Source organism: Eublepharis macularius, chromosome 1, assembly GCF_028583425.1.
Source record: "Eublepharis macularius isolate TG4126 chromosome 1, MPM_Emac_v1.0, whole genome shotgun sequence".
NCBI classification, from domain to species: Eukaryota; Metazoa; Chordata; class Lepidosauria; order Squamata; family Eublepharidae; genus Eublepharis; species Eublepharis macularius.
In genome coordinates, this window is record NC_072790.1 from 38005254 (window position 1) to 38076075 (window position 70822).

Consider the following 70822-nt stretch of genomic DNA (forward strand, 5'->3'; position numbering starts at 1 on the left):
GACCCAAGCTCGCCAAAGCGGCTTAACTAGAGTGGGGGATTTGAACTCAGATCTCTCAAACCTCGAAGTCTTGAGTCTAACCACTATGTGCTACAATGGCCTTTAAGAAACTAGAGCCTGCTTTAAGATGCAATGAGTCATACCTCCTTAGAGAGCCATTTTATGCAAGGATTTTTTAAAAGCAATTTTGTTTGTTTTTCATACTGACTAGTAAAAGTCTACTACATTGCACCCGAAGAAGTGGACTCATCCACAAAAAACTAAAGAATAAAAATTGTGTTAGTCTTCAACCGACGAATTATTGCCATTGGCCATGGCTGTGGGCGCGGCTCCACCAAGTCGGTCCTTCCTGAAAGCGTTGACTAGGCGGCTATTCCCGCTGGAAAACACGGACCCCAACCTCGGCAGGCCTCCTAGGGCCGCGGTCCTTTCCTCCTGCAAGGGGAGGGGGAAAAGCCGAGGGCCTCCCTTTAGCCTCACAGACGCCCTTTTGGAGGGAACAAAAAAGGACGCGCTCCCTTATCCCGCCTTTCTCCATTGTCGCGGCTGCCTAGCTGGGCGGAGCTGAGGAACTGGAGGGAGCCCAATGCTTGCAGAGCTCGGGTAGGTGAAGGTAAAATCCTGGCAGCGAAACGAAGGTGCCGGGAGAGAAGCGCTGCAGCCCGGCGACCGGCCTGCCCTCGCCCCCAGTCCAGGCACAAAGAGAAGCACAGCCATTTCCACAAGTGGCGCCTAGCAGGGCGCGGGGGTGGAGGTGGTTCGCCTGCCTCTATTAAAGGGAACCTCTATGAAGGCTGGTTTGAGTCCAGTGGCGCCTTAGAGACCAAAATTGTCAGGGTATAAGCCAGGACCTATGAGGGGGGGGGGGTCAGCAGGTGCATTGCACCAGGGCCCAGAGGGGGCCCAAGAATTTCCTGCAGTCCCATAAAATGTTTACATATGAAGACTAGCATTTATATCTTACGTTGCTGGCCTACAAGGTCTCAAGAACATCTTGTGGATTTGGCCAGGCTGAGTATTGAATCAAACATTGCCGAACAATTAATTTTGATGCTGTCATTAGAAATTTTTCACCCCAAAAAAGGCAAGGACAGCTCATTTTTAAGTAAATGCAAAGCCTATTTTTTTAACCTTTTTTGAACTTATGCTTAAAACCGTTATGGATAAAAAACGATGGCTAATGGAGCAGGAAAGGGGCCCTGAAATTTTTCTGCACCGGCTCATAAAATTCCTCTCAGAGGCTCTGGTATAAGCTTTCGAGAGTCAACACTCCCTTCTTCAGATACAGATCTCCATTTCTCTCTATATCTGAAGAAGGGAGCTTTGACTCTCGAAAGCTTACACTCTAAGAATCTTGTTGGTTTCTAAAATGCAAATAGACTCAAATCCTGCCTAGCGCAGACCAGCACGGCTACCCACCTTACTTACTGCAAGCTGTGATTGTGGCAGCCCACAGATAGCAGTGGACAGATATCTTGTGGACATCGACCGTTTCAGGCTGACTCACTTAAAGCTGGTGTGCATACATCCTGCATGTAGTGAGAAGTGCAGTGTGCCTACAGTTGGCAGGGATGTAAGCTGAGGTGTGTGCTTCCACATGCATGCGCTTGCCTCTACCACTTTCATAAAATCTAATGTCCTTTAATCCAACATAGATGTGTTTTGAGAGCTGTTTTTTTACAGCTCACAGGTGTCATTTTTAAAGGTCTGCAACCCTGTGAGGGACTGGTGAGGTGGCGCAATGCAAAACTGGTACCAAGCGGATGATGAGTGTGCCAGTTTCATTTTACAGAATGTGCTTTTAAACATTAAAGCTTTTTCTGGGCTATGAATCCATGAACACAACTGTGATTTCTAAAAGATACCTCCGCTACAGAGAAAAGGGACCGATGAATCATGAGATATAAACAATACATTCCAACAGCGCAAGATATCCAATAAACAATGCGAGAAGACTAAGATTAGAAAACTGAGAATGAGGGCCAAGCTAGAAGTGACGAATTACACTGGAATGGCAAGTGAACAAACTCACTTGTATTCCTCCCTGTTCACTTGCGCTCCACTCGATCACATATGTGAGTCTCTTCACTTGCTATTCAAGTGTAATTCGTCACTTCTAGCTTGGCCCTGAGACAGTGCCACTTGGAGTCAGAGGAGGCAATTTCTCTAGACAACTTTAAACACTCGTGCAATTTGCATACTATTCAAAGGAGGAAAGAATTGGTACCTGTCTAGTGGGAATGAGAGCTCCCAAAAGAAATTTCTCTTTCACATATTTCTCAGCAAGCATGGCAGAACACACTTGCCCAGCAATTAACAGCACTTGTGTCCAAACTCTGGTTTGTCTAAATATTTTAACCATTGTACATGACATCCTATACATAAAGGTTTTAACATAAAAGTTGGATATAGGCAGGGAATCAGGACTGGGTGCATGGGAGGGGGGTTGCTTGGTCCCATATGAAATCATACAATTTTGTGTGTGTGTGTGTGTCATTTTGCTACTTTCAAGCAGAGATCTGGGTGGAGAAATCAGCCAACCGTGATTGAGCATCACTTGAAAAGATTCAGGCAATTTGTTAACTATGGATGAGTATGCTGTCCTAACAGTACTTGGAGAAGGATCATTTGGGAGAGTCCTTTTGGTCCACCATAGGAACAAAAGCCAGAAATATGCAATGAAGGAAATAAGACTTCCCAAGGTGATTATTTATTGACTTAATGCAGTGCCAACATATGAGATGCTATGACATTTCTCCCTCAGCAAGTGCTAAGACCCATTACAACAAACCATCCCAAGGGAAATCTAATTGGGTGCATCCTCCAAACCAGCTAACATGCTGTTGTGGAAATTCCTTACCTCCCAGTGGAAGCAGGGAGAACCAATGATCTAACAACTTCTCAGAAGCAAAACGGTATTTAACATAAGACAAAGACTGCAGTTCTATGTACTCTTACTTGCAAGTATCTCCCATTGCACTAGCTGGGACAAACGTGGATAGAATTTACCTTCAAATCTCATTGAAATCAGTAAGACTTAAATTAGTTGCAGTGAATGTATGCCACTGGATTGAGTAGGGCTTAGACCTGGTTTAGGCATGTGGCAGAATGTGGTAATGAGGCAGCAGAGTGCTAAGTTGGCAAATGGTCTGTGGGTGAGAGATTGCATGATTCAACGTACACGAATAAATCCTTGTAAGTGGAAAACCAGCATCACATTAGAAGAGAGAAGCTAGAATCTCCCGGATGTGATAACTTTTAGTCACACAATGAGCAGAACCACAAGTGACAAAAGGCACAGATTGGACACTTGTCTGCTTCCCTCAAGTTTTGATGGGAAATGTAGGCGTCCCGGTCTTGCAGCTTGGCTCTCCGACTGCTGTCCAATGGACTTTTCAACTGTCACTTGTCCAACATTCCGCCCAGCTGCCTACATTTCCCATCAAAACTTGAGGGAAGCAGACAAGTGTCCAATCTGTGCCTTTTGTCACTTGTGGTTCTGCTCAGAGTGTTACTTGGGGAATGTGGGTTTTCCCACCTGTGGTCTTGAATTCTACCACCTCATTCCACTGCCTGTTTAGGCCAGGCCTTATTTAGCTGGATCAAGGACATAGCCAAGAGAACTGTCTTGAGAAATACATCTTTATAGTTCTCTAAAAATCTATGTATATAGTAATCTGTATCTACTTGTCACCCTGACCTGGATGGTCCAGGCTTATCTCTGTTTGTCTCTGCTTTGAAAATCCTACGGGGTCGTCATAAGTCAGCTGTGACCTGATGGCATTTTCTACCAAAATCTATTTGTCATATGTTTATTTGATTATTGACTTCTTTTATATCTCGCCTTTCTCCCCATTTTATTCGTGCAACCAACAACCCTGTGAGACTGAGAGTGTGTGACTGGCCCAAGGTCACCCAGCAAGTTTCTATGGCAGAGTTGGGATTTGAACCTGGGTTTCCCAGATCCTAGTTTGACACTCTTAACCTCTACACCACACTGGCTGTCATGATCAGCCACCTTGGAAACTTATGCTGAGAGTTGGGATATCATTTTTAAAAATAAGTTTATAAGGAACATTATTCTGCAGAGATCAGGAAAGATATTTCCATTTTGGAAAGCCTTTGTGTAGCTGGAATAAATTATGTTTCTATTTTGTCTTTTAGCTTGTTTGTGGCTTAACTAGAATATACTTTTAAATTGTGTTCTCAAATTTTTATTGTTTAAATTGTTTTTATTACTGATTAGTCCCACGCTTTACACAATCTAGTAAGTATATTTAAGATATCCTGTAGTATATTTAAAAGTTTATCGATGCTGATGTGATACAATTTTTCTTACTAACAACGTGTTTGCAGTCGGATACACAGAAATCTTGGAATGAATCTATTCTGTTGGCTAAAATGAAACACCCCAATATCGTCACTTACATGGAATCATTTGAAGGTAAATACACACATTTAAAAAATATTCTTTACTTCACTTGTAGAATTGGATTTCTTTTATATCTGTGTCTCGATCTGATATACTATTGATGCTGTATAAATAAAAATAACAGTTGTACATGCTGTATAAATAAAAATAACAGTTGTACATTTTGCACACTAATACTGCTAGTAATGTGTCTTCAATTCTCTGAAATTAGCTGTTGGACACCTGTACATAGTGATGGAATATTGTGATGATGGAGATCTTCTGCAAAAGATTAAACTTCGAAAAGGAAAGTTGTTTCCAGAAGATGTGGTAAGAACAGAACGCTAGCCCTAACTGGGAATTGTAGGTTTTTAAATTTTGCCTTAATTAAAACACATAAGTGAGTTTTAAAATTTGTGGGATGTTAACCCTAGCATGTTCTAAGCAGGAGTGCTTTCTCCCTAAACTAGGGCAGTGTTTTATTTCTTCTTATTGTTGCTACATGACAGGGCAACCATATTGTGAGAGATGATAGTTATGTAATGGATAGTTATGTAATGGAGTAACTCCGATCTTAAGACATTAATTTAAACCTATAGCAAATGGCAGTCTTTGTAGGCTCCTTTCACATCCTTTAACAAAATCAATCTTGCTTTGAATAACAGTGAAATCCTAAGCAGGGCTTATACTGGAGTGACTCTGCTTAGGGTTTTATTGTTCACAACTCTCTCTGCGAATTATTCTTGTATTATTAATGGAACAAAGCTTGTGGAACGGCTCTTCCCTGCTTCCCCCTACCCACTGTGGCTCAGTGAGCCCATCAAAATTCTGATCCTGAGGCCAGGGACCCCTCATGAATAGTATGGAGTTAGTCTGAAGTAGGGATCAATAATGGAGAGGAAAATTGGTCAAAACTCTCCACCTCTGCCAGTGTGAATGCAGTTCCAATGCCCTAAGTGTTCTCAGTGCTGGGGTGTGCCATATTTAACGATTCAGTCCTAAGTGCTCACATAGTTCAGTGAACATTTTCATATGAAATAGATAAGTATTTCTCAAACTAGCAGAGCAGGAGAGTCATGTTGTTGCTGTTTTCCCCACACTGAAATCAGAAGCACATTTCACTGTTAGTGATGGAGTTGCATATTTTCTTGGTCAGTTCCCAGGACAGTAGAGATTGGCGTTCTACATACAGCTGCAAAATGCTCCACTTAATATTTATTTAAAACATTTTTAAGCTGCCTTTCCAACTAACTTTGAGTCCCCAAGGCAGCAAACACAGGAAACCATTAAAACGTGTTTTAAAGTACATACTATAAAAACAATTAAAAACAACAACAGACAAATGTGATCAGGAAGGAGGGTCAGTGCGAGAATGCCAAATGAAACAGGTAAGTCTTCACCCGTTGGTAGACAACAATGATCGAGGGAGAAAGACAAATCTCACTAGGGAGGGAATTCCATATTTTGTTGCCACAACCAAGAATGCCTTTTCTTGGGTTGCCGCTCTTCTAGCCTCAGGTGACAAGGGCAGCCAAAGAAGGGTCCCTGAAGATTGCCTTCTGGAGTCTCAGCCTCACCTTTGTCCAGTCTGTAAAGGAGAAGGGATGGATCTGTGCTTTTTAGATGATGGTAGTGTTTCTGGGATCCATGTGCACCGGTAACAAGAGCAACATCATTACATCCATGCTTGGAATGATGTCACTGCCCAGATGAGATGAGGGAAATCAGTGCTGCATGGGCATTCAGTAGTGTAATAGTGTTACATTATTAAAGGTGGGACGGTCCAGTGTTCCACTGATAGCACCCCACCAACTTCCTCCTTCCCCTATTCTCCAAGTATCATTGATATGGAAAATATTGATGTAGAGTCAGGTTTAAGAGTTCTGCTTGCACCTCGCTCAAAACTACATCAGGGGACAGAGGGATGTAAATAGACTGTAGCATGCACTGAAAAGCCATTCTCTTGTATCTTGGACTTGATTTGTTCATGCTTGCTAAAGAGGTTGGTCATCACTGGTCTATACCATACAAGCATATACCATATGAGAAGTGAATATGTACACTTCAAAATACGAATCCAGATAGTTGTAGAACATTCCAGTGAACCACAAACAGATCTGCTCATGGAATGGGTCTTTGCTGGCTTCCCCTACATCTTAAAAAGCTTTTGCTGAGAGTTACAGGTGGAGGACCCTTGAGAATAGCTTGACTTGGGGTACAGGAGTATGCAGTGGAGAGGAGGAATTGGTGGAAATCACCATCTACTCTTGCAAGAGCAGAAGTTAATTATGTAGGTCAGGTAAATGCCACCACATCAAATATCTGCTTGAAGTGGAGTTTGGAACCAGTTAATTGTTCTCCAGTATAGAAAGGTAATAAACAACCATATCGATAATCTGACTTCACACTTTATTACTTGATACTGCTTGACATGTGTAGTCATTGTTAGGATATTTGTCATCTCTTTACCTTTTTCCTAATTTTATCTGCACAGCACAAATCTATGCATGATGCTTTTTTCCCTTTCAGATACTCAATTGGTTTGCACAGATATGCCTGGGTGTGAAGTATATTCATGACAAGCGTGTATTACACAGAGACATCAAGTCCAAGGTGACTAAAATCTCCTAACAACTATAACTGCTACCCTTCCTCTCCTACTTAGAGAAAAAAAATGAAAACCTAAGGCCTGCTCCTTTGTAAAGTACATCCTTCTTCAAAACATGGCCTATGCTACTGATCTCAAGAGAGCCCACAGTCAAATGGGTGTGTTGCGTATGAAAGTGTGTGGGCCGAATTAAATGATACCAGCTTAGGGTTCATGCTGTTGCTGAGTACTGATAAGTGCCTCCGTGCTAATATGTACGGGACCGTCTCTCCCTATATATTCCCCAGAGGACACTCTGATCAGGGGACAAAGCTGTTGGTGGTCCCTGGCCCCAAGGAGGCCCGCCTAACCTCGACTAGAGCCAGGGCCTTTTCAGTCCTGGCACCCACCTGGTGGAACACTCTGTCTGCTGAAATCAGGGCCTGGCATGACCTATCATCTTTTTGCCGGGCCTGCAAGACAGAGTTGTTCCACCAGGCATATGGCGGAGGCTGGGCCTCCGCCGGCCTGGAAAAAGGGGTGTATAAATCTTAACCCTCCCTGTGAAGGCTGTCCACCATCCTGTTTTAAATGTGTTGTTTTTAATGAACATGAATTTTTAATTGTATTTTTAATATGTTGTTATCTGCCCTGAGCCTGCTCACAGGGAGGGCGGAATACAAATTTGAAACAAACAAACAAACAAATAATAAGCATTTGCATTTATTTACTTGTTTGTTTGTTTGTTTATATCCTACTTTTCTTCCCAATGACGACACGAAACATCTTAAAGCATTGTCCTCCCTGCCTCCTTTTCCTTACAACAACTCAGTGAGGTGGGTTAGGCTTATTATCTCAGCCTAATTATGACTGGCCCAATGCCACCCAGTAAACTTCCATGGTAGAAGGGGGAATTTGAACTCGGGTCTCAAGGATCCTAGTCACTAATCCACTAAGCCATGCTAACTATGACACTGATACTGTTATTAGTGGATAAACAGCATAGTTGTCAGGGTCTGTGAGAGTGGCTATCGTTATTGCTATTTTAGCTCCTTTTTTTCTGATGATTTTGACTGCATTAGATCCTAACTAGTCTTTACACTGGTGTAGTCTCCAGTATACTGACAGCCAGCTTTAATTGCACCATGGGACAGTGTTGCCAGCCAATAAAGCAAATTTTAATCGAGTGGTGATTTGTAAAGTGAGGACATTAACATGGGGGTTGATAGGGTTTGATAAACTGCTTCATGTGTATGTAAATATATGAGCTCTTCTTCCTATTTTGTAATACAGAATATACTTCTCACAAAAGATGGAAAAGTGAAACTGGGAGATTTTGGATCTGCACTTCTTCTTACCAGGCACGTAAATATCATGTTTGGATTGGGTGCTCTGTGCTGTTGTACTTTTAAAAACGACTTGCTAGCTGATATAGAAACGTTGGCCGTCGTTTGCTCACATCGTTTTTGCTTGTTTTTTTGGAACAGCCCAAAGGCCTATGCTTGTTCCTATGTGGGAACCCCTTATTACGTGCCTCCAGAGATATGGGAAAACACGCCTTACAACAATAAAAGGTAAGGAGTTAATGAGAGTCTGAATGAAAGAAGGTTTTCCTTAGTATGGGGCAGCACTAGCAAATCACCCTATGTATATATTCTGGATAGAATTACTCAGTACCCAGTCTTTCTTTTGAACCCAAGATTGATTTGTGCGGAATTTGGTACTTGTGATAGAGAATAGCTTGGTAGCAGACGGAAAAACCTAGGCAAGTGAAGGGCTATATGAATGTGTGGTGAGAGGAACTCTGGAGGCTTATGCAGGCAATCGCCCTGATCCAGTGCATCGAGTCTGCACAAAGAAACTGTTCCACGGTTTGAATGCGCTGAAAGGTTTCTGGAGATAGAAGGGATTTCTGTCCATGGAGTGTGACCTTCCCCCTCCTGCTGCAGCGCAAAGAGCGGAGATGAGGGAACCAACAGGAACAACGGGGGGGGGGGGAGTTGGAGATCCGCTGTGGTAAGCTGGAACTGGTGAAAATTGCAGCCCTCTAGCACACATGGAAGTTTTCTGGTGGTTCCAAGCCCATATGTGATCTCCTGATCCTATAGCAGAAAGCTGATGGTATCAAGGGATTTGCCAGAATGCATGTTTAATCACATACCTTGCCTCATAGGGTACCCCTTATGGCAGCCAGCTTTGTACAGATGAGTAGTGAGATTTTAGCAGGTGGGATGAAGAGAGTAATAAGGTCAGTGTCTAGTTTCCCCCAGTCTCTTATATATTGCTGTATTATGCTCCAGTCCACACAGGTTGCAATTCTTATCACTAGTCTCCATAGCTATGCTGAGGAGGGAAAGTGAGACCACTTAGTCTGGGGTAGGATTTCCCCACACTACAGTGCATAAGTAACGTATATCTAGGATGCCAGATGGCCACCCTAAATTGTTATGTGCAGGTCATGTAACCCATCCAGCTGTTTTATTTGGCTGCTACTATGCCAAATTTCAGCATACCTGTAGGTAAACCTTTACTTTATGGCTTATTTTTTATTACCACCCACTTATCTCTGTGCAATCACAAGGTATTTCATTGGTGGTAAACGTAACACTAAATCATGGCCTTAAATAATTGGCTTTTCAAACCTGTCTTTTCAGCGATATCTGGTCTCTGGGATGCATTTTGTATGAGCTGTGTACTCTTAAGCATCCGGTAAGCACTGTGATTAATACGTATTACTTTCAGGAATTGATTCAGAAACAGATTTCATGTTACAGTTTCATTCTCACAGGCCCACATTTAGCTTCCTGACACTCATATCAGTATATGTAAAAACATATACTACAGCCATTTCTGTTCATTTATTTATATATATTAATGTGAAACTTGAAAAATAATAACAACACTGTAGAAATTGATCCTTATTTAATCTTTGCAAATAAATTAGTGGGCTTATTTATTTATTTAGATATTTATATCCCGCTTTTATCTCCAGTGGGAACTCAGAGCAATTTATCCTCACAACAACCTTGTGAGGTAGGTTAGGTTGAGAAAGAGTGTGTGACTGACCCAAGGTCAGCCAGTGACTGTGTGTGGCAGAATGGAGATTCAAACTTGGGTCTCTCTGATCCTAGTCTGACCCTCTAACCACTAAACCACACTAACTGATGTAAGTATCAGTGCAATTTATTTTGGCAATCTTATCCTGCTTTTCTCCCCAGTGGAGCCCAAAGTATCTTACAAAAAAATACCCTAACACAGACAAATATGGTTAAATTCAGGGCTTTTTTTCAGCTGGAACGCAGTGGAATGGAGTTCCGGAACCTCTTGAAAATGGTCACATGGCTGGTGGCCCCGCCTCCTGATCTCCAGACAGAGGGGAGTGTAGATTGCCCTCCGCGCCACCAAGCGGTGCAGAGGGCAACCAAACTCCCCTCTGTCTGGAGATCAGAGGGCGGGGCCGCCAGCCATGTGACCATTTTCTCCGAGGGCAACCCACTGTGTTCCACCACCTCTTTTCCCAGAAAAAAAAGCCCTGGTTAAATTAATAGAGAACACAGAAAAAGATAGAAATGTTATCTTCTCCAGCTGGTGAAAGCAGAGGATGATCCAATTGCAGGAGACTTTCTGGGTTGCCAACAGGCCTGGAGAAAAGTGCCCTGCCCCTTTAACAGAGGCCCAATGTGTGAAAATGGGCAGCTGAAGTTTTTCATGGCATGGAAATAAATAACATCACCTGTTAATCCTACACTGAGTTACACCGTTTTAAGCCCATTGACTGCAGTGGATTTAGAAGGAGTTAACTCTGCTTAGGACTACTCTGTTGTCAATTGGATAAGGACTATTTACAATATACAAGAAAGGCAAACATGACAGGAGATAAGGGCTGATGTATTCATTTGGAAAGGGGGACATTTTCTCCAGATGCTAGCCCCTGAAGTGGATGCTCCTTAATTCCCCCACCATTGCTTACATATTGTAGGTAATTAATGGAGGGAGATCAATTTTCAGCCACTCTGTTTTTTAAAAAAGCAAAAAGCAATATCGCAAGTTGCAACATAGATGAAGTAAGATATTCTTGCAGACTTCTAGAATATTTCAGTAACATGCTGTTTGATCATTAACAGTCTTTTATACAAAAACTATTTTTCTGAAGTGCCTAAATTTTTTTAGACGCTTTATAAATTCTTTTATTAAGCCACTTGCTTTCTTCTCATATTTGTTTAATGTAGTTTCAGGCCAATAGTTGGAAACATCTTATCCTTAAGATCTGTAAAGGATATTACAGTCCACTTCCATCCCACTACAGTTATGAACTTCAGTATTTGATAAAACAAATGTTTAAGAAGAATCCCAGGAACCGTCCATCAGCTAGCACAATTCTTACTAGAAACTGTTTGGCGAAGATTATCAGAAATTTTGATTCAGCAGATGTATTGGTATGTTCTCGTCTCTAGAAAACTGAACATGCTTCTCTCTCTCTCTCTCTCTCTCTCTCTCTCCTCAAGTTTCTACAGGATTGCAGCTTTAGTGTTGCAAAGATTCCAAATCAAATCAAAAAAGTGTTTACAAGTTTAATTTAAAAAGTGTTTACTAATTACAAGATAGCAAAACAAAAATAATTGTTGTTGAATTCTGTTAGACTCAAATTAATATTGTCCTTAAACATTTTCAAGGAGGAAGGAAGATATGCAAGATGCAAGACTAGCTGTTCAGAACCAGAGCTCGTTTCCAAGGGATTCCATGAAATGGGATTGGAGAAAACAGGTATAGATATAATAATGTATGTGGAATTCTAAAGGGCTGGGCCTCATTCTGATGTGATCATAGTGGCTTACATCAGTGCAGGTGATCTGTGAGTTGCTGTTCTGAATTTTTTTTTGAGGCATCCTGTCACTAAAGGCACAGGATATTACCAGGAATAAGGCCCATACGTTAATTTGAAAATAATTGAGGGAGCAAGCCTAAGCAAGTCTGCTCAGAAGCATGTTCCATGTTATTCACTAGGACTTACTCCCAGGAAAGTGTCCATAGTGTTGAAAAGATTCCACATCAAATGTATCTTTAACTTGGGATCAGATTATACTGAGGTCCCCAACCTTTTTGAGCCTATGGGCAGCTTTGGAATCCTGACACAGAATGCTGGGCGTAACCACAAAATAGCTGATAAAGGAGGCAGAGCCAGCCATAAAAGGTCAGGGAGCAAGGTTATGCATAACTCCCATAGTAACTCTTTAACATTAACAGATTCCTTTTAATCTGCATAACCAATCAGGTCTCCAGTGGCAAATCAGAAGCCTTGCTAGGGGCAAAAGCCCCACCCGGCCCTGCTCCCTTTTTAAAACAACTTGGTGGGTGCTGGAGAATATGTCAACAGGCAGAATGGCACCTGTGGGCACCATACTGGGGACCCCTGGATTATACAATAATACCATAGCTGGAATCCCCTGTTAAATATCTGTTGTAACTAATTGAAGAAAAAATTAATTAGGGAAGTATGAAGTCCCCCCAGAGGCTGCAATACCAGGCCACCACAGGCGAAAATGGGAAACAGGAAGATCCAGTGATGTGGTCAACATTTTGGACAAGGCACCTCTACTTTCTTCCAGTGTTACAACCAAAGAGGACAGAAGTAAGATAAGATTTGATATCTTTATAAGGTTATGTACCATTAGAAATCATTGTGGCTTTTAAAGAAGGGAATTCATCTAGATTATTACTTCTGAACTCCCCAGATATAAAGCTTGGATCACAATATTCAACATATTAGAATATTTGAAATGGAAACACGGACCAACCAGGAAATGAATATTTCAATCTTCCAGTACATTTCTTAGCTTGGTATGCTGTGGTACATTAGAAATTAAGTTTCTTTTGGCAATATTATTCTGTCTTCTGCCTGTTTCTTGGCCAAACTTACGTTCAGGCAAATCTGCCTGGTTAGGTTGCAAAGGAAAATTCTGGGAAACTTGGAGAAACTCAGAGTCAAGCCATTTCCAGGGAAATAAGCCTGGACATGTTTTGCGGAACCCAGGTGCAAGCGAGATCATGGGAGTGTTGAGAGCCAGAGAGGGAGAGGTTCTTCCCCTGCAATCCATCTCATTGTTATCAGAGCACAGGCTGGAGATAATTGCTGTGATGGGTGTGCATAACTGCTGCAGAGAGCCATTTCACATATCTTAGCAAGGCCCTGATTGGTTCTTAAAGTTGCTTCATGTTGCTGGCCAATATGGGATAAAAAATGGAGTTTCTAAGTTAATTTTTTGCTCTTGGACTAGCAGTTGGATGTGGTTGCTGGCCTTCGGCCATTTCATTCTTGGACTAGACTGGAAAGCTAGCCCTTGGTGTTCTGTTCGGACTCTACTTGGCAAATTAACGTCTGGTTTATTGGGTAGAGTATCCTGCTAAGTAATTTAGAGATTTTAGTTAAGTAGTCTTTATTGTTTCATTATCCTGTCTTTGCACACTTTCTATATATGTAATGTTTTTGCACAATTAATCTTTGTCATTGGCATTATTGGCTTTGGGGTTTTGATTTAAATCCAGCACCTATTGGCTCAGCTACCACTTAACTGTTTTAGTGGAACTCAGAGCCAAAACAGACGTGACGAGTTACCTCAATTCAACCTGAGTTTCCTTGCCTCAAGGTTTGACGGGAAGTGTAGGCGTCCTTGCAGGTGCATCGCTGCATTTCTCTTTCCCCTGCTTGCGTGGCCCGGAGCTACATAGCCACACGTGCTCTGCCTCCCCCCCCCCCGTCGCACTGAGCGTCACTTCATCTCCCTCCCCTCGCCTGGCCCAGCCCCCACAGAGCGACACCGGGCTGCACCGGGAGAGCAGGAGGAAAGGCTCCCGGAGCATGCTGCATCTCCCCCTAACTCGCCCAGCCTCCACCAGAAGCCGCGCAGCCCAGAACTGCGGGGACTGGGCCAGATGAGGGAGTGGGGGGAGATGAAGTGACGCTCAGTGCGACGGCGGGGGGGAGGCAGAGCACGTGCGGCTATGTAGCTCCAGGCCACGCAAGCAGGGGAAGGAGAAATGCAGCGATGCACCTGCAAGGACGCCTACACTTCCCGTCAAACCTTGAAGCAAGGAAACCCAGGTTGAATTGAGGTAACTCATCACGTCTGTTTTGGGTCTCAGCAAGCAAGTAATCTACCCTGTAGGGCTGAATTCTTGGTTAACACCCAGTAGGGCTGGATAGTTTTCTCGAAATCTGAGCATAGGGTGAGTTAAAGGAAATGGGTGGCAGTGGTATACTGTGAGGTACAAGGGTCTCTTACCCCCAAAAGCACATTTCTTGAAAACCCTACCCATACGGATCTGGGGATTGGTGACACATGCACATTAAAAAGCACTCATTTTTGTCATTGATACAGACTATCGCTTCTATTCTTCTCTATTTTCTCTAAATAATTTATAGTGAAATTTATGTGGGTTACCATTTTTTAATGTTTACTGTTCATTGAAGCAGGAGGTCATGTGAGAAAATACGATGAAAATATCACACGTAAGCGGTGGACCAAGGAACCTCCTGAAACTGTAATGAATATTCTCCACAATGCTGATATCAGTTTAGCTTTTAAAACGTACACCATCTACAAAGCAGGTAAATCACACTACAGCAGTGGCCTGCCACTCAAGATATGAGTGCCTGCTGCCGTTTGTGAGGCTAGAAGGGTGGCAACCTGAGAAAGGGCCTTCTTGATCATGGCACCAAAATTATGGAGTTCCCTTCTCAAGGAGATTTGTCTTTCATTATTGTCTTCCACCAGCAGGTGGGGACTTCTCTGTTTTGTTTGGCATTCCCTTGTGGATTCCCATTGACCCTCTTTCTTATTTATTTGGTCTATATGTGTTTTTAAGTTGTTTAACGTTTTATTGTTTGTCCCCTTGGGGCCCTAAGTTGGGTGGAAAGACGGCCTAAAAATGCTGAATCGCTTACAGTGCAACCCTATCCCAAGTTACTCCAGTCTAAGCCCATTTGAAATCAGTGAGTTTAGGCTTGAGTAACTGCAGAGGAAGAGGACTGCATTGTGAGTCTTTAGGGACTGGGCAACTGACTGTTTTTATTTTGCTGATATTAAAAGCCTCAGATGATCTATTGAGAGGACCACTTATAGAAACCCAAGCATCTGATGAAACAGATGGTCAAATTATGTTGGAGGATCCTGAGAGACTTGAATCAAGATCTGATGAGGAAGACACGTATGTTTCAGTCAGAGTTTGAAAACATTATTCTTTGATTTTCTTTAGGTTTCAATGCTCCTCTTCAATTTTCTTTACAGAAAATCACTTACCAGTCACTTAATATAGTTTATTTCATGCTTATTTGGGCATTCAAATGCTATGTTGAAGAGTTCATCATAGTCTGAGGATTCAGATGCCCTCTTTGAATGATAACTTCCAGGGCTTTTTTTATGGGAAAAGAGGTGGTGGAACTCAGTGGGTTGCCCTCAGAGAAAATGGTGACATGGCTGGTGGCCCTGCCCCCTAATCTCCAGACAGAGGGGAGTTTAGATTGCCCTCTGCGCCGCCAAGCGATGCAGAGGGCAATCTAAACCCCCCTCTGTCTGGAGATCAGGGGGCAGGGCCACCAGCCATGTGACCATTTTCAAGAGGTGCCGGAACTCCGTTCCACCACATTCCAGCTGAAATGTTTAGATTGTTAGGATGTTTAGATTGTTAAAATTTAGCAGATCAAATTAAGAGAGAAGTATCTCCTGTAGATTCTGACTAGATCATGGAAGTTTATTATGAGAAATCACAGGTTCTTCTATCTCTTTAGTTCTTAATTTTTTTGAAAAAAATTGTAATAAAATCTAACTTTACATATTTTTGCAGGGACTTTGAAGCAGAAGATGATCCAGACTGGGTTTTTGAACTGAAAAGGATGATCAATATAGAGTGACAGACAAAAGAAGACATGAATAATGGAACTAAAGACTGTGATCCAAATCTAGATTTTCATAGCTTGATGTTGACAAAGTTTGAAAGTCAGTTTATTATACAAACATTCTAATGCATATATGAAATTCCAAATGGAATTTCTTCAGCTGAGTAACAAATGTATACTGACTGAACTGCTACTAGGCTTTTCTTCAGGAGGGGAAGAATGTGAATTTTCTTCTTGAATAAAGATAGTAAAAGTATATATATATTTTTATCTCTTGGTATTCATGTCAGTAAATATACAAAAACAGACAGGGATCGGTAAGCATTGTCATAATTTGAATTCCAATTTTTAAAATTGTTACAGTTTTTGCATTGCAACTATGATATAGTCACACTCTTTTATTTTTTCATATACACAAAATTCAGTCTGGTATGATTAATGAATACCATGTGAACTGTTAAGATTTCAAACAAATCCATTATAAGCCATATATGTAAACGTGTAAAAGTGGTAAGCTTTCATTATTCTGGCTCAACAGATGTACATAACCTATTCTTGTATGTATGGAACAAGGTTCATACAGCCTTCATAAAACATAGTTGTTGATCACAGCACAAGCTGATTTACTTGTTACATTATAAATTACAAAGGAAATGGTCCTTCCCTCTCCCCAGGATATGCATTATGGCCTCTTAAACTGTTGTAACAAACATAAATGTATTCGGTTGTTATGCTGTTAAGAGCTAGAGCAGTCAAAACCATATCTTTTTAATTGATTATATTGACTGAGATTTTGCATATGTGGGCTATGATCCTTTATTTCTTGTAAGAGGGAGGTTCACTGAAGCATCATTCAAACAAATATTTCCAGAGGTTTAGTTGTGTTAGTCTGTTGAGCACAAATAAACAGGAGGCTTGTGGTATCCTAAAAACTAACAAGTTGTTGCAGCCTAAATCCACAAAACAATGTGCTAGAATAAAAACCTGTCAGTGTTTAAGGAACCACAAGGCTCATGTCAATAAACAGAATTAAATAATGAATAGTAAGAGATTGTGCATTCTCAAACATTTTTTTGACCTTATTCTGTACTTACCTTTAAATCTCTGGCCTGAGATACAGAAATTAGGCGGGTGGAGTTTTGCTTACCACTTTGATCTTCCTTAGGTAAAACTTCACCTCTTTCATTTACTCATGCCAGACTACAGTCTTGTGGCACCACCATAAAGACTAACAAAATTTTGTTCCAGCACAAGTGTTCATGGACTAGAGCCTGCTTCTTCATATGAGTGGAGCCTTACTATGTAGTAAAGTTAAATATAGGAGGTCTGAAACAACAAATCAGATCAAGGAGCCACGAAATATGGGAAGTATAGGGGAAAATGTAATTGTGTGAAATTTGAATCTGGAAAAAAAAGCCAAGGCTATCACTACTTATGAGAAACAAGTTAGCACTTGTAATAATGAGTGAGAAGTCATGGATTTTGTAAAGATAGCCTTGCTTCATAAAATAAAAATCTTGCATCTCCTGATTAGATTTGATTTTTATGTAGTGCTTTTTTGTTTTTTAAAAGGGTTCTAGTAAGGGTTATCCATCAGATCCCCCCCCCAACCCCTCCCATCCCTTGCTTTCATATTCAGGGGTCTTGGCAGCCCTGATTTTAATAATTTAGTATTGTGTAAAAAGAAAAATTGTGGGTTGGGGAAGGACTTGTCCAAGAGTAACTTTAGAGTTGGCGTGATTATTTTACACTGAGCTCCTGGGTGAGTTGTCTTTATTGTTTATTATACAGTGCTCATACTGAAAGGCTACAATAAATAGACTTCACAAGCAATCACACTCCTGTCCAGGGTTCTGTTGTTTTTATAACTAAGCAAGAGTAGTAACATTGAAAACGGTTGTCTCTATATGTTTTCAGTGCCCCCCCATGTTTTTCATAGTTTCCTATACTGTATTATGAGATGAGGGATGGTGCTGTTGGTGTGTGTTTGTAAGGGGGGGAGGGATTTTATACATTTGAACTGGGCTTGAAAAAATAATATTTGTGCTCTATATGTTCTGGTATTTATTTTGTAGGAAACGTGGCTTGTATGGGAACTATGGAAGCTACTAAATACAGAGAAGAATAGTATAATACTATTTATTTAATGTTTCTGAGTGCTCAAAGTACTTCACTGACATGATTTTATTAACTGATAAAAGTAGTGTAATAGGTCACTTGGGAAAATTGAGTTAAGCACTGTCAGGTTTAGCTGCGTGTTAGGTTCTTCATACAATCATTATTGCTTTGAATTTTTAATCTTTCATTGCTTCTCCATCTTTATTGGGAGTTGATGATCCAAAGGTATGTTGTAGCCTGGACTCAGAGAATCTAACTTAATTTACAAAAATGGAAATTCACAAGGGATAAGGACCAGATCTAGCCTGATAATGCAAGAAACTGACCATCAGTTTATCAGCTAGAGTGGCAGATAATGAAAGAAGAGAGCTCTGACTCAAAAGCTTGTACCCTGAAAATCTTGTTGGTCTTTAAGGAGCCACTAGACTTGGATCCAGCTGTTCTACTGCAGACCAACGTGAAGTGTCAATGAAGGGCTTTTGTTAGCAGTTACCCAAATGTGCACGCATCTGCAAGAAAACTACGCGTGCGTTAAACACATGCACCGCTATAACGGTTGTAGCGAAGGGTGCTGTACAAAAGCAAAAGAAATTGGTTCCATTCTCTCCAAACCTCGCCAGCGGCCACTGCTCCTGTTTTGTTTGTTTATTGCAAGGGACGTGGTTCTGGGCTGGGGGAAGAAACGCTCGTCTTCCTAACATCAAATGGCTGCAACGCCGCTTGATTCACTTGGTAGGGGGTATAAAAATAGGACGAAGAATCTGCACAGCCTTTGATCCGAGAGAGGGAGGCGCACCGACAAGGCACGCCCCGCTGGGGAGGAGACCGGTGCTGTCTTTTTCGCCCGACCTAGTCCAGAGGGTCGGGGGCGGCAGCCTATTAATCCCTCTGCCGCTCCCAGCCATTCTTTTCCCAGCCCTTCTTTTCCTTGCCGCCCTTATCGGCCTCAGAGCGGGCTTTGTTGCGTGAGGGAAAGGCCGGAGGCGGCCCCGGCGTGAAGCACTCGGTAAGGCGCGCGCGTCTTCTCTGTCGCCATGGCAACGGAGAAAGGAGGGGCCGCAAGCCCCCTGCCTTCTCCATGGGTGGTGGGAGGGAAGGTCCCTAAGCGGGGAGATGTGGGGGGGATGGAGCAACGCTCCGTGAGGGCTTCCTGGGGAGGGGACGGGGCCTCCCTTCCCCCCCTTACTTTTATGGGCGCGAAAGCCTTTTGAGGGGGCACCGCCTCATCTCTCCTGACTGGGCAGGAAATAACAACCACCTGTGTGTCCTGTCAAGTGATAGGGAGGTGGGCGAAGTGTACATATGCATGATATACATGATACATACATGTACATACATGAGTGAAATCCTGTACACGAAACCCACACTTTTGTGCATTGTTTATGCCCTACCGCACAACTGAACCACTGTGCGCCACCATCACTCCCAACTTAACCATCACGACTTCTGAATAAACAGAAGTTGTGTGGCAACTTAAAAGATTAAACTTTTATTACTGTTATGGTATAAATGTTCCTGGACTCGAGCCCATTTGTTTAGATTTTTTTTTTAGTGTTGTTACATTAATTAAAGCCCGCATTTATCATTGATACTCAAGGTGGATTACAGAGTGTGAGTCAGTAGAGTCAGTTTCAAAGATATTTCGATGAACAATATAATATGGTATATATGGGCATTTGCAAAGATTTAAACCAGCAGAAATCTGATACAGAGTTGAAGAAATTCTGAGCATAAGCAGTTCTAAAACTGGCATAGTAAACAACATAGAAATTACCCAGTAGAATCATACTTAGAGCAACAGACATGATTGTACATGATTGTAGAGTCTATAGTCCATATCCTTTTACTTATGCATCTCTTTGAGACCACTTCCTTACAGTGCATCCCTTCTATCTGAGTAAAAAGCCCTCCTCAATAATTCAGTTTTGCAGTGAGTGGGCATTGGCTGTCATTTAGCATGTAGAAAGTCCGAGGTTCAATTCCCCTCGAGTTTTTAAAAAATCTGGTGAAATCTGAGACTCTGGAGATCTATTGTCCTTGATAAACCAGTAGTCTGACTCAGGGTAAAGCAGTTTCATGTTCATTATATTGTATCAGGGTAGAGCATCTGCTTAGCATGCAGAATGTTCAGTCATCATCTCCAGAGCAAAAAAGGTCAGGAAATGAGAGATGTCAAAAATCTCTCTCTCTATGACCCCAGAGCCCAGACACTACTGATCTGATTACACTAATAGTCTGACCCAATATGAGGCAGCTTCATGCATTTACTCCCTGCTCATTGGTTGGAAATAATAACAAAACTACCTCTTGTAGCACGTGTCCAGCTGATATCAACTTAGATGAATGGTCTGACTCTATAAAGTGGTTTCATTTTTTTACCTCATTCCACTGATTATTTACACCCAATATATAAAACCAGCTCTTAAGGTACTTTGCAGAACACATATACACCCTTGACAGATGATTACAGGATGTTAAAGCAGCAACTGACCACTGAAAAAGATTACCTTTAGCAACATTCATCAGGTGGAAGACAGAACAATCCACAGTGTGTGTAAGAGAAAAAGACTCCCTTCTTCCTTCCCCTTGTCTGATCCCATACATACAAAATAATGCTATTTAATTAAGCTAAAGTAAAACATTATTTTTTTCCTGAAGGTTTGGGGGGGGGGGTCTGTTACACACAGTGAATGCAGTTTCCCACATGCCAGGTCCTGATAACTGATCTGAAATAATTATTTTCTCCAATTCTGTAGTCATGGGCACAAATTAATATTAATGCTTCACTTGTAATAATTTGGGAAAGGGAAAAGAAATCTTTTTACCTTCTCAACAATCTTGGTTTATTTTCTTCCTCACATTTCTCCCCTGCCTCTCTTTTAGAAATCTCATGTTGATGGTATCATCCCATTTTTCCCCATCCTATGAAATAAGCTAAATTAGGATAAATTAGATAGCAGGAACTTTCTTCCCCATAATACTAGAACTCAGGGGGGCATCCAAGAAGCTGATGGGCAAGATCCAGGACAGACAAAAGGAAGTACTTCTTGATTCAACAAATAATTAAATTGTGGAATTCAGCGGCAGTGGATATAGTGATGACAACTAGCATAGATGGCTTTGAAAGCGGATTAGAATAGATTCCTGGGGAATTGGTCCATTAGTGGTTAGTAACCATGATGATTAAAGGGAACCTCTGCATCCAGGCTAGAGGCAGTAAACCATTGTATTCCAGTGTTTAGAGGCAGGGCTTTTTTTCAGCGGGAACATAGCGGAACGGAGTTCCGGCACCTCTTGAAAATACTTGACAATAGTGCGTGAAAATATTATTTCAAAGAATCCCATGTGTTTCTTCCTTATTTCCCTCTTTAGAGTTCTGCCACCTCTTTTCCCAGAAAAAAACCCCTGTTTAGAGGCAATAACAAGAGGAGGTCTTGGCCTCTGTTCCCTATTTGTTGCCTCTTCAGGGCAACTGATCAGCAACAGTGTGAAATAGAATTTTGAACGAGATGGACATCTGGTCTGATCTACCAGGGACCTTTCCATGTTTTTCTTAAATTGGACTACTGGCCCAGTGTCATCCAGTGAGCTTTACGGCCTGAACGGGGATTCAACCCCAGGCAAAAGACCTATACTCTAGCTGCTATACCATATTTCCTAATTCAGATTCAGTGAACTCGGTGGAACAGATTTCCAAAACCATTAATAAAATCTAGTTTCCAATTTAGGGGGGCATTTGAACAGAAAATGTGTACAGTATGGAATAGAGACATTGCGAGCGTTTTGTATTTCAGATATTCATAATTGTAATATTTTTGTATTTCAGATGTTTCTCTGAAATAAAATAACATGGATAAGTATGAAATTGTTAAAAAGATTGGGGAAGGTGCCTTTGGCAAAGTATTCTTGGCAAGAGGAAAAGGGGATGACCAACAATGTGTTATCAAAGAGGTCAATTTAACAAAGGTAAGCTACTATTGTTTTTCGGTCACAAATGTCTTAGTAAACCATAGGTACCACTCTAGGTTTGTGAACGAGTGTTTCCAGGGTGATTAGCAAGCTTCTTCATCAGCAATGTGCAGCGAGTAGGAAGAAGCGAAGTATTTTTGTGCTTAGTGCCTGCTGTACAAGCGATTAACTTTGAATTGAATTGTCTAACCACTTGAGCATCTTGGGCGGGACCGGGGGTGAGTTGTAAGGTTTCAGAGTGCAATGATGTGAAATACAAGCTCAACAATGGTTTGTCGACAAGGTAGTGACATACCTACCCAGTGACATATGTACACAGATCAAGATAGAACGAATAAGAGAGACGGAACTTGTTTAGATAATTGTGTAACTGTAGCCAAAGGCAGAGCAGGGACTGCCATCGGGGTACTTTCTCAAGCATGTTGTCTGGCCATTGAAAAGAAGAACAAACATCCACTGATAAAACTGCTTCTGTGCCTTTCGTAGTGCTTTTTCAGTTGTTTCCAAGCCTTGAAAACCCACTAGATTAGCATTCCACTGGCCATGTGGCAGGTTTCTTGTGCATGCTTTCATTGATAGTCTGATATATTTATTTATTGTGTGTGTATACTGTCCCCCCTCTGAGGAGCGGCTGTGACTCAGTGGTGGAGCACCTGCTTGGCATGCTGAAGGTCTCAGGTTCAATTCCCAGCATCTTCAGCTACAAGGATCAGCTTGTAGGAGACGTGAAAGATCTCCACCTGAGACCCTGGAGAGCTGCTGTCAGTCTGAGTAGACCATACCGACCATGATGTACCAATGCCTGGTTCAGTATAAGGCAGTGTCATATGTTCAGTGAAATACATGCAAAATTCAAAGTGCATATAAGCTTCTTCCAAAGAGGTCATTAAAATGCATGGCTTTTTTTCTCCCTTTAATAATGAGTCCGAGTTAAAGCAAGGAATCAGATCCATAAGTGTTTGGTCTAGTTTCAGCTCTTACCGAAGTTTTTGTCCGGCAACCCATAAGTACCGTGAAGCATACATGAAACGAGACCATTCAGTATTGAATTTTTAGCATGTTCAGATGACAGAAGCTGTTGTAGGGGAACACACCTTTAACCGTTGTTGTCGTGGTTATGATGATTTCCATTTACATACGAGTTGGATGAATAACTGATTTGTTTGTAAACTAATTTAGATGCCTAGGAAAGAAAAAGAATCCTCTCAGAAAGAAGTTGCTCTTCTAGCCAAGATGAAGCACCCTAATATAGTAGCCTTCTACTCTTCACTTCAAGGTCTCCTTTTTATCTGTTGTTTTTTTTAAAAAAGTCTTCTTTAAATATTGTTGCTGTTGTTGTTTCCTCTAGCAATAAGAAGCTAAAATACTTGGGAACAATTAGCATGGGTGCTGTGACAGGGAAACCTGATGTCTTCCTTTGCTTCTGGATTACCCTGAAGCCTTGCATAAATAAGTGACATCTTGCTATAGGCCTGACCAGGGGTCATTTCATAGAAAAAGAGCTGGAGGAACTTGTTACACAAAAGTGTTTTCCCCTTGCCCCTCCAATCCGCTGAGCAAAGAGGAGATGAGACAGACAAGGGCTGTTGTGAAAAAAGTATATTTGCAAATATAGGTACAGGCTACAAGATGAGCTCAGAATGTACCCCCAGAACAAAGGAGCACATGTTACTTTTAAGGGCTTGTGACATTATTTTGGAGAAACGAAAGTCACATTCAAAATAAGGCACCTGATCACTTTTATACCTTTACATTGGACTATTGTCCACCGTTCAGTCTCGCGACAACATCATTTGCCATCCTTTCTTGGTCTCCATAGCAGCATCTTCCTTCATTCCACAACTGGTTACTTTTCTACACAAACTCTCTTCTCCAAAAGGGGGAAGGGGGTGGAACTTATAATTCTCCCTTTGTTTCTGGCTTTGCCCTTTTCATATACCCTCAGGAATATCCAGTTATCTATCTTCAAGGGTAGACATTCTCTCTTTCCATGTACAGCTAGGGAGAAGAAGGGGGGGTGGCTAAAGACAGAGACCAGTTACTTTAAAACATAAAGAAACCATTTTATGCTTCTTGCTAGCTTAATATTATCGCTATATGATTAATCCGTAGTCTTTACTAATATAAATTTGCTAATCCCACAAACTCATTAGCATAAGTGATTTGCATATACCACACCCCCTGACATCACCTATCCTGGCTGTTTTGGACCCAATCCTGGCCATTCAGGGCCAAAATTGGGTCCAAAATGGCAAAAAGGGGCTGAAAATGGCAGAAAAGGGGCCCCAAATGGTCAGGATCGGGCCACTGCTGAGTGGGAGAGTGATCCACCACCCGTCAGAGGCCTGATCCAGGCCATTTCGGCCCCAATCCAGGCTGAAACGGGCCCCAAATGGCCGAGAGTCAGGTGGGCGGGGCCTAGAGTTGCCAGCCTGGAAATAGCTGGAGATCTCCTGGAATTACAACTGGTCTCCAGGACACAGAGATCAATTCACCTGGAGAAAATGGCTACTTTGGAGGGTGGACTCTATGGAATTATGCCATGCCAAGGTCCTTTCCCTCCCCAAACCCCACTTTCTCCAGGTTTCTCCAGGTTTCATTCCCTAGATCTCCAGGAATTTCCCAACTTGGAGCTGGCAACCCTAGCGGGGCCACCTGACATATGGCCTCTTTGGGGAACTGCCTGAACTGCATTCCTGCGCGTTCCCCCTTGAAATGAGCCCTGGGCCTGACTTATATTTTGAAGCACCCTGAGTGCTTTGCAAATAAAATAAATAACCTCTTGCTTTTGAGTGCTCATAACATGATGAGGCAGTTTCCGGCTTCCCTCCCATCCACTTTGTAGTCTCCTATTACAACTTCTGTTGCTTTGCATTTTATTATGAGGTAAATAAGAAATTGAGTGTTTTTGGTCTGCTACTGGTTTTTGCTACTCTCTGAAAGACAGCTATTCATATTGAATTTGCTCTTGTGCCTTTAACAGACTAATGGATTGAACTCTTTCTAGAAATAGTTGTGAATATAAATGTTAAATAGTACACACCTTTGAGCAGATTTTAGCAGAAAAGTGGTTAAAAAGAAACAAAACAGCAACTTTTTGTTTTGATTAAATTTACCATTTCATTGGCAAATTAATTGGTGGTTAATTGCTATATTTTTTAAATGCAGAAGTGTATTCAAAGCCCAATATATTTTATTTTATTGCAGAGAAAAATAAACTATATATTATTATGGAATACTGTGATGGAGGTGATCTAATGAAAAAGATAAATCAACAGCGTGGAATATTGTTTGAAGAAGACAGGGTAGGTTTGCATTTTTGAAGGACTGTTTTCCTCCATCCTTCATTTCATAGGAAAAAACAAACTGGAGCAAACTGGACCAGGGGTCTAGATACAAACCTGGGCTCAGATAGGAGAAGGTTAAGAACAGAAGGTCCATCCTGGACTTGGGTTATTGGGGGCAGCACAAAGTCTGACGTATATCTGTTTACTTTGGTTACATGATCAGGAAATTCTGTGGAAGCAGAGTTCTAGTCCCAGTGGTTTCTGAATGGATTGGTTCATGTGGGTAGCCAGGTTGGTCAGTGGCAGATCAAGATTACAATTCAGTAGCACCTTAAAGAACAAGATTTCTGGGGTATAAGCTTTCTAGAGTCAAAGCTCCAAAGGGAACTTGTTTGTCTTTAAGGTGCAACTGGACTGAAAATGGTATAAATAAATAAAATGTATTGGTTTCTCCTCCTGGCTCTGTACTTCTCTGTTGTTGATTGGATTTCCTTATGTACAAATGTATATTTTGACCTTCGGAAATATAGTGGCTAGGGCCAAGTTTGGGGGAGGTCAGCATCTATCAAGGGAGGCATTTGAACTCATGCTTCCTTCTTCTTGAAGCAACACTCTGAAGGACAGTGAGTCTCAAAGGCACATTTACAGTGTCATCCTAAACAGATGGATTTTATTGTTCTTTATTATCCTTTATACAAGTAGAACTGCCATTGTAGCTAATAGATGTGTTCCTGGTGTAAGCAGTGGTGCTGTCGAATCTACATTTTATTTTTTTATTATTTGGGGTATACAAAACTCATTCTAAATATTTTTTTCACTTTTTAATGTGCCTTTGAGGAAAGGTTTCTTCTTTTTTGTCTGCCTTTTCCAGTAGTCTACTCTAGTGGAAATTTTAGTGATATATCAGGTGTTGTGTATTTTGTTTTTTGCATGTAGATCCTGGATTGGTTTGTCCAGATATCTTTAGGACTAAAACATATTCATGACAGGAAGATTCTACACAGAGATGTAAAAGCACAGGTGACTATTGGAGATCATTTTTAATTCATTATCAAGGCAAAAATGTTCATTATATCTTCAGCCCGTCATACCGCTTTCTTTGCAGAACATTTTTCTCAGCAATAATGGAATGATAGCAAAACTTGGAGACTTTGGGATCGCACGAACATTAAGCGAGTAAGCTTGTTCTTTTCTTGATGCCAGATCTTTTAATAGTGACTTTGTTCCATAGTGTATTGTGGTAGAGAAAAATTTGGGGAATAGAATGTACATACTCAATTCATTATAAATTGTTGCTTTTCATATTAGTGGGAGGCATTCATGGATTGTGGTAATACATTTGGTTGGCTTAAGAAAGAATTTTGGTTTTTTAAAAAGACCATGGAAGAAAATGTGTAATTTTTTACTGATTTTGGAAAGGACACAAACACAATAGTGAAGATGTTTCCTAAAAGACCATGAGATTACAATGAATATAATTTTTGTACATTGTAACATAGCTATAACCATTTTTCAAAGTAAAATCTTTTAAATTCCTTCAATTGTTTTTTTGTTCAACCCCATTAATTTTTTAATTACTGTTTTCTTTAGTACTATGGAATTTGCTTGTACTTGTGTAGGAACACCATACTACCTGTCTCCTGAAATCTGTGAGAACTGCCCATATAACAATAAAACGTAAGTATCTATCTGTTTCTCACTGATTTTCCATACCATAAAATTCCACAGCATGAGTGCATGAAAATCTGAAACAGTTTTATAATCTCATCATTTAATGGAAGAAATTATGTCTGCCATTTTCCAGGATAGCAACTTCCCTACAAATGAGATTTTTTTGAACTTTCAATTTATTTATTGCAGCTATCAAATAAACATATCTTGCAATTTTCAGCATTTTATTCTAAACATTTAGATTGGATCTGAAGTGTTGGTAAAAGGACTAGACTAATCGCTTGAAATTCTGAACCAGCTTTTTTATTAGCTTTCATAGTATACTACAAACCCAGTGTGTTTGTGTGTGTGTATGTGCATGTGTGCAAAGTGTTATCAAGTCGCAGCTGACTTATGGTGATCCTATAGGGTTTTCATAGCAAGAGATGAACAGAGGGTTGCCTTAGCAACTCTGGACTTCCTTGGTGGTCCCCCTACCAAGTACTACGCAGGGCTGACCCTGCTTAGCTTCTGATATCAGACGAGATCAGGCTAGCCTGGTTCATTCAGGTCAGGGTACAAACTCCATAAGTTCACATAAACTGAATATTGTGAATTATGTTACTGAATGCAGAGTCAAAGTGGATACTCTTGCTGCATTGCTAGATTCATTTTTCCCTGATACACTGATTGTTTCCTTTTACAGAGATATATGGTCTCTTGGCTGTGTCTTATACGAACTGTGTACTTTAAAACATCCTGTAAGTATTTTTATAAGTCAATTAGTCTTTTATCATCGGACATAATACCAGAACTGGAGATTGTTCCAGTGTGGCCTTTCAGTGACAGCTGTTGAGACCAAATTAGGCAAAATGGAGATCGGTCTTTTTCCCCCCAAATGTTAAAAGCCACCACAAGGGAGGAGGATTTGGAGACATAACTTGCAGGGATGGGGAGTTTAACCCTTTATTCACATGCTGTTTTCCATGGTTTAATTCCTCCCTGATATTTGCCCAAGGGTAGGAAAATTATAGGTACCCATAGATATTTCTGTATATTTTCCTTGTTGGTTTCTATGGGTTAATTTACATTGGGAAAATGGTGTGAGGGAAGGATTGACACCCCCCCCCCCTCCTCCAGGGCTGTGTTCCTGGTCCACTTTGGGCTCTTCCAAAAGTTGCTTTCAATATTTGAAAAGAATATTTATTTATCTTGTTCGGCCCTTAGAAGCATTACTAAAAAAAGTCAACAGGTGCTAGATTGCAGACTATCTAGAATTCCAGATTTTGTAGATATAGCAAAGAACCCCCGTTTCTAGGTGTAATATGGGAAGAGGTGCTTATTCATTTCCTAAGCCAACACCGTACAATCAAAAATCACTTGGCACAGGCGCCATATAACAGGTTTGCTCACGAAATCATGGTGTCTAAAAAGAGTAAGAGTGTAGAATTATTTCCATTATTTCCATCTAACTTTGTGTAGTAATGATTTTCACCTGCATTAAAGTACATTTACACTGAGCTTTTCAATATGACATGTATTTAGAGAGTGGTTTATTGAACAGTTGCACTAGGTTCTCTTGAATCCTTCCAAAAATTACCACTGGCAGAAGGATTTCCATCGAGTGAGTGACTTTCTCATGTCCCCCCCTTTTTGCTGCAGCCCAAATGCCCCCCTGCTTCTGCAGGAAGCCCCCCCCCCCGGACCAGCATGAAGGGAGAGTTAGAGACTTGCTGTAGGAGGGAGGAATTGGTTAATAGTGCCTCCCTCCCATCAGTCAAAAGGTTTTGTGGGATACAACCCCTTGTCTAGAACCTGGCACCTAGTTACACACAGTGTTGACATTGGAAGGATTAAAACATGTAACTGACAGTGAAATCCTAAGAAGAGTTACTCCAGTCTAAGCTTATTGATTTCAACAGCCTTATACTGTAACTCTTCTTAAGATTTCACTGTGAGTGTGTAAAATCTTAGAGGCATTTTGGTAACTTGTGTATGCCGTTGAAAGGTAGCTCCTTCAGAGATGAAGCATGGTGGAGTGCAGGGCTTTTTTTCTGGGAAAAGAGGGTGGAACTCAGTGGGTTGCCCTCGGAGAAAATGGTCACATGGCTGGTGGCCCCGCCCCCTGATCTCCAGACAGAGGGGAGTTTAGATTGCCCTCCGCACCGCCAAGCGGCACCCCTCAACTCCCCTCTGTCTGGAGATCAGGGGGCGGGGCCACCAGCCATGTGACCATTTTCAAGAGGTTCCAGAACTCCGTTCCACCGCGTTCCAGCTGAAAAAAAGCCCTGGTGGAGTGCATAAAATAGGAGTCTAGAATGACCAGTGAGGAGCAATCCATTATTCAACAGGAACTGAAGCAAGGCAGATAAAGCATGATTCATCATACAGTTTGTAGAGATCTTAAATCATTTTTAAAATATATGAATTTGCTTTCTGTGGAGGAATTTTAGCTTAACAAGTCCAGTAGCTTTTCCTTAAGATGCTGTGCTGAAGAAACTACAAACTATACACGTTGAAAATGGTGCATATTGTGCAAGTTCTTAGCTTAGTGCAATACTTTTGTTGTAAAACTAAAGATTACAGAGGAAGAATTGTTGATAGTCAAGGCCAGGGAAGACATGGGGTAGAAGGTGGGAGTAGCAGAAAAAGGGAGGGGGGCTGAAGATCAAGAAATTTTAATTGTTAGTTGCTGGAATCCTGAGTCTTTACTGGATTCTGTCCATGTGTTTTCAGATCTTTTCTATAATAATATAAAAATAATAACTTTCGATTTATATACTGCCCTTCGGGACAACTTAATGCCCACTCAGAGCAGTTTACAAAGTATGTTATTATTATCCCCACAACAAAACACCCTGTGTGGTGGGTGTGGCTGAGAGAGCTCCTAGAAGCTGTGACTGACCCAAGGTCACCCAGCTGGCTTCAAGCGGAGGAGTGGGGAATCAAACCCGGCTCTCCAGATTAGAGTCCTGTGCTCTTAACCACTACACCAAACTGGCTTTTCTACAGCCAGGAGGGCTAGATCTTTTTTGTTTTTTAAGATTAAACCTGATATTCCCAAGTAGTAGAATCTTAGCTTTTCCAACTAATTAGTATACAGGTATGGCTGGACTTGCACATTGCCCATAATCTAGTCTTTAGCATTTAAGATCAAAGGAGAAGACATCACAGATGACCGGTAATAAAGCTAACCCAATTGACTGGAAGACCTTACTAAAGAGAAAGCTCTGACTCCTTTTTCCTAGTTCAGCTTTGGCTGCCTGTTAACACTTTTAAATGTTTGTGTTTGAATTAGCACAGGCCGCAATACTTGGCAGTTTACTATTTACGGAATGTATTTTAATGTCAGTTTGAAGGCACCAATATGCACCAACTCGTGCTGAGAATCTGCAGGGGCCATTTCATGCCAGTCTCTACAAAGTATTCCTGCAACGTGAGAACTTTAATATCCCAGTTGTTTAAAACAGCTCCAAGAAACCGCCCTTCTATCAACTCCATATTGAAAAAGCCCTTCTTGGAGAAGCGAATAAAGAAGTATTTATCTCCAAAGGTGAGATTGTCTCCTGCGGTTGAGAGTGGTACCAAGAGGTTCAACCCAATAAAAGAATATAAGCCATCTCCTCAGGGCCGGTGCCAGCATCACTGGTGCCTGAAGCAGCTTAAGGGTTGCTGCTGCGCGCATGCGCGCACTGGACTGCATGATGACATCACTGCGTGTGACGTCATCACGCAGGGCTGGGTGCACGCACAGGGGCCTTCCAGCCCTTCCATTCAGTTGCTCTGCGGGCCAGGCGCAGCCGGCCACCCTAGCCACCAGCTGCACCTGGCCTGCAGAACAACTGTATGGGAGGCTGCCCGCGCAGCTGCCCCATGCTGCCACCGCCAGCACGTGCTCCTAGCCGGGCGCAGCAGCTGTGGGCCAGGCGCGGCAGGCGGCCAGGGCAGCACGTGGCAGTGTGCATCCTCCCAGCCCTCCAGCTCAGATGCTCCGTGCACCGCCCTGGCCGCCTGCCACACTTGGCCCGCAGCTGTGTGCTGGCGGTGGCGGCGGCAGCATAGAGCAAATGGGCGGGAGGGCTGGGATGCTGCCCGCTCAGTGGCCCCGTGCTGCCGCCACCAGCATGCTCTCCTGGCCGGGCGCAGCAGCACACGGCGATTGAGCTCCATGGTGCACACCCCCGCCCCCGGGCTGGTGCCCCCTCCAGCGCCTTAATGCCCAAGGCGGCTGCCGCCCAGCCTCAATGGGTGGGCCAGCCCTGCATCTCTTTCCTTGGCTGTTAACCATGCCCCTTGTCTTCTTTTTTTCTCTCTCTCTTAGTAAGGAGGTATATCCTGTTCCTTTTGTCCACTGTACATGTTGTGTAGTATCTAGGGAGGTGTTCACCAAAGAGTAGAATTATCCTGTGAATATTGCTGCTTTCCATAAAAAAAATACCAAAGGCACCTTGGGCTACCAGAATGTGCTTGGCGCTTGAACAGGGCACTGAATGAGACATATCTGAATCAACGAATATACAGCACAAAGATAGAGATGTGTGTATTCACATACACATATGACTGTCTGTTATATTTGCTTATAGGTACTGGAAGAAGAATTCAGCCACACTGTTATTCACAGGAAAAAACCACAAGCTTCATTGTCATCTGGTAAGTTGTTGCAACATAAAACTTTTGTAGTGTACTGAAATATGTACGTGCATAAAAATGTGTTATTAAATGGAGCTGATGCTGAGATAATGTGATAATCTGATATGTTTCAAGTAAGCAGGCATCCATATCTCTAAGGAAATGTGAAATAGCAAGGCCAGCATTCAGCAGAGCATATATACACATGTGTGTTTCAGGGCTTTTTTTCTGGGAAAAGAGGTGGTGGAACTCAGTGGGTTGCCCTCAGAGAAAATGGTCACATGGCTGGTGGCCCCACCCCCTGATCTCCAGTGGAGTTTAGATTGCAATCTCAACTCCCCTCTGTCTGGAGATCAGGAGGCGGGGCCACCAGCCATGTGACCATTTTCAAGAGGTTCCGGAACTCCGTTCCACCATGTTCCAGCTGAAACAAAGCCCTGTGTGTTTTGTTGAACTGGGCTGGCACTTGAGATTTCAAGAGTCATCCTTATTATGCAAGCACAATAGCAAGGCTAGCTTGCTCCAGGTTTTCTGCAGTACGATGAAATTGTAGTGTGTGTACTCTTCACAATATGACACTGGGCTCAATGCAAGTATCTTAGTCTGCTACCTAAAAAGCATAAACGTGCATTACAATCTCCACTTTGCCTTTTGAGGTAAGGTATCTTTTATAGGCATGCAAAAACAAAAGTACAAGAAATTATATAAAAAAATAGGGGTGTACTGTAAACTGCAATTTGAAAACACCACCTGTACCCACAGTATGGCAAAAATTGTACAATTGTAAACAATATTCAATGTACCCATAACCAGTGAATAAATACACAGAAAAATGGACACCAGCCCCGTGAGGTAGGTTAGGCTGAGAGAATGCGATGGGCCCAAGATCGCCCAGCAAGCTTCAGAGCACAGTAGGGGTTTGAACATGCATCTTTTTGATGGATCCCATTCAGTCTGATTCTCTTGTGTCATAGTTACATAATGCATTCTGTTATCAAAATTGTATTTAATTACATTCTTAAATAAGCTCCTAAAGTTCAGAAAGTAAGAATCCATGGTCATCGTCCTCCAAGACCCAAGATGGAGGTGCATGTTGGAAAACAAGAATTATTACGTAAAAATGAATGCAAACCTCCTTCAAAAATTCGGGATCCTGTTAACCAGGTAATGGAAAATTCACTATGGGTTATTTTGTGCTGTTTACTTTTACCTTGGAGCGGTAAGTGACAGGAACGATGTTTGCCTGAGAAGGCTAATAAGGCTTACAGTCCAAATTGTACTCCAATAAGTGACTGTGAATTTGGGAAGGCTGAAGTTTTAGAGGGATTGGATCCACTTGTACCAGATGGAGTGGAGTTGGCATTTACAGAGCAGGTTAAGAGCTTGAGGGAGGGAGGCTTCAGCTGGGAGGGGGGATCCCCCTCCTCTCAGCTGAAGTTTAAAGACCATTTGGAGCTTCCCCTGACCAGCTGAAGAGCAAGGATTAAAGAGCTCATTTCCCACAGCTTGCCAAGCAGAAAGGAGCTCTTTTAACCCCCACTCTTCAGCTGGTGGGGGGGGGACTTGCTCCAACCAGCTGAAGAGCGAGGGTTAAAGAGCTCCTTTCCCTCGCAAGCTAGTCAGGGCCACCTGAACACATGACTACTTTGCAGAGCTGCCAGAATTCCGTTTGGATGCAGCCCTGCAGTTTTACAAACACATTGGCATAGTGGCCAAGAGTGCCTTCTATCAGCTGAGGTCCTCAGGTTGCCACCTGCTAGTGGTTACCTTACTTAAGGGAGCCCACCTGGCATCAACCAGAGCCTGTGCCTTCTTCATTGTCTCTCCTGCTATGTAGAACAAATTCCCCGAGGATGTGAGGGGGACACTTGCCCTAAGAAATCTTTAGGAGACACTGAATGGCCATTTTATTTGTCAAGGCTTTTAACAGAATATAAACTGCAGGTATCTTTGGGGTAGTGGGGATTATTTGGAGTTTTATTTCATTGGTTTTAAATCGTGATGTTTGTAATTACAATTTGTAATGTGGTTTGAGCCAGAAGGAGAGATGTGATATACGTATTTTCATAAATAAAATTCATGAATAATATGAAAGTCTGTTGTCATTCTCTTACATAGAAGCTGAGCTGATAATGCCCTGGATGAGTAAAGCAGGGTAGGGAATGTTTTTAAGAAGTTGTTGAGTGGGTTGCCTAGTCTTTTGGCAGGCCAAGATAGTTGGCAGTTGTTCTTAAAAAGTAGAAAAGAAGTGGTGGAAATCAGTAGAGTACTGTAGTGTTTTGCATGTAAATAAGTGTTTGTATTTTATTTCTGCAGGTTAACATGGAGTTTTTAATATTTATTAATGTGGGTTTAAATGCAGGCTTCTGAGGTGGGAAGGAGGGGGCTGGGTGGGTGAGTGAAGCGTGCTGTGATTGGATGGTAGCTGTACCCAAGTGGGAGGAATATATGGCAGATGCAGAAAGAGTGCTGAGGGGAAAGTGTTCAGTCAGGCAAACTGTGTGGAAGCATGAAAGGGTCTCATTCTATCTATGTGGAAAACCTGAAGGGAATCTATGTCTGTGTGGATGAGAAGTCTGTTAGTGAAGATCTGCGTGGAAAATTACTCTGTGTGACTGTATACTTTAATAAGATATAGCTATTTTTGAAACCACCAAGCTTATGAACCTATTCTGAAACCAATAGGCTTATCAAGACTCTGCAACCATCACACTTATTTTCTTAGAAATAAATTCTACTTCTAATTAAGCAAGAAAGGATGCCGTTTTTTCCTCACCACGACTCCCATGCACTGACCGTTCTGTCATACTTCCATCTCTAACAAAGCTTTCCTATAATACCCATTAAATGGAAGAGATCTATGGCATAAACATTTGGAGGCAGCAAAACCTTTTTGGGAAGCAGTGAGATATAGGTCAGACAAACAGGGCAAAACTGCACAGGTGCTGTTAGCAATGGGATTCAAACCCCTAAGGGAAGGTGGTCTAGAGTAATAATAATAACAAAAACAATAACATTCAATTTATATACCACCCTTCAGGATAACTTAATGTCCACTCAGAGCAGTTTACAAAGTGTGTTATTATTATCTTCATGACAATCACCCTGTGAGGTAGGCAGGGCTGAAAGAGCTCTGAGGAAGCTGTGGCTGACTCAAGGTCACCCAGCTGGCTTCAAATAAAGGAGTAGGGAATCAAACCCGGCTCTCCAGATTAGAGTCCTGCCAGATTAGAGTCCTGCCGCTCTTAACCACTGCACCAAACACTTGAAGCTCTGTGTGAGTGGAAATAAAAGAATTGTTGATTGTGGCCAGAGCCCTCCTGTGGTAAAAGTTTACAGCAACGTAAGGAGGAGCTGCAATAAAGGTCCAAGGGCAGATATTTAAAAACGTTAATTTTTAGCTGTAGGGGTTAGATCTAAAGGTATCCTTTTCTTCACCAACTCCATATTTAGAACAGTACATTTTGGATCTAATACACAAATAGGATTAGTGCAGTGAAGGGACTAGGAAAGAAATATGCTTAGTTATTTATATTATTTCTATCTCACTCTTCCTTGGAGAGGTCAAAAAAGTTTGCATCTGGAGTAACACCACATTGAATGTCATTTATAATAGAAAATAAGGGTAAAAGTCTAGCTCGCTCAATAGTCTTTTAGCCAAGCACTGATTTATTCCAGATTTCCATTGAACAACAGTACACCCTCGAGTGCTTCCAGGCCATTCGCTGAGCCCAGGAAAGAGCATAATATGATTTGCAAAATGGATAAAGATGCCAATCTAGAGTTTTGGATACATTACCTTAATCACTTTCTCATTTGTGATTTGTTTTCAGCACAAGTTTAAGTTGTGCGGGAAGCCAGAGGTATTCAAAATGTATGGGCCCTATAACCATTATTATGAAAAGCTTGAGAAGTTGCGGAAGAGGGCCTCTGGGGAAGACGACTGTCCTCATATAAGCCAAAGAATGGAAGACTATTTTAAGCAGAAAGGACAAGAACCACCACCTCCTCCATCTCATTGGTAGTAATTTCTTTTCTTGAATGTTTATATAGCCAATAATTCTGATACCGGAATTCTAGCTATATAAGAATTTGTAAGATTTTACTCATTTATTCCAGTTCCTCTGTCTAATTCCATACAGAGCTTTAGCCTATTGATTTTGGCCTGTTAGGATTCAGAGCTGAGACCCTGAAATGAAACTCAATATTAGCAATTTTATTTGCAATGAGCGCTTTGAAATATGTTGCAGTAGGCGGCTGTTCCCATTTGCAGGTGGAAACATCCTGGGATTATTAGGCCGTTAATGACCCAAACCAGAGATGCAAAATGAAAAAAAGCCCGTATATCTAACATTTAAGGCAGCTTTTATATTATATATTCAGCTTATGGAAATCAGTAATAGAACATAAAATGCCATGTCTGTCTCACATTCATTTGCTCAGTTAATGTTTCTGTTTTCTCTTAGGCCTGCAGATTACCTTCAAAGACGATTCAATGCCCAGCAATACAAGATAAAAGTAGAGAAGCAACTTGTAAGCCAATACTCATTCATAGAATGAATTCATAAATTGGAATGGATAAATTAGTGGAAATTCTGTTGTTAATTAGTGCAGGAATCCCAATGGAAGACTTTTAAAAATGTGTTAACATGAAAAAAACCGTGGTGACTTTACACCTTTTCATTTACTGTTCAATGAGGGTGGTTTCAGTAAAGGGAAGAAAGTCCATTCTATATGTTATATCTATATTATTCAAATTAATAGGGGCTGCGACCATCATCTGCTGATATTCCTCACTATCATGATGTGCAGAGTCAACTGATAAAGGAAGAGAAGCTTGAAGTCCTCAAAAAAACTCATTCTCAAAAAAATGAAATGAAAGAACAGGTGAGAAAGAGGAATTGCTTTGCTCTCAATAGCTTGCCCCAAACACTATTAGTACTCCCCTTGCATATGGTTTGAAGAAACCGTAGAACCTCTTCAAACGGCCTCATTTATCATTGATGTAAAACTGATATCAGCAGTGCAATCCTAAGCAGAGATACACCCTTCTAAATCCATGGACATAGACGTGTGTATCTTTGCTTAAGATTGCGCTGCGAGCTTGCTAGGCTAGTATTCAAATATATTCTGCAATTGTGTAAAGCTGCTATGAGGGAATGCACAAGACATGTATTTCTTTGCAAACAGTGAAGGGATACAGATGATGTTGCCATTGAAAGGGTCTTTTTACCATATGTTCAGTTGCACATAAATACTTGCGCTGAAACCTAGAATCCTCTACATTGTCTTGCTGAAATACTTGAGCTAATGCTGTATTTGCTAGTTCCAGCGACAAGCTACTTTGTGCGTGGAACCTGTTTTATAACTTTTGGATCCTAACCACTTTTTCTTTCCATTCTTTGTAAAATGGATGTAATCGGAATACTTCCTTCGGTAGTAGTTAAGTAAAAATCACTGGTAAAAAAACATTGATGTCTCTCAAATATATTCCAGCGATGTGATATCAAGTTCAAGTTTATTATTAGATCTAGGATCAGAATTTGAGTCAGCATATACACTAATATATAACAAATACATTGATTGAGCAATGTGGTATCTGAATCTCGCCTGTGGGTAACTATTCAAACACGATCCAAAAGACATTTGTGTGACATGGCAGTCTCTCTGTTGGCTTCAGAGTGTTGCTGTATCATCTTGGGGGAATCTGAACATAGCCATTTGATCAAGAAGATGTGCAAACATTTCTCTGTTAATGCCGTGGTATTGTACTTGAAACTTCCCCACCTCTAACCATTGTTATGTTTAACTTTACAATAGCTCATAATGTTGGTCGTGAATCTTGATTCTCATTCCACTCATATACTCATCATGGACAAATCACTCATATCCGGTTCAGTCACATGGGATTTCAGCTTCCCTCTGTAACTGGAAAGAGTATTAGATCTGTCCTTTAATAATATAGCAAGAATACTTGTCGTATGTAGTGAAAACAAGATGTGTAGATATCTGGCTGTGATTGGCCGATCAGCCACATAATGTGACCCATCATACACATGTGGTGTGGTGTCCTCAAGTTATAACTGATTTATGGCGACCCCTGGTGGGGTTTTCATGGCAAGAGACTATCAGAGGTGATTTGCCATTGCCTGCCTGTGCAGCCCTGGTCTTCACTGGAGGTCTCCCATCCAGTTACTAACCAAGGCCGACCCTGCCTAACTTCTGAGATTTGGTGAGATCAGGCTCACCTGGGCTATCCAGATCAGGGCAGCCTATCACATAATGCGGCCCATAACACATGTGGTAGGTTTTGGTCATAATTATAAAAGGCACGTTCTAGTCAACCACAAAGAACGCTACTCAATTCAGATTTTTATAACAGTCGTGGAAGCATACTGCAAGGCACAGTCTGTATGGCTGTAGGTTTGAATTTAGTCAGTTGTCAGTAATCATATGATCCATCTGGATGAATATGATGCCAGCTTTATAACTGCTGTACATATCATTGGCTACAAAAACTGGTTTTTCATTTTTTTTGCCAGTCCAGATTAGAAGAGTCCTTTTTACTGTGTGCATCTCAATATTACTTAGATTGTGCCTGTTACATATATTATTGGTGTTATTTTTAAAGGTACACGCACGCTGAATTTGTTTTTAAATCTGATGATATTCAACAGGAATACCTAGAACAGCTGCAGAAAATTCGTCAGCAATACCAAAGTGAAGTCAATGAAATTAAACTTAAAGCAGAAACATTAGAGGTAAATTTCCCCGGTCCAAATATTTACCCTGCCTTTCCCACTCTTCCGTTTCCACAATGTGAAGAATTGTTATGATTAATTAAATCAGGCTTTGGTTCTTCAACTAAGAATGTTGTATCTGTTGTACCAACATTATATTTAAACATTAAGGGAGAATACATGAGATTCTTCCCACAAGATGCCTGCCATTTTAGTTTCTTTACCACCAAACAGAACTCCTAAGAACTAGGAGCGGATCTGTTTATGGAATGGATCGTTCTTGTCATTCCCCCTTCCTTTGCAACCCCTGTGACCCCTAAGAAACAGATCCTGAGAGTTCATGGACTTTTCAGAATGGTGTGACAGGTACTACAGAAGAATACAACTAAAGGGGAAAATCTAGGGAAATTGCCGATCCCTCTCTGTGAGCAGAAGTATTGTGAATGTTTTCCTCAATGATAAACATTCTTCACTTCATGCAAGATTTGTAAAGCACTACCTCCTGCCAAATTTCAGTGACCCACCATACTATATTCAGCGGGAGTTTAGTAGAGAAATTCTGTACTGAATAATTTTATATATCCCTGGATGTCGATTTTGTGTTTAAATTCACATTTTTGGTTTCAGAGGTAGTATTTGGACTGGATGCCATTAAAAATGTTCTTTTATTCTATCATATGTTTATTTGTGAATTTGCCTTTATTTCATTTTCATTATTTTAATGTTTTAGTTTTATTCTAAAACTTAGGTTAAATTCTATAGGGCATCCAGAAGGCAGAATTGTTTGTTTGTTTGTTTGTTTGTTTGTTTTGTTTGGGCGGATTACATAGTGTGAGATTAGTACAATCTGTATCAAGGACATTTCCATACAGTGTCAAGGCCATTTCCATAAACAATGTCATAGGATTTTACAAAGACATAGCATTAGCAAGGATCAGGGCTTTTTTTCTAGGAAAAGAGGTGGTGGAACTCCGTGGGTTGCCCTCGGAGAAAATGGTCACATGGCTGGTGGCCCCGCCCCCTGATCTCCAGACAGAGGGGAGTTGAGATTGCCCTCCGTGCCGCTGGAGCGGTGCGGAGGACAATCTAAATTCCCCTCTGTCTGGAGATCAGGGGGCAGGGCCACCAGCCATGTGACCATTTTCAAGAGGTTCCGGAACTCCGTTCCACCGCATTCCAGCTGAAAAAAAACCCTGGCAAGGATCCAATACAAAGTTGAAGAATTGCTGAAACAAAACATAATCATTTTTAGGACTGACATAGATAACATGAAGCACAGGTAGTATATAGGAGTACATATTCAAAGCAACAAATAATGTGCAAGGCAACATAGTGGTGAAGTCTGTGGTCCCTAACTCATTAGCAAAGCATCTGAAACCCCCTCCCTACAATACTTCCCTCCTATCTGAGTAAATAAACCTTTTTGAATAATTTGGTTTTGCATCCTTTGCTACATCTTGCATACTTTGTAATCAGTTTTTTTTAAAAAAAGGTGTAACTAAGTGTAGTTTATCCTAAAGGAGAACAAAACCTATTTTGTGAAACAAAAGACAACTGAGGACCAGTCTGCTGACAACAGTGACATCCCTAGAGGAAAAGATGAGCCAGTCCAGGTATTGACACTTTTAAGATACAGCTGTAGTTAAGTCATAAAATGTGATAAAAGAACAGTTGTATTACTCTAAAAAGGTGGTACCGAAAGGCTTAAACAGTGATCTGTTGTGTTATTTTATCGTACAGTTCTTTCCCTAAGCAGAGTTATACCCTTCTAAATCCATTAAAGCCAAAGGGCTTAGAATGGTGTAACATTGTTTAGGATGGTACTATCAGTCTCCTCCAATACTTCAGAATCTGCTGTATGTCAGTTAACCTACAGGGGTCCCTATAGCGTCTATGTGCTGTATTAATAATAATAATTTTAAGTTTTTCCCCCCCGTCTCCTCCAATGAGCAGTACAACTGGTCATTGAACCAGGCTGTCATCAAAGATATTGTCTGCTTCGTTGCATATCCCTTTATAAGTTCAATTAATGGGGCTCAGACTGGAGGAACTCTGCATAGGGTTGTGTTGTAAGAATACTGTATTTTAATTGGAAATATCTGTGCATGTTTAAAACAGTGAGTCTTTTTCCCTTTAAGGTTATTGAACAAAGCGTGAAAAAAATGGGACTGCGTAATTGGCAAGAGAGAAATGTTATGGAAGTGAAACACAAAGCAAAGGTTAAAGATTAATAGATTTTCTTTCGCTTTTTTCTCCTGTTCTCATTTTTTTTTGCTGGTCTTTGTATGTTGAATTGCTTTTATGTGGCATTTTATGTACTGAAATATTTCTACCCCTTCCTTGGGTGGGGGGAGAAACCCCTCAAAGCAACTTACCAATAATATAAAAATGTACAATGTACATAAAAACAGAAAAATCATTAACCTAGGCAATCAAAAGAGCCAGCAGGCAAGAAGATTTTATCATTTTGCTGGATTTATTGACATATTGTCTTAGTAAGCGGTAAGCTGCCTTGGTATCGAAAGCATAATTTAGTCTTTATTATAAATATGTGTTGGGTCTGCCCATCGGTATTCATTAATGCTATAATGAACATCCCATTCAAGTGTGTGTGTGTGGGGGGGGGGTAAGTCCATCCCCCTTCACTTCGTCTTCCTGCAAGTCTCTTGCACTGGCCCACATACTCTAGGAAGTGGAGAGAACATAGCTGTGGACTGACACTGCTCCTTTCCATTTGGTAGGAAAAATGATTCTCCCCATCCCACCCTGGCACTGCATAGACCTCTCCCAGCAGCTTTTTTTGTTTGTGAACTTCAGGATTTTATCAGCTATTTATTTTTTTCATTTTATTCAAATACTTAAAAAACTATTTTTCAGGGAGGTATAAAGTTTCAGATTGATCTAGAGGATGTGCCAGATGTGAACAGTTTCCAAGGCAAGAAAGAGGTAAAGAGCTTTGTGCATCACAATATAGCCGTGCCTCATTCTGATGATGTGTTCTGATCACAGGCAGACCAATCTGCAAAATCTTCTCCAGGCATCTCCGTGGAATGAATGGTTGTGTGTGCATTTTCTTTCTTCCATTGTGTTAGGGGATGAGCGCCCCGGGCTTGCCACAGATCCCTTACCTGAAGACCAACAGCACCCCGGCTGGAGGCACAGAGAGCCCAGGGGAGGCGATTCAGCTCTAGCCAGCAGAGAGTGAGGGGGGAAAGGAGCCAGCCAGGGAGGCCTGCCAGGAGCACACAACCCAAGCCCAGCCGAGCCCCAAAGGGCAAGAAGCACACAGGCCTACCTGGGGGGCACACAGGCCTACCTGGGGGGCTGAGACCAGGACAGACGGCCAAGAAGCCCAAGCCCTAGGGGGAACCTCGGGGGCTAGCCAGAACCCAGGAGGCCAGGATGGCACCTCGTGAGCAGAGGCAGAAGTGGCCAAGCCACATCACCTGGAAAGGCCCTGCCAGCCCCACCCTGCAGGAAAGGATAAGAGAACAGGGGAGGAGGGGAGGAGGAACACCTGAGGGTATCACCATCTGGGTTACAGCTAGCCCCACCCTGCAAGAAAGGAGAGCAGGGAGAGACTGGGATGAGAAAGGAAACACCTGAGGGCATACTCAGCTGGAGAGCATCAGGGATAGGGCAGAGCCTGGGAGGAAGGGAGGGGGAAGTTGGGAGAAGCCCTATAAAGGCAGGCTCAGGAGCGAGCTTGTGGTGGGCTGTGTAGGAGTGTGGTGGAGTTTGGGAGCGTGAGAAGCTGGAAGAAGTAGGAGTGAGCGAGATGAAGAACAGGAGGAAGAGCAAACCCAGAGGAGGCAAGGAGAAAGGGGAGGCAGCCAGGACTCTGTCAGGTTGAGCAGGCCTGTGCGGGAGCGAGGATGATGTATACCCGCCCCCCCTCCATCCACAGAGCAAGAACCTGCACTGTCCCTGATGGCTTCCCAGAATCAAGGTCAGGCATGCCAGCGCCCAGCATAGTAGCGCCCATGGCGGAACCTGACACATTGGAATATATGAGGCAGTCACAAACAAGGAAGAATTGTGTTGTGTGCGTGTACAGATTAGCATACATGGATTACTGGAAGGCTGTGAATTCTGTTGTTTTAAAAACTGACACTACTTGTGCAAGGTTTGCTTTATCCCCCCCCCCAAAAAAAAACTGGGGGAAAGATTTGACATTCCATAAGGAAAGTTCAGGCATAGCTCCTTCTAAAATGAATGTCTTCAGTCCAAGATAAATGATTGGTGGATTCTGCTTGTCTAAGTCCTTTTTTTGCTTGTTCTCCCTAGAGGACAGGTTTGCTTAGGAAAGCTAACCAATGTAAGCGAGCTAATAAGTTTCAGCACTGATTCTTTTATCTTATTTCAGGAACACGATAAGCTTAATGAAACCTTAACTTTTGAGGATGGAAAAAATCTTAAGGAAAAGCTGGCAAACGTCTGTAATGATTATACAGACAGAGCGTTGGCAGAATTATGCTGTTTGGAAACAGGTATTTACCTTGAAATTGCTAGACTTGTTAAGATGGTATCCTCTTATTAACCTTGCCATCCTACACAATCAGATGGTCATTCATTACATATAAACTTTGAGAGCTGTTTCAAATAATTGTTTTCTCATAATAATATGACTCCCAGTTGCCCTGTTCTTAATCAGCTCTCAAACAAACCTCCCCAAATCCTTTGTTAGACATGTGGCCGGTCCATAAAGAATGGCTGGCAGAACATCATCACGAAGGCTGTGTCAAAAAGTCATGTAATGATGACCCCAGATGAAAAGCCTCTGAACTCTTTTGCGCATAAGAGTTTTTGTAAGCCTCTTGGTGCAACCATTGGCAGTGGGAAAGGCTAGGGGGACAAGTATTTTAATACATAAAAATCACAATCAGCATCAGTATTCCATCCACAGAGAATTATAACCAATTAACCATCACCTCATCTTTCTCTTTAGATTCGGAGAATGAAGATGATTCCATGGCAAACAGGAAGCGCTGGCAGGTTGCAGCCCCCAAAACTCTCCTGAATCTCTTAGGCAATGCAGATGTCACCTCTGTTGCCCCAGCCACGGACCAAGGTGACTTACGACGCATATGTTATATTCTTATATTGAACAGAGAGAGAGAGATTTGCTGGATCCGGTACAGGTTTGTCTTTGCACTGGAACGGGAAATGTAGTGGGCATTTTAAAAAGGCACCCTCCTGGGACAGAAAGATGATTTCTGTAGTTCTCAAACTAGAAGAGAGGCGTCCCTAAAGATATCAAGGCAAATGCTAGGTTAGAAAATGTACTGGCTTTTTCCTGGCCTCTCCCAAACCAGTGTGTTTGCATGCACAAAGCAGTTTTACATGTAGAACATAATCCATTAAAATATAAGAACTGTAGAGTAAGAAGGGTCTCATTCTCAGAATTAGAGGGAGGAAATGGAAAACTGTATCAAGTCCAGCTCTTTCAGACTGCTTTACCTTCTCAACAAGGACTGCTGGCACTGTTACTTTGGGCTTTGCTGCCCGCCCGCCCCCCCGCCCTTCATAGAAGAATTGCCGCAAAGTGTTCCCTTGTTGCACTTCCTAATAGTAAACTGGCTGGCCCACATGTGGATGACAAAAGCCGCACAATAGGGCCAGCCACAAACCAGGGAGGGATGAATCTCTGTATCCTAAAGGGGCTCCTGAGGGATGCAGAAAAACATGGCTTTGGAAACTAACCCAAAAGAGGAAAAACACCAGAATGGCCTAATAAAAACTAAGTATGCTCCCGCCAGAACAGAAGGGTGAGAGCTGCTTGATGCTCAGCCGCTTTCAACATCGTGTTCGGTCAGTTAAGCATATTCAGTGTTCATATTTCAACTTTAAAAAGAGAAAAGGGAATGAGAGATCAGCCCGCTCAAGCTCCTAAGAGCTTCCGAGAATCCTGGAGTAGATGGGGGGCATATTTCCAAATTGTTTCCCACTCCCGCCATGATTGTCCATGGATTTCCAACTTACTTTGACTCTGTACGTAAGACTTAAGGGTGTGAGTAGAGTCTACTTCTACAGCATATTTAAGATATTGGGAGATTTACCTTACATTGGTGACTTTTTCTCCCTAGAACCACTCAAGTTTTTCTGCTAGCCTTATGTTAGACTAGGTGTGGATTGTTCTCAGTGCTTGTTATCCCTCAGATGGAATGAATGTTTTTTTTTTCCTTAATCTTCTTTCAGGGGAAAAGATGGGGTTAAAAGGTTGGATTAATTCACAAGGGGCCACAGTTCAGTGGTAGGGCATCTGCTTGGCTTGCAGAAGGTCTGAGGTTGAGTCCCCAGCATCTCCACGCAAAAGAATTTGGGTAGCAGGGATTACAAAAGATCCTGTATGAGGCCTTTGAGAGCCGCTGCCAGGCTCAGTACTGACCTTGGCAGATCAGTGATCTGATTCTATATAAGGCAGTTGCATATGTTCATAAATGTATGCATTTCTGAGATGGAAGAACTGCCTTCCCTGCCTAAAAGTGGGGACGATATACATTGCACTAGAACCATGAACGTAAGGCATTCCTAAGAAATGTCTGAAGTGTTCACTCTCCATTGGGCATTCTTTTCGGACAGGTTTTTTGCAGCATAACATACCTTGAGCTAATATACCCTGTTTCTCAGCAGACCCAGTGATCATTGTTCCTTCAGAATGCCATGAAAAAAGGAGAAAATGGAGCCAAGAATCCCCTGAGACACTAATGAACATGTTAGCAGAAGCGGAGTGCTCCAGTGACACGCTGTACCAAGCTGGAGAACCCCGTAAGTCGTTTCTCACTTTGTCCAAAACAACAATGCAATTCACAGCCAAGCTGAAACCATCCAGCTTCTATAGGTGTAGTTTATAGTAACAGATTTTATTCTCAGAGCTGTTTCATGCCTATTAGCTGGGCATCCGTGTGTAGTACTACTGTTGAAGCATTCGTTTCTGCTTTTTTGCAACAGGCAGATTTTGCTGCTCTTGGCCTCATACCTCTTTGGGCTTTCTTCCAAATTCCAGATGCTTAATTTCCTCTTCAGATTTCAGTACGGCGTTACAAGAGTCCTCTTCTGAATTTTCTGCCTGTGCAGAAGTCGGATGAAAACCTGAAGAAGTACGGAGCCCAAAGCGGCAAAATTACCCATCCAAAAAAGGCCTTAGACTTCATCTCAAAGTTTTAGGTTAGGTTACAACAATTTAGGAAGAAATGCATAAAAATTTCTCAAAATATTACTTGTAAAATTACATTGTAAGAGAGAAAACATTTTCTTCTAACCCTTATAAGAACATTAAATTCTAATTACTTAGGTCATGAGCAGGGAAAAAAGAAGAGTACTAACTTTCTAACCAACCAGTTGCAGCTTCATCAGCAGCTTGATATGCAGACATTGCTTGGTAGTGATGACTTTATTTCCATGCTGTAAAAATGTTACACATAAAACTGCTACTAATTCTTTTTTCCTCCTGACCAGTTGATAATCCTACTAGAAGGCTGCACACCAAAGAGTCATGTAAATTTCCTCTAGGCAGATGAAGCATTTGTGGTGAAACCTATGGCTGGGTTTAGGCCAATTATAGGCTCAGCAGATATCAGAGAGCTAGTATCTGAAACTAAACTATTTTCATGTTTTAAAATGTCAGCAATTCTTCCTTTTTTTGCCTCCCTCTCTTGAGCCAAATTTTGTTTAGATAGGGATAATACTCCCTTATATACTTCTTGTGGAAGGTTTCAGAGGTTATCGGCATAGTGGAGATGATTTATGGTTTCAAATAAATATATTAATGTGATCTAATTCTGTCCTAAAAATTAGTTCACTTAAAACTTTAATGCCTAATGCCTTTTTAAAAAAAACTGGATCAGCTGTAGCTATAAAGTATGGGTGTTTAACATCATGATTGCAAAGGGGTGTCTGAGTTATTCTATTGCAGAAAAATAAAAGTCCGGTGGCATCTTAAAGACTACCAATCTTTATTTCAACTTTCAATGTTTCAGATTTATTTTAAGAGCTCATATGAAATAAATGTTGGTTGTTGGGGGTTTTCCGGGCTGTATTGCCGTGGTCTTGGCATTGTAGTTCCTGACGTTTCGCCAGCAGCTGTGGCTGGCATCTTCAGAGGTGTAGCACCAAAAGACAGAGATCTCTCAGTGTCACAGTGTGGAAAAGATGTAGGTCATTTGTATCTACTCAGGAGGGGTGGGGTTGAGCTGAGTCATCCTGTAAGAGTTTCCCAGGGTATGGAATGCTAATGGCGGGAGGCTTCACTGTGTCCTGAGGAGGTTCTTTTGCATATGGATTGGTACTTGATGTGCTAATCTTCTCTGCAGGGCTATTGTCGGGGACAGAATGTTTTGTTAGCCTGGTGTTTTTCAGAACTGGAAACCATGCTCTGTTCATTCTTAAGGTTTCTTCTTTCCTGTTGAAGTTTTGCTTATGCTTGTGAATTTCAATGGCTTCCCTGTGCAGTCTGACAAAGTAGTTGGAAGTGTTGTCCAGTATTTTGGTGTCCTGGAATAAGATACTGTGCCCTGTTTGCGTTAGGCTATGTTCAGCCACTGCTGATTTTTCAGGTTGTCCAAGTCTGCAGTGTCTTTCATGTTCTTTTATTCTTGTCTGGATGCTACGCTTTGTGGTCCCGATGTAAACTTGTCCACAGCTGCAGGGTATACGGTATACTCCTGCAGAGGTGAGGGGGTCTCTACTGTCTTTTGCTGATCGTAGCATCTGTTGTATTTTTCGGGTGGGTCTGAATACTGCTTGAAGGTTATGCTTTTTCATAAGCTTTCCCATCTGATCAGTAATTCCTTTGATATATGGCAAAAACACTTTTCCTGTAGGAGACTGTTTTTCCTTGGTTGTTTGATTCATCCTGGGTTTGATTGCTCTTCGGATTTCATTTCTGGAGTAGCCATTTGCCTGAAGTGCGTCGTTTAGATGATTAATTTCCTCATTGAGAAAGTGCGGCTCACATATCCGTCTTGCACGATCCATTAATGTTTTCATTATGCCTCTTTTCTGTCGGGGGTGGAAGATGCCAGCCACAGCTGCTGGCAAAACGTCAGGAACTACAATGCCAAGACCACGGCAATACAGCCCGGAAAACCCACAACAACCATCGTTCTCCGGCCGTGAAAGCCTTCGACAATACATTGAAATAAATGTTGTTAGTTTTTAAGGTGCCACTGGTCTTTTGCTTTATTTTGTCTAACATCATCCCAGAAAAGCTTTTAACTTTCAATGGGTTGACCACGGATTGGATCCAAGGTTTCCATTCTGCTAACAGTGGCAGAAGGCGGCTCCTTGGGCCAGTTGAAGGCTCCACTGTTATCTGATTGGAAATGTTGGACACAACCAAATATAATTGCTCATTTAGAAAATTTCTCACCTTTCCATAAATTCAAGGTGGCTTAAAAATTAAAACCAACTAACTAAAATGTTTCTCCTCTTCAGAGGAGGCAGTAACTCCATGGACTCCCCAGAATGAAGCCGATTCAGAATCAGGTTCTGCTGTTGACGTGGACGAAGACAGACTTGAGCCAAGATCGGATGATGATGACACGTAAGTCCGCACAGTTAATACAGCTGCTTCTTGGATAAAGTCAGGGTGGCATCATGACCTATTGACTGACAGTATTGTGGGCATATTAAAACCCCTGATTTTAAGACTCTCTCTGAAACTGTTGATGCTTAGGAGTCAACAACTAAATCAGTGCCATAGTACATCTAGCTAGACTGATGTTAGCTACCGAGATGCAATTTGCTTTGCATGTCCTGAAAAGATCATCTCAATTCACAAGTAACACATGATCATAAAGAAGTTTATAGTGAGTTAATGATTTATATGATAATTTATTTTACTTCGTTTATAGCCCAACTTTCTCAGGTGGATTACAAAATACAGAAAATGATTGCATCAGCCAGCGTAAGACATCCAATAAACAGTTCAATAGTTTTAGGATTACAGACTTAGAAAAAAATGCAAAGAAACTGGCTAAGGCATGACATGCCATAATGCAGGAAGTGGATTATAGAGGCAGAAGATAATGCAATAAAAGCAAAGTAATACAAAGGGACAAAAGGACTATGATCTGTTCCAATGTTTATTGTATGAATTATCCTACTCGTACGACATTTTATCTTTTTCGCTTGTAATTCCAATGTCTGCATTGTTTATGATATATATCACATCTGATACCTTCTTTTTGCATTTTTTCTGGCTTTTGTAATCCTATTGCTTTGTAGTCCTATTGCCTTGTTTAATAGACGTCTTACTGTTTTATATTGTATGATCTACCTTGTGTTAGCAAGAAAGGCGGGCTATAAATAAATAAAATAAAAAATATAAATGAAGAAAACATACTAGCTTGGGCTGCTGACCTTCTGCACTCCAATTCCCTGTTCTCTGTCATGCATTCAAAGGCATCAAATAAGTACAAGTTACACTTTCTTATTACTTGGAAGTCGTACCCAAACAGGGAGGCCATTTTTGGGTAAGACAATGTGACCTTAATTCAGGCATTTCTCTGCTCTGTTCCACCTCCTTCCAAGAAGATGGCTGTCTAAAAGGCCCCATACATGTAGTGGCCCTCATGGGATTTCCTCTCAAAACTTAAATGGTTATGTGCAGTCTTGTTGGAATTAGAAATTTGTGATCTGGTACCATCCCAAGGATAACTTGCCATAGCCATTCTACTTTTCCCATGAGGATGTGGCTCAAGAAAACATGCTGCTGTCATGATAGGAACCAGGGCAGCCACCACCCCTGTGGAGAGAGAGGTCTGTTCACACAAACAGCACTTTCAGATAATCCTGCACCTTACCTGGGTGACTGTGGTAGCATATATGGAGCAGCCCTTAGACTTTCAGATCAATTTTAGTAGACTTACTGACCCATTTGAGAATTGAACATTTGGTTAAAAGACCCCTCTAAACATTCGTTTTCTGCCATTAATTATGTAGTAACTTTGAAGAATCTGAAGATGAATTGAGGAATGAGCTGATAGAATCCCTGGAGAAAGTAATATCGTCACTGGAAGAAGAGGCTTTAAAAGCTCCAGTTGAATCAGTGGACCCAGATCAGCTGAAAAAAGAAAGCTTAATTGATAAAACACCTGACGGAGGCTTGGAAGAAAATGGTAACCTGACTGGAAACAAACAGGAAGCTGCAGTCAGTTAACATAATCTCATGGAATAGTTTCTGAAGACTTCATAGCAACCAGCGATAGCTTTAAAAACCTAGTGCCTGTTTGTAGGGTCATCAGCCATCACTATGTAGCAAACCAAGTATCGGGTTCCCAGTACTGGGGACAATACGTTTCATTTCAGCTCACGTTAATGATCTTGGCACAATGAACAACTGACCTCTCCATCTCTAGACTTAGTACGTCTCTTGTATTACCTCCATAACATTTTTATGCTGAAATATTTCAGCTCCCAATTTTTCTAGTTTTATCAGGTATTTCATATTTTGTTCATTACAGAACTACTTAGAATTGGGAAAAATTGGAAGTTGATTGGCCACTTCAGATACTGCAGCTCTAATGACAGGGTTTGCGATTGGGGTGAAGTACGGTACGCCCAGCAAAGCAAAGCAGTCTTGTACTGACTGCTGAAGTGGGGCGGGGGGGAGAGGTCACAGACTGCCTATTTTAATAACAGTTTTGTGTCTATAGGTTTCAGGAAGGTGATGTCAATTTAAGGATAAAGGTAATTTCCAATCAAAAATAGACTCAGGATTTGATACCATAAAAATTAATTGAAAGTCAAAGACTTTTAGCTGTAAACACAAAGCTGAGCTATCCCTATGCAAAACTGCTAGTTATTTTGCAACACTGCAATCTTAACCAGTGAACAATATATTATGTATAATTTCATCTATATTTGTATTACCTACCATGCCAAGTTTTATAGCCTATCGCTAAACCCACAAGTATGTATTTTTGTTGCACAATATAGTTAGCAAATAAAAAACAAAATGTAGCACCACACTCCTTCAAGTCTGTCCAGATACATTAAAAAACAACAAATTTATTTAAATAACTGTTCCACTGATAACAGGAATGTTTCCTCAAATTCTTGTTCAGCAAACCTCTTTACAGAATGACGAGCATTTTGTCTGATCTCCAGTCTTTTTGCAGGAGACAACGAAAAGATACGAGCCATAGTGTCTGCGTAGTCATCTTCATTTTCGGACAGAAATCCAGTAATGTTCCCTTCGTAGGGCACCACAATGTCCAGTTTGGGGCCTCCAGAATTGTGAGCGAGGATGATTGTGCCTGCTGCCATGCATTCGACAATTCCTATCAAAAGACAAAAGAAACTATCATGAACTAACACTGGAGGAAGGGAGCATCCCTGACAGAAGGGCGGTTGCATGCCTTGGGATAACACATGATTTCCTGCAATCACCACTGGGAGGCAGCTTTTCCTTTGGGCAGTTCTGTTCCTGTCTTGGCAAAGATCTTTCAGGAGTTCTGCCTTCTAAGGGTGCACAATTTGGTATATGGGTCCAAAAATATACCCCAAAAGTATATTTAGGTATATTCAGAAACCCCAATCAAATCCAAGGTTCTCTGCTGTAACGATAATGACATTCCCAGTTAATTCTGAAAATATTTGAAATTAACAGGGTCCACTGTTTCCTATAGGAGAATCTTTCGGGGGGGGAGGGGCTAGAGGGGCTGTTTTTGGAACAAACTATACAAAATTGTAGCTGCCTGCCCTCTAAAAACCCCCCGTTTTCAAGGAAATTGGGTCAAGAGGCCCACTTCTACAGTCCCCTGAACAATGTCTCCCCACCCCCAGCTACACTCCATTGTATCCCATGCGGGGGATCTCATGTTTTCTCCAGGGCAAAGAAACCTTAGCTAAACACCCAAGAGCAACCACTCACCAGAACAAGAAATATAAAACCCAACAGAACTGGAGAATCCCACCAAAATCAACCTGGAAGAAGGCATGTACTCCTCCACTCTCCAAGGTGAATAACCCAGTTATTTTCAGGATCTCACCCCCACAAAAAACCCATATCTAAATATAAAACTGGTGTTTTAGACCTAAATATCAGGAATATCAAAATTTGTCGGATTCCAGAGAACTGAATCCAAAAAAATACTTTTTTTAGTGCACACATTTACTCAGAACTCTCAATTTTTTTTCCTAAAGTTATTTTCCACTAAAGTTCCTCTATTTGTATAATATTTACCAATTAATGCTGCTCTGGAAGTCTGCCAAAGGACAGTGCCTCTCAGCCATGGTTACAGAAAGCACTGCGTCATGTCCCAATGAAAGGAAGCACTCATTTGGTTGTTGTGGATTTTCCGGGCTGTATTGCCATGGTCTTGGCATTGTAGTTCCTGACGTTTTGCCAGCAGCTGTGACTGGCATCTTCAGAGGTGTAGCAGAGGTGTCTTTCGGTGCTACACCTCTGAAGATGCCAGTCACAGTTGCTGGCAAAACGTCAGGAACTACAATGCCAAGACCACAGCGATACAGCCTGGAAAATCCACAACCACCATTGTTCTCCAGCCGTGAAAGCCTTCGACAATATATCAAAGCACTCATTTATTTACTTAATTTACAGCCCATCATTCTCATGGAGAAAGCATGCATTCTCTCTCCATATCTCCTCACAGGTATAAGAAAACAGAAGTCCAGTGTTCTGTCCTCTCAATCCTTCATGTTTCTAAATATCTACATTCGGTTTAAAAGCACTAGAGAAAATATTGTTAATATTTAAACATACTCCCAGCATACAATGTTGTTGACATAGGAAGTGGATGCCGTATTGATATGTTTCATGGGCCCTGTTTCTTCGTGAAAAAATACAAATAACGTTCTAAACCAATCAAAGGCTTGGCTCCGATGTAATGGCAAAATGACGTTTGGCGCTGCATGAGCCAGGCTTGCTTGTGCAATCCCTACTCCCTGTAGGTATGGCATGATGATTAATTTTCTTTAAGGCCAACCCATAGTTTACCTTTCCATCCAAACTGAGATACTGGTTTGCGCTTGTCATGCAAACCAGCATTCTCACCATTTAGTATTCTAGATGGTAGAACAAGCACAGTCAACAATTTTTTAAAAAAAAGCTTTTGTGTCATATCTTACCAGATCATATGCAAAAGTACTCACCGATTCCAAAGTGTTCATTCCACATGGTGTGAAGACCAATGGTAGCATTTCCTAGATGAGTCTTCAGCTCTTCAAATGGAATGTTAACTTTGAATTCCACCCTTTCCTCAATGCCCAGTTCTTGACAGAGCTTTTTAAGTCCATTTACACGTTGGTCGTCTTCTTGGTTACGACAGCCTCCAATCAGAATAAGTTTTGGTGGCGGCAGCTGCCCTGCAGTCTTTTCCAACAACTTAGCAAAGGCTCTGATCTGCAAAGGGTGGTCCTTCTCCGGCCTGAACTGGCTTACTGAAACAATAGTATGCTCTGTGGTGCTCTTTTCCTTGCACAGAGGTATATCCAGGAATGTCTGAACGTCGCACGGGGGATAGACAACATTTGGGTAGATGCCACAATGCCAAAGGGAAACAACGTGACCAAGTGTCCATGAAGAATTAACCATGACAACGTCAGCGCAAGACCCAACTAACCCATATGCAAAAGCAAAAAGATAGTAATACACAAGTTTCAGTTTACTTAACACGGGATTTTTTGTAATGATGGCGGCATTGTTAAATCTGGCGTTCTTATTTCTAACCACAGAAAGCATATCAGTACTAATGGTAGGGTAGTGAACGTAACATCCTACTCGACAACCTCCCAAGTATTTAAAGAGAGGAAGTGTGAAGGCATAACCCATGGAGTCAATATAAACATCAGGAACACAATTCATAAGAGCTTCCCAGCCCAGAACCACCGACCCTAAGCTCTGTCCCAGCAGCGTGAAATACGGGTAAAGGGAAGCTTCCACAAGATAACGCTTTTTCAAAAACACAAACTTCACTGGTTGATTTAATCTGATGTTAAATCGCCTGTAAGCACCTTGGAGAATATTCTCAGCTGTGACATCAGTATCACCAGTATAGATAATATAAGAAGCATCTTTGTACCTAGAAAATAAAACACAGTTTACTCTTCAGTCTCTACTTTGAAAACATTTAGTGTAGAAGTACAACTGAACATGTTTCCCTTTCAGTCAATTTTAAATGGCTCCATGAAACTAGAATTAAGGCTTTACAATGCCATGGAAGATTGATAGTCCATCCCTATAGATCTCATCAACAAAAACTGAATAACTTCCATTAAAAAGTTGATAGCAAAAGAATTAAGCATGTTGGTGCACTACAAGAGAATAAATAAACACCTAACCCTTGATATGCATTAAATATTAACACTAATTGCATCAAAAGTCCCTGTAATCTAGAAACTTTGACTTAATAAAAGAGGCATATGGTACTTTAAACATTCTAAAGTACACACAATCTAATACAGCTCCCAGAAAGCTACAAAGATAAATGCAAAAAAAATCATACAACAGTATTACAAATGTAAAGTGTACTTACTTATTCTGCAGTGCTCGTAGAGCACACCATAAGACTCTCTCTCCTCCACCACCTGCATTACAATATGGGTGAAAAAAGGCAACCACATGTGGCCTTTTCCCATCTTTCCCTAGGAGTAAATGTTTCTTTTTCCTTTGTTGGAGCCACAACCGTATACCCCACAGGAACAGGAACAGGCAGATACATAATACTACACTAAGTATCAGTGCAGGGATAATCAAGGAGCACAGCAACCTGAAACAAGAAAGAAGATAAGCTGAGGCAACAATTCTTAAAAACTATGAAGTGTATGTATTAAATTCAGCAAGTACCAGTTCTTTAATGTTTCTGTGGCTGTATGGCCACCATTAGAGAACAGAGACCAACCTCCACTAGAAAAGTTGCTGAAATGATAATCTACAGACCTCCTTCCTCTCCCCATTAAGCGGCCAAGCTGATTTCAAAAGTTTCAGATGCCTGCCAGATGTCACTAAGCCATTCAGGTTTGTATGCAGTAGCACAGTGGTTGTACTGTGACTCAGCACTCTGCTGGTTTGAATCCCACTACTGCCATGAGCTCAGTAGGTGGCCTGGAGTAAGCCAATCCTCTCTGCCCCAGCTGTATCGTGGGGATAATAACACTGACTTTGTTCACTGCTCTGAGTGGTGCACTAATCTTTCGAACTGTATATAAGTACAGTTATTATTATGGCAAAGAAGACCATACAATAAAACACCACAGACTTGCATGGATCTCAATAAGATAAAGTCAGATTCTGTCTGATAAAATCCACTGGTTCAATCACTGGAACATCACGAAGTAAAAATGCTGAACCAGTTTCAATAGAAACATTCTCCAATGGTCATTACCAAAAGCTACTAAAATGTTGTGATGGATCCATCTACTCTACTCAGCAAAATTTGAAGCCTCCAATGGAAGAGCCACTTCAATCAAAAGAAGTCTTCAAACTTTGCTGCACAGACTGGCTAGATCCACCCCAACCCTTTGTCATCAACTTTGCTCTACTGCATACCTTCCTGTTTGGTTCAATGAAAACCTATCACTTAAAAATTTGCACACCATGCAATGGTACACAAGCACACTCACCAGAGGGGACTATTGTCTTTTAATCTGGTGAATATCTACAAAGCAAGTCTTGCGACTGAATGCCTCCAAAACTCTACATAAGGTCAGAGTCAAGACATTTAGCCCCACCTGTCCCTCCTGAGAAGAGGAAGTGGGGAGTCAGTGGCGGCCTCAAATTTTGGCTGGTTATTCAGGCTGGTCATAATTTTGGCCTCCAATCCAGTGCATTCAGTCATCTCCAAGAACTAGATGACACTGAGCCCTGTCAGCTGCCTGTATTCAGACAAATGGGGTTTACAGACATGGTATCCATAAATCTAAAATGTTCTGACAGGCGTAGACTCCATCACTTCCTCTTAATTTCCTCCTATAAATAAGTCCAGTGAGACAGCCATTACTGGGCTGGCAATCCAGATTCGGACACCATCAGAGGGACATTCAGTCTCAACCTTCAACCATTGTTTTCAACAGGCAGGAGTGTCCCCTGAGACCACCAACACAACTTTCATGTGTTTCCAGGTTCAGACACCAGCTTCAGACACCATCTCCAGAATCAAACGCCATCTTAGGGGCATTAATTCTTGACCTACAGCCATTGTTTTCAACAGTCCAGGAGCATTTCCTGAGACTTCCAATCCAACCATTTCTGTTTCACTCAAGCAGAGTAAGTACCTTATCCAAGTTGAACAGATGCAGGTAGCCAGCATCAGACAGGGAAAGTAAATGCCTTAAATGTGTATGACTAGGTACAAGCAGACATGGACTCAAAACCCCACTCTGCTACAAATCTCTTTTGCTTCCTCTGCCTTGGCCTACCTGGTAAGGCTGTTGTGGGATGAAGAAGGAAAAGGAAGGAACTCATTTGCTGTCCCCAAATCCTTGGAATGGGATAAAAATGCCTCTTTTGAACCAAGTTTCAAGTAGGTAGCCCTGTGGGTCTGCCGTAGAACAGCAGGATGCGAGTCCAGCGCCACCTTAGTGAAGCTATCATTGTAAATAATTTCATTTGTGCTTCCTTGGTGTCTGTATTAGATCTTGTAAATCTTGTTGGTCTCTACGATGTCGCTGGACTCAGATCCACCCTATAATCTTTAAACCGGGGCAGCTGCGGGGCTGAGAAACACCTCAAAATTTGACAGCCTCCCTCACTCGCCTCCGTAATGGAAATTCTTCCATCAGAGAGAAGGGGCGAATACTAGAAACGGGATCGCAAGAATGAGTAGAGGCGGCTGCCAGCCCTTCTACAGGCGGCTCTCCAGAGGCCCCAAAACACGAACGACAAAAAGGAAAGCCTTCGCTGTGGCAAGCGCCCTTCAGACGCGCCGGTTGGCAGCCCTCACCTGAGAAATGACCAAAAGGAAGCCGCCATTTCGGCCGCTGCCGCTGCCGCCGCCTCGGCTTTGCTCCTCTCCGTCCGCCTCAGACGCCGACGTTGCCATTCAGCGACTCCCGCTTGAAAAAGCGCCGGACTTCCCCTTCCTCTGCCCGGAGAAGGGATTTCCTGGTTGCTTTGGAGGCCATTTTCCCCTTTCTGTGAGGAGGTTGTGAGAGAGCGCTCCTCATAGGAGGCAACGGGGAAGGCCAGGCGTCTCAAGCGCTTTAAAATGAGTCTGGGTGCCGGGTCAGCAAAATTTATACCGGAATAACAGCGCCATCCTGAAGGATTGGAGTCCAGTGGCACCTTAGAGACCAACAAGACTATGTGTTTTAGAGAGTCATATCTGAAGAAGGGAGCTTTGACTGGTCTTGCTGGTCTCTTAAGCTGCCGCTGAAATCCTGTAGTGCCATCCGGAGGACACTTTCATGGGAGCAAGCCCTACTGAATAATCTGTAAAATGCGGATTCCCGTCTCATTCGGCTGCTTACCGGCTTTTTAAAAAATCGTAGCTGTGGGTCTGGCAGCCTGGTGCTGGGAACCCACCTGCTCCTCAGAAGCAAAGACTGGAATCCGCTTTGCCTTTCCACATAGGGCTGATCGGGTTGAGGGGCCATAAACGTTTTAAAATTGCTTTTCAAGGTAGAGGGAAACCAGAGTCCAGAAGCACCTTAAACTTTAACAAAATAGATCCCAGCGCGAGTCCATCTCTTGGTGGGATGCAAAATTCTGACTACGAAAGCGAACGCTGAAATGAATTTACAGCGTCAGACTACACGCAGTTACAGCTTTCTAAGGCCATTGAAGGCAAAGGGTTTACAACAGAGTCACTGTGTTTAGGATAACTAGGGTTGCCAGCTCCAAATTGGGAAATTCCTGGAGATCTGGGGGGGGGGGGTGAAACCTGGAGAAAGTGGGGTTTGGGGAGGGAAAGGGCCTTGGCATGCCACAATTCCATAGAGTCCACCCCCCAAAGTAGCCATTTTCTCCAGGTAAACTGATTTCTGTGGCCTGGAGACCAGTTGTAATTTCGGGAAATCTCCAGCCACTACCTGGAGGGTGGCAACCCTAAGGATAATTCAAGTGGCAGTAGGCGGTTTAAGGGCTGGTAGTCAGTCCATAACGAGCAAGAGTATTGTGGTACTTTTAAGAACAGGTTTTTATTCCAGCATAAGCTCTCTGGCACGCAATTTTATCAATAGCTATTACGATGTACCTACAATGAAATCAACTTTCAAAAAATTATTTCCCCATCTTCTCAATTGTTGTACGATTTTAACGTTTACTGGCAGCCCCGTCGTGCGCCATTTTAAAACGTTTATTTAAAATATATTAAAGCAACTCTCACATTGTACAGCTGACTGTTATTGAACATAACAGGCGCCGAGCCTTTTAACCCTCTACCACTACAAAATAGAGCTTCCAGAAATCCAAAGCGTTTAACTCTAGCATTTCCTCGTCTATGGTCTAAGGCGGCATCATAGAGTTGGCCAAGGGCTAGTGGGAGGCACAGGGAAGCGGGGCGGGACAAGGGAAAAGCCAATCAGATGTCGTTGTCACCACCCCAGAGCGCCGCAGGAAACGTAGCCAATCAGCGAAGGTTACTCAAATTTAAAGGGTAACTTTGCGGGCTGTGTTGAGGCACATTTTCTTCCCCGTGGTCTTCGAGGGATTTTAGCGTAAGTAGTTGTGCTGCGCTGTAAAGAGTGGATCTAGGCAAGATAACTTGTAAATCCATGTGGGATTTATTCTTATTGTGACTTTTATTTATACCAAGTGTCTCTTACATAGCAGCTTAGTTTAAAATAAGGCACAAATATAATTCCTGTATTTATGGATCTTGTCTAAAATGTTAATGGTATGAATGTCTGTGCTGGCTCAGGGATAAGATATAGGTAGTGCTATCCTTTATTTCACCTGGATCATCCACAGAGCCCACAGGGATGATCTTGTATTCCTGTTTTTATGACTTCTAAATAGGCTCCATTGTTTCTGCTTGTAATTTGAGATCCGTCAATCTTCCCTTTCTTTGTTGGGAAACAGAACTGGGGGGGCGGGGCGCAGGTTTTAAAATAGTGGCATTGTTAAAAGAATGTTATGGGATGCTTCATCTGTGGTACAGATAATTTTACTGGTATTAAGTACTCCACAATAAAAGAAAATTAAGATGTACTCTATGAATATGTGGTGTAAAGTAAATATATTGCACTAATATAATGTATAATCTCAAAATTTTATACACTGTAGTATCAAAAATAATCTGATAAAAATAGCTGCAAACAAAAATATAGAAACAAAAATTGAATTTGGTTTCTAAAGCTAACAATCTATCTTAATATACAAGTTTTAGCTTTGTATTATTGTAACAACTCTGTTACCTGTTCGTAACATAGTTTATTTTTACAATGTTGATTTCAACGTAAAATTGCTGTGTGTCATAGTAACATAATCTTGCTTCAATTCCCATGAACAATTCCTCCAAAGAGGAAATGCTCTAATTTTCTCCATTCTGTTCCTTCTGTGTTCTGTGTTAAGAATGTTGTAGATGTTGTATAGCATTGCCATCTGAACATTTACAAAGTCACCAGCTTTATATTTCAGTTCGTTTAGATGTGCATATTTTAAAATGCTTGCAACCTATCAAGTGCTAAAATATGACTGCACTGGATCCTTGAAAAAAGCTGATTGGCAACCTGTAAACTGCCTTTGTTACGTGTATTCTTTATGGTACCATATTAGGATTCTTGTGTAGAGAACATTTTATAATTCTATAAGAAACAAGGAATCCTTTTTTAAAATTAATATACACATGCAGTGACTCACTGCACTGCATGTAATGAGAGATGATTATCACCAAACGTTACAGCATCCAGACTAGAATTGGTAGCAAATGACTTTCTGAGGGAGCGCAGGGGTGTGAGACGACGGACTACTTTTGAGCTACAGAAAGATTATAGATCAATGATCAAGTGCCCTTCGCGTGAAAGATGTCACTTGTAGCGAGGCTCTCAATCAGGTGGGTGATGTCCTGTCCTGAATCCAACTGACTTTTCTTTGTAATGTTCCTTGTGTCTTCTGACCTGGATATAAAGGCTGAAAGATCTTCATTCTCATTTGTATCTGAAGAAGTGAGTTTTGACTCATGAAAATTTTCTTAGTCTTTAATTATTAAGGTGCTATCAGTCTCAAATTTTATTCTGTTTAAAAGTAGATATTGAGTGGAAGCATTGTATAAAGCTGTTGATCAGCACTATCGAAGAAGAGAAAGTGTGATGAAATGGCATTTCACCCACTGATACCTGTATTAAAAAATAGGACTTTGCAAGGTAGACTTTTAATTTGTACTCTTAGTTTTCAGAGGTCAATGTAAAGCCTCCTTTGCAGTAAGCAGAAAGTCACAGATTAGGTTTTTCCATTTAGCCTTCAGGCTAGCAGGATGCCTGTTCATGTGTTGATGTGCAGTAATTAACAGAACAAAAGGACTAGGACCTGCTTGTGTAATCAGTGAAGTCTCCAGGAGCCTGGCTAATAAAGTGTCATCAGACAGGATAGGAGATGTGTGATAATTTTTTTTAAGAAATAGTTTGAGAGCCAAGCGAGATGGGAGCTGGTGGAAAGATAGAGGAGAACTTGAAGTTGATAAGTGGGGTGGGGAAGTGTTGAGAACTTGCCTGTGCAGGCATTCATTTAATTAATATCTTAATTATTGAAACTGGGAGTGTTGCATGTCTTGTGGCTTTATTGTATCCCATCCCTTATACACACACAAATCAGCAATAAAGCATACATGTACTCTCTCACCTAATTCTTAGGAATAATTGCGCAGAAAAACAATTATAACTTTGAAGCTGCCAAGCATGCCTAATACTGTATGGGCAATGGCATCCATTTATTCATATTTTTATTAAACAATATTTAGAAATGGAAAATTTTCTGTGGCAAAAAAATAAAGCACTAGAAAACGTTCTTCCCCACATCTGTATCTCTGAGCTATTTCCTCTTAATTTTAAATCTTTTTTCCTAAATTGTACTGTTCTGAAACTGAGTTGAATGATTGAGTTTTGTTACAAACAACACCCCTTGTAGTTATGGGGTAGTAGTGATAGTAGATAATAACTGTAGGGCTACTCCAGGCCTCCCCCAAATCTAGGAAAGATGAGTCTTTCAGTTTGTATTCTTAGAATGCACCCTCCTAACCTTACAACACGTATCAGTATTTTATAATTTATTCTATATCTTTACCTTATTTATCATCTGCATTTCTCACCCAGATTCAAGGTGGATTATACTGTATAAATTAATGCAAACAATTCGATGAGACATCTGATATGCAATGTGATAGGGCTAAGATTACTGGACTCTGAAAGAGTATAAAGTATTAGACATGACAAAGGGGGGGGGCTGCAAGGACTTTCAGGGGACATCTTATTTCCCCCTACTATTTCCTTTCTTGCTTTCCTGAAAGCCCCCATAACCTCTCTCCCCTTTTCCTTCCTCATTCACTCCTTCCCACCCACTAGCCAAACTTCCTTTATCTGTCTTCACCTTTTCTTTTCTTTCTTTTCCCCCAGCAGCCTCTCCCCAATCAAAGTCTGGCCACTAAGCCAGGTCTAGCTGCACAGCAGGACTTGCAGAGGGCACCTCACTTTCCTATCCCTATTTACTCTTTCTGTCCTCTTGGCAGCCTCTTTTCCTTTCTTTCTTCTCCCCTCCCCACCCATCAAGTAAGCTATTTTTTCTCCCTCCCGCCACCGCATCTCCAGCTATATTTAAGGTTGCCAACCTCCAGGTGGAGCTAAGAGATCTCCCAGAATTACAACAGACCTCCATAGAAGAGTGAACATTTCCCCTGGAGAAAGTGGCTGCTTTGGAGGGAGGACTCCACAGCATTCTACTTCACTGAGGTCTCCCCTCTTCCCAAGCCCCATCTTCCCCAGGCTGTACCTCCAAATATCCGGAAATTTTCCAACCTGGAGTTGGCAACCTTAGTTATATTTATTTATTATTTATTTACTTCATTTATACCCCAGCTTTCTTCACAATGGGAACCCCAGAGCAGTTTAGGTAATTTTCCTCTGCTTTGTTTTATCCTCACAACAACTCTGTGAGGTGATTTAGGCCGAATGTATGTGACTGGCTCAATGTCAACTGTTGCGCTGTCATGGCAGTGTGGGGATTCAAGCCTAGGTCTCCCAGATCCCAGTCTGAAATTCTAATCACTACACCACACTGGCTTTCCTATGGTGCCTACTGTTGAACAGCAGTGAGTAGCCAGGCCTGGCTGAGTCATGGAAGTCACCTGGTAACAAGTTACTTGGTAGTTGCTGCCAGGCCTGGCTCTGATACATCCTTCCTCAAAGACCTGGAAATAATAAAAATAACTGCTGTTGTATATTGCTGTTCTAGACAAATTAGGGCCCACTCAAAGTGGTGAACAAAGTCAGTGTTGTTATTGTCCCCACAATGGATCTGGAGCTGAGAGGAATGCCTTACTCAAGGCCACCTGCTGAGCTCATGGCAGTAGTGGGATTTGAATTTGATTCACAACAACCCAGCCGCTTAACCATGATACCTACCTCCTCCCCTGCCTTTTTCTGACAAAAACCAAGGCTGGAACCGGTTGGCAGTACTGTGTGGCTGCCTAGCAATAGCTACTGAGGGCGTTTGTTTCTTAAAGCCAGGAGCACTACTTCTATTGTTTGGGGAGGCTTTAACTCCCCTGTTTATATATCAGATTTTCCTCCAAAACTGGGGCTTTTCTCAGGTTTGTAGAAAGATGTTTCTTGCCTATTCATGACTCCAGTCTCTGGATGAAATTATCCACAGATGGAGTGACATTAAGAGTTGCCATCCTCCAGGTAGGGCCTGGAGATCTACCAGTATAACTGATCCCCAGACTACAGAGATCAGTTCCCCTGGATAAAATGGTTGCTTTAGAGGGTGGACTCTATAGCATTATATCCCATTTAGGTTCCTCCCCTGGCTGCACCCCCATATCCTGGTGATGTTGAGAATTCAATATATTAATATATGTTAATGCAAAAAATGCTATTGCATTGCTACAAAGAGATAGGCAACCACAAACTACCTCTGTTTGTCTCTTGCATTGAACATCCCATGCTGTTGCCATGAATTGGCTGTGACTGATGGGACTTTACAATCTAGGGTTGCCAGGTCTCCGTGGCAATGGGCAGGAGGGTGGGGAGTGGCCTGGTACTTACCAGGCTCAGTCTTTGCACACATGCACAGTGCATATGTGCTGCCAGCCGGGCATGGTGATGTCACTTCTGGAAGTGATGTCATTGTGCTGGTTGTGGGAGGGCTCTCGTGCTTCACCTAGGGCTGGTTCTTTAAGAATTGGCCTGTTTGGGGCTGAAATTGGCCCTGTACAGAGCACGGGAGCATTCCTACTACAGGAAGTGACAGGAGTGCGCCTGGCTGAGAGCGGTATGCTGCCAGTGTTGCCTGCTGGTGGTAGGCAATTACTGGGTGCCTTGCCTTCTCCCGCCACCAGTGGGCACCTGGTAAGCTACTACACACACACGTAGAAAACAATGCACTGAGAGCAGCATAATACATGTAGAAAACAGATAACGTATACTTTACACAGTTGCAGTTTTGCTATGCTTTATTCAGCCATCCTTTCTCTGACTAGTTCAAAGCAGGCAGTTTGTCACTACGGAGGGAAACACATTCACCCGTCGATCAATAGACTGGAGTCTGTGTGTAAATTTAATGTGCGTGTGTAATTTGCTATTACAACTCTCGGTGCTGGTAGTTAATCCAGATTAATCAATCCCAAAAAAAGGGCTCTCTCAGGAGTTGTAAACTAGAACAGAAAGGCCACAAATATAGTTCAACAATATAGTCATATTACTTTAAATATCAGAGAGCTTCTCTTTGTCCACTTGCATAGAAAAGCTATAGGTGCAAGTTTGTAGCTTTGCTTTTAGGTAGTCAAAGAGTAACTACAGGAAAAGAGGAGCACGGCACAAGGAAGATACTCACGTAGAGATATTTGCTGGCACAGGCGAAGTTGTGTTGTCTCTGAATGAAATTTATACAGGCAATTCTATGCCATCAGCCTGGTAAGTAATAAAAGAAACTAGATTAATTGGGTATAAGTACACTCCTATGATCATCATGTGATTTTAAATTCCTGGTTGCAAAACTTAATGACTTTGCTTTTCTCGTGGTATATATTATCTGCCACAGAGACAACCTTGGGGAACTATAGGAGCGTGAATGCTTACCTTCCAAAATGCATAGAAATCTGTTGGACCGCAGAAGCTTTCGATTAGTCAAATACAAAGTAAGTTTGTGGATACCCAGTTAAGATTTCTCGTGCAGCACAATGAGGGTCAGCTATGTTGCATGTTACATCAGTTATCCCAGAACTAAGGCTGTAATCCCTTCTAAGTAATTGTTTGGGAGTAAGCCTCTGTGAACTTGGTGTGGCTGAGTTCTGAGTAAAGAGGATATTGTGTCTGTATATTTGGTTAAAATGGGGGGAATATTTCAGGGTAGTGAACAATAGCAAATGGTTTGAGGACCACAGCTGTAGAGATCTTGCTGATGAAGGACGGAGGAGTACAAAACCAAGAAAATGGATGTTAAGTGTTACATTTTTTAAAAAATAAATGTTTCAGGAATTAAATTGAGCCAAGGACAGCATAGTGCAGGATCAATCACATTTTAAAAATTTTTATTAATGTTTCAGGAATTAAACTGAGCCAAGGACAGCATAGTACATAGTGCAGGAAGCATTTTAGCTTGTTTTGTTATAATCCTGTTTGCATCCAATTAAGGAGCTCAGAACAGCATGCGTGAATTCATTTTTTAACCTATGTATGCTATGAGGTAGGTAAAGCAGTCTGAGCTCCATCCATGCCAATTTTGATTCTGTTCTGCTGAACACAGTGTATCTAGCTATAGCTCATTGTCACTTGCCTAGTGTCATAACTGTTCTTTTCTCAGGCTTTCGCAGGTGGTTATCTGTTGAACTATAGCAGCTTCCAGTGTTTATGGCTTTGTGCTCATTCCCAGACAGTGCTGTGTCTTGCCTCCTAGTAACTCAAATATGTAAAATGTTCTCACACAAAGAAAGCACCAAAGTATTGTTTACAATTGGGAGGGGGGAGAGAGGAGTGAACCAGAAGGGTAAAAGAGAAGCCTCGTCCATGTGAGGTCATTCCTGTGAACTTCTACTCATGCTGCTTAGGTGTCTGTCTTGCCTCTAAGCAGACCTATGGAACTGTATATAGAAATGAACTGATTTCTGAATAAAATCCATTTGACTAAGTACGTGTGTCTTACTGCAAATGGGACAGAGATCTGTCTGCTGTATCCTGTCATCCATAGCCTGACAGGCCTAGGCTCTCTTGCACTGCCATCCTAAAGAGAATTGCACTCTTCTAAGTTGAAAGGGCGGAACTCTGTTGGGGATGGCACTGTTGGTGAGCTTCGTGGTTGAGTGGAGATTTGAGCAAGGTCTCCCTGGTCAATATGGGGCACGTGTGTATCTTACTGATTTGTAAATCATTAGTTTTTTGAGGGGGAAGGGAGCACAAATATATAGTTGTGAAGGACAAACCAAAACCAAAATTCACATAGTCTGAAGAGCAAGATTTGAGTCCAGTAGCACCATAAAGACCAATAAGATTTCCAGGACGTAAGCTTTTGAGATTCAAGGCCCCCGTTGTCAGAGAATCTGGAAATCTTTTTGGTCTTTAAGGTGCTACTGGACTTGAACTTGCTCTGCTACTGCAACCCAATGTGGATACCCCCCCAGAAACATAGTTTGAAATAATTCTACAGTCTTTTTTGTCTATAACAGGCTGCCATTAAAGCAAGAACATGCATGTCACTAGCTGTATTTGTTAAAATGAGGCTTTTGATATAGTCCTACTTCAAAGGGAATCATCATATGCATCGCCCCAAGTGCTGTTGTAAAAAGCTGTTGGGCTTGCCCGTTACTCTGATCTTGAAACCTGTTTTTCACTCAGCATTATATAATCTAATGAAGGCCATGGCCCACACACCCTGTACCCTCTCTCCCCTCCCCTCACCACCTATGTATCTCTGGCCAGTTTCTTCATACCCTCCAAGCATATGATGAAGAGAGCTGTGGTTCTCGAAAGCTTATGCTACAATAAAGTAGGTTAGTCTTAAAGGTGCTACTGGACTCTTTACTATTTTGCACCTATAGACAAACACGGATAATTCCTCTGGATCTATGAGGCTGCACACTGTGGGCACTGTTATTACATATTAAAAGTGGTTCTTCACCCTGCCCTGCCCGCACTTTCATTTTTGTTGAACTGAACAGCCAGCAATAGAAAAAAAAAATTGCAAGAGGCTTTAATAATGAACAGAAGATTATTTACGCTTCAAGTTGTGGAGCACACATGTATCAATAAACTTCACAAAAAATATGCAATAGCTAGTTATAGTGATAAAAATAATCTAAAGAATACAAGAAGGCTTTTTACTCAGATAGGAGGACTATACTGTAAGGAAGGGATCTCAAAGAGATGCATCAGCAAAGAGATAGGGACCATAGACTTTACTCCTATCTGCTACTGTATACAATCTCTTGCTTTACATATGCTCCTACCGGGTAGTTCTGTGTTGTTCAATATGTCAGAATTGCTTGTGCTCTATTTCAGCATTTGTTTATATTGGACTTCTAGTTTTAAATCTTTGCCTATGTACCCTATTGCATTGTTTATTGAACTGGCCTTGAAATTGACTGTATTGATTCACACTATCTAATCTGCCTTGAATCTCAGTGAGAAAGGCAGACTATAAATAACATAAATAAATACATAAAGTCTAACAATCAAATTGCTGAGTACATATCCTAGGGTTGCCAACTTGCAAGCGGGGCCTGGAGATCTCCCAAAGTTACAACGGATCTCCAGAGTACAGAGATCAGTTGCCCTAGAGAAAATGGCTGCTTTGGAGGGTAAAGAAGGGGGGGGGGTTGCACCAAGACAAAATGAAGTAAAAACAGTAATTGGTGCAAAGAAACCCTACACATTTCTCATACAGCTTCGTCAGAGGGGGTCTATCAATTAAAACAGTGCATGTCCTAACATTATCATGTTCATGTTGGTTCAGATATGCAGATACTAAGTATGTATTATGAATTGCACTCCGCACATGCTCTGTGTAATTGTCCTGTGTTTTAATAATGCTTTATTAGTTTTTAAAATGATGTCCTAATTATCAATTTATATTCTGTTTTAATTGATAGATCCCCATGACAGAAGCTGTAGGCGAAATGAGTTCTGGTTGTTCCTTTTCATAAGTGTCTGAGAACTATTGAGACTTGTTTGCTGACTGAGGAAGGTTTTTATACCTAAACTGGGAGTTTTTATTCCTAAACGGAAAAGGCAACTTTCTTTTAGATGTCGTTGAAATACTAAACCAGGATCTGGCCTGTGCTACCTCAGGCTGTGAACTGAGACTCATTCAGTTACCATAGGGTTGCCAGCTTCATGTTGAGAAATTCCTGGAGATCTGTGGGGTGAAACCTGGAGAAACCTGGAGAAAGTTGGGTGTGGAGAGGGAAAGGACCTTGGCATGGCATAATTCCATAGAGTCTACCCCAAAAGTAGCCATTTTCTCCAGGTGAACTGATCTTTGTGGCCTGGAGACCAGGTGTAATTCTGGGAGATCTCCAGCCACTGCCTGGAGGCTGGTAACCCTAAGTTACCAGCTTCCAGGTGGGGTCTAGAACTCTCCTGGAATTCCAACAGATCTCCAGACTACAGAGATCAATTCCCCTGGAGAAAATGGTAGTTTCAGCGGATAGACTCTATGACATTACATCTCCTTCCCTTCCCTAAATTCTCCCCTCCCCTGGGCAGGCACTGTCCTCTAGGAATTTCCTAGACTGGAGTTGGCAACTACAGGCTCACATGATTGACTGTTCCTCCATTAAGAGAAGGAAAACTGTTTTATTTGTAAAATGAGTATGTTGGTAAGAATGGCCATAGCCTAAACTTCTCCCTGACACGTTTCTATTCTTTCTAGATGGACTTGTCACTCCCCTCCCCATGTTTGAGCTCTGATGTGCTGCCTGAAGTGGTATAGCCAGGGCTTTTTTCCAGCAGGAACGTGGTGGAACGGAGTTCCAGCACCTCTTGAACATGGTCACATGGCCAGTGGCCCCGCCCCCTGATCTCCAGGCAGAGGGGCAATCTAAACTCCCCTCTGTCCCCTCTGTATTTTCGACAAGGACGATTTAAACTTTAAAAAACTCCTCCCCTTGTTCCAGCTGACCCAAAGTGACGTCATTGCGCGGTCCTGAGTTCCACCACTTCTTTTCCCAGAAAAAAAGCCCTGGGTATAGCCCAGGCAAAGCTTTACAGCTTTAGGAAATGGATACGCTGCCTCTTCAGAGACCTGTTCAAGCCGCTCACAAATGAAAAAAAAATTAGAATGAAAGCATAAAAATTAATAATGGCTATAACATCCAGCCAGGGCATACAAACAGCCTAAAACATCTTCATAAAATAGTCCTCAAGCTCAAAGCAGTCCATTAAAAATTAAATTAAGATGGAGCTATTAACTAGCTAAGCCTTTGCAATGTGAAACATGTTTTTGTGCTGGTTACAATGCAGCTTAGACGCGGCTGTGCCGTAAACTCGAGGCCTGCACAGAGGGTGTTCCTAGCCCTCCCAAACTTGGGGGTGGGGGCTTGGAGAGAGGAGGCTGGCTCAGCATGCTGGTTGCCTCTCCCTCCCTCAAGGTTATGGCTAGTGCAGCCCAGGGGCAGGGCTGTTTTTCTGGACTGTTTTCCCTTCCCTGGCTGCCCCATACCTTCCCAACCATGCTTTGAGTTTATGGGTTTTTACCCTACTGCCCCATTGAGCTGTTCTGGCTCCAAGGCAGCATCCTTCACTACCATTGCTGTAGCTCTTGAATCCACAAGAAGTCTTGAATGGAGGTCAAGAGTGAAACACTCAGTACGGGGTGTTGAATTCTTACCTCCCAAGGTAATAGGGGAGCCACCACAAGTCACTCTTAACTAACCTTCAGCTTGGAGATCAAGGAACCATGTCTCCAGCCCTACTGGGTGTTAACCAAGAAGTCAATCCTGCCAAGTAGGACACCTGCAGGTTGAGTTCCACAAAACACAATTACTTGGTCACTGGATCCAAAAAGCCCAAAATACTGGATGTAGATTGGAGCTCCAAAACTCAAATAACACCACAGAAGTATAATCAATAACGTTTATTAGAACAATGCAAGAAATTACAAGCATAGAAGTTGTGCCAGACAGGAAAGAAAATAACAAAGCTACATAAATACTCTAAAATACTATACAAGCTTTGGCCCTCTGACACAGATAGTACCTTGTCAGGCTAGAACTTAGGGTTGCCGGCTCCAAGTTGGGAAATTCCTGGAGATTTGGGAGGTGAAACCTGGAGAAGCCTGAAGAAAGTGGTGTTTGGGGAGGGAAAGGACCTTGGCATGGCATAATTCCATAAAGTCCACCCCCAAAAGTAGCCATTTTCTCCAGGTGAACTAATCCCTGTGGCCTGGAGACCAGTTGTAATTCTGGGAGATCTCCAGCCACTACCTGGAGGCTGGCAACCCTACTCAAACTCCAAAGTCCAAAATGTGAAACAAGAGCCCTAGATAACACCTATCCTGGTAGTCAAATCCAGAGTATGGAAAGGCAACAGGTATTCCTAAGGTTGCCAGCTCCAGGTTGGGAAAATCCTGGAGATTTGGGGGGTGGAACTTGAAGAGGGCACTGTTTAGGGAGGGGAGGGACCTCAGTGAGGTATAATGTCCTAAAGATCACCCTCCAAAGCAGGCTTTTTCTCCAGGGGGACTGATCTGTGGCCTGGAGATCAGTTATAATTCAAGGAGATCTCTAGCCACCACTTAGAGCTTGGCAAGGCTAGGTATTCCATCAGCAGCCACATGGCACCCAACCAGAGCAGAATAGAAGCGAACAGAATGGGAACCAAGCTAGAATGAGGACCCTTGCTTTATGCCAGGCTGCTTGCAGAGGGGCCTGATCCTGCTTGACCAGTCAAGGAGTGTTACTTGGACATATGACCATGTTCCTCAGCAGCTGGAGCATAGTCACTATCAGAGTAACTTATTCTCACTAATGGGATGGAATCAGAGTGCAAAACTCCCTCCTGGTCTCTGGCCTTGAAGCTCTAATCCCATGATCTCTGCACTCATGTGCCTCAGTTCCATCTCCTACTTATCTTTGAGAACTGCAAAGTCATAGTGCCTGTACCTTTCCAGAGAAAGGCCTTCGTAGCTTAACCAGGCCTAGAAACCTGAACCAAAGATTTGAAAAAGGCAACAAACTGAATAGAATAAGCCAGTTGCTTGACAGACATGACCTGTTGTTTCTAACCAGCGTATACCATTTCCGTTGTTCTTTGACCCTGTGTACTTTTTGTTTGTTCTAATTTGGGGGCCCTCCTTTCCTCAGCTCTGTCTTCTGTGGCTATTTCTTCTCTCAGGCCCTGTGTCTCAGTCCACTGTTGATTCTACCACACACAGTGTTGCGCTTCACAGCCTCCTGGGACTTCTTCTCACTCAAGCAGCCATCTTGCCAAAGCAGTTTCCCCCACCCTTATAGCCAGTATTCAGTTTTAATTCCAGCTAAAGTAACCACTTTCGTCCCCTAAGGGAGTATCCCTAAGGAAGGCATGCCACTGTTTCATTCTCCTGCCACACCGGTGTCACATTAATTCTGCCCCTCAGAGCCAGAGGTTATGGCAGTGGTTGCTTCAAAGAATTAGTGAATATATTAAATAAAATTGTTCTATTTGAACTGAGAGGGTTTTTTTTCTTGATCAAAGGCAGAAATCGGGATACTGAGTAAATTATGCTCACCTTATGACTCAGCCGGGCAAGTGTTTTGTTACGCAGGAGATTATATGTGTTTTTTGAAGGTAAACGTCTTACCTTCCCTTAGTTCTTTCTAATGCTCACCCTCAGACGGGTTATGTTTCCTCTGTGTGCCGTCTTAAACAAGCCTCTCTCCCTCAGGTTTGTTCTTGAGTCCCCTGAGTCAGGTTGCAATTCAATTGTTTAGAACACTTTAGGAGTCTTTCATTGTGAGTGGAACCAAGGGATTAGAAATGAACACCCCTCCCAACTCCTTTCAAGGTCAGGTTAGTCATATTTGTGGTATTACACACAGAGATTTTGCCCAAAGTTCCATTGGGAAGGCCTGCGGAAGAGGGCAATCTCCACTAAAACACATAGCTTATTTAAACCAATCCTCTCAACCTGGCCTGCCTCATAGGGTTGTTGTGAAGAGGGAAATGAAAGAGCATTATCACAAGCTCTCTAAAGGAGGGGCTGGGGAGATAATGGAAAAAGCAGGAGGGATTGCACTGGATGTTCTAGCTGCCTTGTCTTCCTGGAGCATAAACTGGTTGATTTTTAAAAAATGGATGGAGTGGGCAGTGACGGTAAAGAGACTAGGATTGCTGATGGTTCAGACGAAAGGTGCCACTAGACTCCTGCTAAATTTTTGCTACAACTAACTAACAAGATTTTATTTCAACATGAGCTTTCGTGGACTAGAACACAGTCTTCAGACGGGC

The 70822-nt window shown here is 42.0% G+C and overlaps 3 protein-coding genes across 6 annotated transcripts; 2 read left to right on the forward strand and 1 right to left on the reverse strand.

The window, feature by feature from the left end:
- The first annotated feature begins 386 nt into the window (after window positions 1-386).
- NEK3 (NIMA related kinase 3) lies at window positions 387-16147 on the forward strand. 3 transcript variants are annotated; one of them, XM_054979943.1, is made up of 15 exons: window positions 387-603; window positions 2513-2702; window positions 4357-4444; window positions 4644-4741; window positions 6941-7024; window positions 8292-8359; window positions 8486-8572; window positions 9172-9246; window positions 9653-9707; window positions 11228-11434; window positions 11672-11762; window positions 12487-12627; window positions 14467-14604; window positions 15086-15203; window positions 15840-16147. In XM_054979943.1, exons 2-15 carry the CDS (start codon window positions 2586-2588, stop codon window positions 15904-15906), a joined length of 1434 nt encoding a protein of 477 aa, XP_054835918.1. In that variant the 5' UTR covers window positions 387-603; window positions 2513-2585; the 3' UTR covers window positions 15907-16147. The 3 variants fall into 3 exon arrangements, with proteins under 3 accessions (XP_054835918.1, XP_054835927.1, XP_054835936.1); XM_054979952.1 differs by lacking the exon at window positions 9172-9246 and having other exon boundaries at window positions 2516-2702; XM_054979961.1 differs by lacking the exon at window positions 9172-9246 and having other exon boundaries at window positions 2516-2702; window positions 14470-14604.
- Window positions 16148-18904: 2757 nt separating this feature from the next.
- Window positions 18905-50248, forward strand: NEK5 (NIMA related kinase 5). Of its 2 annotated transcripts, none has more exons than XM_054985981.1 (23): window positions 18905-19015; window positions 21836-21975; window positions 23158-23254; window positions 25186-25283; window positions 26202-26285; window positions 26371-26441; window positions 26856-26942; window positions 27622-27676; window positions 30268-30468; window positions 31499-31565; window positions 32572-32708; window positions 35378-35565; window positions 36011-36077; window positions 36309-36431; window positions 38222-38305; window positions 39805-39897; window positions 40423-40503; window positions 41162-41230; window positions 42651-42774; window positions 43233-43355; window positions 44915-45052; window positions 47720-47828; window positions 49229-50248. In XM_054985981.1, exons 2-23 carry the CDS (start codon window positions 21859-21861, stop codon window positions 49443-49445), a joined length of 2430 nt encoding a protein of 809 aa, XP_054841956.1. In that variant the 5' UTR covers window positions 18905-19015; window positions 21836-21858; the 3' UTR covers window positions 49446-50248. The 2 variants fall into 2 exon arrangements, with proteins under 2 accessions (XP_054841956.1, XP_054841964.1); XM_054985989.1 differs by having other exon boundaries at window positions 44918-45052.
- A 22-nt stretch (window positions 50249-50270) lies between these two features.
- Window positions 50271-56482, reverse strand: ALG11 (ALG11 alpha-1,2-mannosyltransferase). Its single transcript, XM_054984454.1, has 4 exons — window positions 56191-56482; window positions 53785-54018; window positions 52403-53331; window positions 50271-50568 (listed from the first exon to the last, which is right to left on the reverse strand). Exons 1-4 carry the CDS (start codon window positions 56217-56219, stop codon window positions 50297-50299), a joined length of 1464 nt encoding a protein of 487 aa, XP_054840429.1. The 5' UTR covers window positions 56220-56482; the 3' UTR covers window positions 50271-50296.
- Between the last annotated feature and the right edge of the window lie 14340 nt (window positions 56483-70822).

Bases quoted from the DNA above. Each gene is read 5' to 3' on its own strand.
- NEK5 (XM_054985981.1), top strand. From the start codon at position 21,859: ATGGATAAGTATGAAATTGTTAAAAAGATTGGGGAAGGTGCCTTTGGC. The intron at 32,709-35,377 runs GTAATGGAAAAT...ATTTGTTTTCAG, and splicing joins TTCGGGATCCTGTTAACCAG to CACAAGTTTAAGTTGTGCGG. The intron at 42,775-43,232 runs GTATTTACCTTG...CTTTCTCTTTAG, and splicing joins ATTATGCTGTTTGGAAACAG to ATTCGGAGAATGAAGATGAT.
- ALG11 (XM_054984454.1), bottom strand. From the start codon at position 56,219: ATGGCGGCTTCCTTTTGGTCATTTCTCAG. The intron at 53,332-53,784 runs GTAAGTACACTT...TTTATTTTCTAG, and splicing joins CTACGAGCACTGCAGAATAA to GTACAAAGATGCTTCTTATA. The intron at 50,569-52,402 runs GTGAGTACTTTT...GTCTTTTGATAG, and splicing joins GAATGAACACTTTGGAATCG to GAATTGTCGAATGCATGGCA.
- NEK3 (XM_054979943.1), top strand. From the start codon at position 2,586: ATGGATGAGTATGCTGTCCTAACAGTACTTGGAGAAGGATCATTTGGG. The intron at 8,573-9,171 runs GTAAGGAGTTAA...CTTGCCTCATAG, and splicing joins ACGCCTTACAACAATAAAAG to GGTACCCCTTATGGCAGCCA. The intron at 12,628-14,466 runs GTAAGATAAGAT...TGTTCATTGAAG, and splicing joins TACAACCAAAGAGGACAGAA to CAGGAGGTCATGTGAGAAAA.